Source organism: Lytechinus variegatus, chromosome 7 (genome assembly GCF_018143015.1).
Source record: "Lytechinus variegatus isolate NC3 chromosome 7, Lvar_3.0, whole genome shotgun sequence".
Lineage (NCBI taxonomy): Eukaryota > Metazoa > Echinodermata > Echinoidea > Temnopleuroida > Toxopneustidae > Lytechinus > Lytechinus variegatus.
Genome location: NC_054746.1, coordinates 41,837,700 through 41,899,279, shown reverse-complemented (window position 1 = coordinate 41,899,279; position 61,580 = coordinate 41,837,700). Strand labels below are relative to the sequence as shown.

Here is a 61,580-nt window from a genome sequence, read left to right as displayed (position 1 = left end):
ATAATTTCGTGCATTTCCCTACCCAATATCCACACTGAGTGTATGTTATTGTGGATTAAATGTTATAATCGAACTTCGGATTTCCTATGTACATGTCACTATCTACATGATATTTGTACATGAAAGATGGGGAATAAGACACAAAATCATGCATACATTACATCATCGCGTACCCACACACACATACGCGCACATACCCTACATCATTAACAAACATGAAACAATACCTAATACAAGGTAGTCGGGGCATTTCAGTATGTTGCTTTTTCAGATTATTGGCGAATTAACTATGTTAAATATTTCAGTCTTCTTAAATGAGATACACTTTCAATATAATGCATATTCTCTTTGGCATTTTCATAGGCCTATCAACAAAATATATAAACCAAACTTCAATATGTACGTGTTTCAAGTACGGTATTTGTTACTGAATGATGCATTATTCCTTTTAATTCATGATTTTGCACTTCTTCATGAAAGTGAAAAAAAAAGTTTCCCTCGTTCCAGCCTCACGTTTGTCATCCTGATTTTCATAATCATGTCCCTTTCAGAAATAAATTCTCCCACAAGAGAATCATTTGAAATATTGATACCTCGTCTTATCACGTCTTGAGAGATAGGGTATATTGAGTGAACTTCCGATCCCATCATATTCGATAACCGATTATTCGCCATGATAACAATGATTCGATTACCGATGCTGCAGTACTATTCTCTGACATGACTATTTTCTATATTTTCCATTCTCTGCCATTTTTTTAGGGGGGGGGGGTTGTATTCCAGTGCGCAAGGAGGTATCATTATTTGAATACAATTTTTAATGCGAGCTTATATACTGGTTAAAAATGATTCGGTAATATTGGTATTCTGTATAATGGACTAAACCATTATCCTTTCCCTAAATGGAATGGCAAGGTTACATTGACACTCAGTCTCATTTCAACAGTGACCATGAAACCTATTTCATAAGGGCAATAACTAAGATCATTGGATACCATTTTCTCTCATCCAATTCCTTTCCTACATTAAATTAGAAGAATGCCACAGTCAACCGTCTTCCTAAAACACTAAATGGATTTGAAAGTATAAACATCTCTTGAATTTCAACTTGGGGACCCATAATGGATAGAGAGGTCAAGTAAATACCAGAATCGTTCTTGACTGTATATAGTTATGTTATATGTTATAATGCAAGGTGACAACCAAGTACTGAGCCATGTTAAAATTAGGACTAAGAGGTTTTATAAGGTACTTAAAATCATGTAGCGGACATGGATTTCATTTTGTGTCTTATTTAATAGAATATAATCATGTTTTCATATCTGCTTAAGTGCTTCGAACCAGATTATTACGAAGATAATACGCGTTACTGTCAACTGCTTAACCTCTCCAATACCTTAAAACGCCTATCAATTTTCTTTTGTATTGGGATGAAGAAAGAGACAAGTGTGAAAACCATAGGAGGATAGATAAATATTTATCTTCATCTAAAAAGGATAAATCAGAAGAGCGGATATGTGTTTTAACCCTAAAAGGACAGGGGCCCGTTGCAGAAAGAGTTGCGTTTAAACGCAAGTCAAAAAATCAATCGCAAGTCCCAAATGCGCGCTGTTGATTGGTTGAAAATCAAGTTGCGCATGATTTTTAGAGTTGCAATTGATTGCAACTCTTTCTGCAACGGGCCCCAGGACTATTTGAGATGTATTGAGGAGGGGGGGGGGGGCATGATGCCCCCTTCTGATCTCAGCCGTCGTTCGCGCCGAAATTTGGCACGCGTATTCATACCGCATAAGCTACAAGCCAGTATAACAAAATCCTGAAAATGATGTTTTATTTATTGTGAATAAAATATGCAAATTTATTCATGAGAATCATTATTTGCATATTTAATACCCAATTTCACTTAAAATTTTCTTCTTTTTTCCAGATGTCATCTGTGTAATCTAATTTAAAGATTTCCACAAAGAAATATTGCAAAAGTCAATATTTTTCTTTGTGTACTTCTTTGCTTTTAGAATTTCTTATGTATTACATTGTTTTTTACATCTTTTGTTGTTCATTTTTTTTAATGGAAATTATTTCAGACCATTTAAGAACTAAATCAAACCCTAAATTAATGAAGCAAAACAATTAGAATGAAAAATAATCACCCTTTCATGAATTTCATCTCCTATAGACTTTGTGCACAAAGTATACAAATTAGCAATTTTCGGCACGACATTGTCTCGTAAAAAGTCACGTTGCGTCGCGATGCTATCCGTATTTGGTCTCAAAAGTTGCGCTAGACTTCAAAAACAAAAAGTCATAGAATTTCGCGCCACATACTTTTTGCGTTTTGGAAATATCGCGCGAAGCGTTGATGGGTGGGTGAATTATGCCCCCAGTTCTTTTAGGATTAAAATAGTTTTATCGTGACTGTATGCTATAAATTTGTAGAAAAGTTGGAGAAAAATAAAATAAGATAAAGAAGAAGATAGAAAGGGAAGAAAGAGGAAGAATGAGGGGGGGGGGGGGTAAGAGATAAATAGCGAGAAATCTTTTCACAAAATTTCGACAAAAATGTTCATCAGATTTTTCGATTTCAATTACAAAATACAAAACGATGCCTGGAGATCAGTTCAGTCGCTAAGATCGCTTGCTGTTATATGTACGTCTCAAAATTCTACATTCATATTATAAAAAAAACGCCCAAAACAACTAGTTTTAATACCCACCTTTAAATTGCTTCTAAATGTAAAATTCATTCAAATAAAAAGGTTATGCATCTGTTTTGATCTTAGTTGCAGTTAATATTTCATTTGTTGTAGATTTTTTGGGGTGCGACGACCCTCTGTCTTCTGCCAATGTCCAGTACTTTTGAGTATATCTAAAATTGTTTTGGTCTCGGTTTAGGCTGAGCGTAAAGATTATACATTACTACTTGGTTGTGACAAGTCAGGTCTGATGCTTACTACTTTTCCTGACGTTCGAAAATATTGGCATTGAATATTTTTATATACACACGCGCACAAAGGATGATTAAACCAACACGTACCAAGATTCCGTCATCGATTTGTAATTTGTGTGGACACAGTCTAGGTGTGAAATCGCGTATGAATATTAACACAGCATCACAACTTCCCACACCAAGCACACAAAAAGCTAATATAAAAACTATTGCGATCGATTGCAGTATATAGTGATTTCTCTTCATCAGTATTGGTATTTCTGCATAATCAATTTGGTGTTATTTCAGTATGTCATCTTCAATCCATGCTCAGCAAAGTTATTTGCTCGCAGCAACCAAGGTTATCTTATGAAGATATTCGTTTTTGTCATTTCAGCTGAGTTCATTGGAGATATAATTCATTAAAATACCATTCTACAAGAAACTCAAATTATAAGTGACTGTCATATCTCTGTTTTATAACCATATTTGATATCACAGGGGCAGCGCCAGTGTATTTTAATAGGAGGAAGCAAGATATCCAAACATTTAGGTGTTTTTTTTCTTTATTAAATAAAAGGAGTAATAATAGAGTTACAGGACACCGACTTCTCTCCTTTAGACTATTCTTTGTTTTTCTTCCACTTTTACATATTTTCTCACTCATAATTATCGTTAGGGTTGTTGTAAAATCATAAAGAATGACGAGAAAACAACTCCGAAATATGCGAGAAGACGTAGCGTCCGAGCGTAATTTTTGTTTGCCTGTTTTCACCGGTCGAACTTGGTATTCTAACAAAATCCTATGCAAGACTGGAGTGGAGAGCTAGTTGTTGTATGGGAAGGGGGTGACACAACCAAGTAAGAATTCTTTCTTGCTTACCCCAGTAATACTTCGACCCCCCCCCCCCTGAGAGTGTGCACTAACTTGATAGGTGATTGTAAGTGAAAACAAATGTTACTGTTTTTACAAGTAAAACCTCGTATCTTTAATTTACAGTAAGCTATGCGCGTATAAATATTGAGTATGTTCAGCTCAAATGCAGTGTGTGAAATAATTCACCGAAATTGGTAACAAAATACAACACAAGAAGACATTTTAATGATAAGGAACTTTTATCCATGCATGTTCTTCAAAATGATATACTACTACTTTGCGCAAAAATGTGTGACATTAAGAATGGAAATCAATATAGCTTTAGCTAATATGGTTGTTATGGAGGCCGAGAGATTAATCAAAACCAATTATTTAAATTAGTTTGTAAAGACGTGATCAATAACTTATAAACGCTTTACAAAACAGGCACCCATATTGATAATATCACTCTCGGTGTTCCGTCAATATTAATTGTAACCTCTTTTAACGATTAAACGATATTTCAAGACATTTTTAAAGACATTGTTCCATCCTGTGAATCTCATCATTTTATATAAAAAACCCATTTATTGTGATTATGCAAGCAAATACATGTATGATTTTTTTAACAAATACAATTTTCAAAAGTTAAGATGCATGATGAACTGTATCATTAGTACTATATCTCATTTTAAAAGTTTAAATGGAGTGTCGAATAATTATATTTTTCATTTTTAGATGAATATGCTAACCAATACAAAATTTGGCTCAATGACTAGTTTAACCAAACCAAATCCTCTTCAAGCTCATTTATCCTCATGTCTTATCTTCCATATTGATTTAAAAGGATAAAGAGTACGAACGATTTGCTAGCCCCAAGCCCAATAAAATTGTGTTCAGTATGATTTACATAAAAATGAGATATTAATGTAAATTAAATACAGGGTGGAGATAAAAACTAACATGTAGTAGTTGACATTTTTCTTTATCTAATTTCAGATAAGGATAAAGTGTTCAACCTAATGCACAATTACCATTTAGACATCCGAAAGAGATCAGACTCATGGTGATTCTCTTTCTTCATAAGGAAACCGATATCTAATTGAAGAACAAGGCAAAGTCATGGGGAATTTTAGAATAACAGAACAGCATACCCAACTTTTCAGTTGATTTGAATAATAAGTATCAAGAATATACAAACACACGCGCACTCCTACACTCACATAGTACACCCAAAGAACTTCGATCCATATAATTTTATCTTACACATTAAACACACGCACGCACATAATGACGCACACCCGCAACTCCCAGATGTATACATACAACACATTATCAATATAGGCCTATGACTATAACAAGGCCATGGTGTATAACGTGTTATTTCACTTTATTCATTCATTTTTTTTAGTTTAGCGTTATCATTTTCATAAACCCCCAAACCAAACATTTACCTCCTGTATCCTGCATTCCAGTTTTTCCTCCAAATTTTTGTTTTCATTATCTACTCTTAAGGATTTAAAAAAATGTATAATGTTACATTTTATGTATACAACTTGTATATGCAACTATGCAATGATATCATATCTCATGAAAAGGACCAATAGAACATAGCTGATATTCAACAACTGCTTATTTTCTATTAATAAATTAATATTGTAACACATGAAAGTAATAATTATTTTGATGCAATGCAGGAAAGAATAGAACTGACTTACCTCACCCAATGCCCCCCCCCACAATAAAAGTTCTATACAGTCTATAAGTCTCAATAGGTCCCACATTTACGCCCCAAAGACCATGGAGACCATTTGGTGAGCAGAGCTGAATGCAGAAGACATCATGTTGAACCCCCGGAGAATGATCAGATATGCCTCTGTTATTGGCTCTTCTCTTACATACCAATTAAATCTAAGTAGGATACTCATTAAGATTGTAATTAAAGTAAATCCCCTTATTTCACAGAAGATATAAAGGAAAGCAGTTATCATGGTAAGCCCGGTAATTTCATGGCGAATTGAAAATCTATCCCGAATAACTCTATTTCACTCAAAGGTTTGCAATATTCTGCTTCCGTTTCAATACAAAAATGAAATGAATTTAATCGCGGTAAGTAGTAAAGCTCACAGCCATGGGACATGGTATTAATGTGCATTAAAATCAAAATAACTTCCCGCAAATTCTTTTGATTGTTTTGTACAATTCTTGTGCGCAAAAAGGTCATTAAGGTGCATAAAAGATATTCTAATCTGTTAATTATGCTAAATAATTATGTATTAAAAATACTTGCATAAATCGGGCAAGCCCCAAAATTAGAAAAGAGAAAAAGACCGTTCCTTATGAATAAGCATTTTCTTTCAAAATATTAATTATTACATTTGTCATATTCAGTTCAGGCATAATGTGCTTAATTCTGATTATTTGAACATAATTGACATCAGGCAGAATATTTACCGAAATAATATGCTTTTTGAAAGTAGATGAAAATGAAGCATATAAAGTTATTTTCAATAATGTATCAAGATCGTCGTAATTATCATGTAACAAATTGTAAAGAATGAATGAACTTAACTTGTGTAATTTCGAATAAACCGATTTATCTTGATTCATAAAAAAAATCGATTTCTTGGTACATGTTGCACGTCGCAGAACTGCTCAGAAGGAGGCATTTTATTAATGTTATTGATCTTTAAAACCCTGGTCACACTTGCTCTACGAATTCCAATTCAAACCGCCTATATGCATCTGGTAGAAAAATGCTGTTTTCGACTCGCCGTACGGCCGCCGTAGAGCAATGAATGTGACCAAGATATAACGGTTACATTTGAACGCATATCTTTGTGTGACAAGCCCCGGTCATAAAGTGTCTGCTTCTATGGATTAGTTCAGTTGATGCTTACTTCTCGACTCGCTAGGTTCAAGTAATATTCGGTCACCCCTGGACTAATGAATCCGAACCCCAACCGTGTAATTCAATCTCACATCCAACTCAAGTCTTCCATTTCGCCGAAAATGTCGAGAAAAATTACCACTGATTCAGCCCCTTCTGATTGGGTTTGGAGCGAGTCAGGGGAGTATACAGGCTGAACACGCATTGCTGTCTTCATTTCCAAACTAATTCGGTTGGGAAAAAAAAGGACATGAGGTATTCCATTCTCTCTTTAGAAGAGGACTCGGCTAGAATGACATATAGGTCAGGATTTTAGAATGGAAGTGGAAAAGGGGGGAAAACGTGTTTTTCAGAGATGGATTTCCTAATCGGTTCCAAAGGTATGATGGTTGTTTGGTGCTTGAGAATTTAAATGAAGATAATCTTTTTTATTGCATTAGATTGTTATTAAAGATGTCTATGGCAATAGCAGATAAATTTGGTCTCACCTGTTTACAAAAAAGTTCAATAAGATGATAACTTTTAAGGAAATATTCAAGCCATTTATATTCTTTTTATTGATTTTAGTGTATATTGTTTCATCAATTTTTTCTCTATTCTATAAGTGCCTGTTAAAGATGATTGTCAGTATCACTGCTTTTCCGATTCATTCATTATCAAGCACAATACAATGTAGGCATACCGAAACAAAAGGTCATATTTGGCCAATAATGCTCATGATGCTACACAGCAGTTATCATTTTGACGATGATGATTGATTGATGACAATACTGTCTGCAGGTTAGGGAGTTCTTTAAATGGTGATCGCAAATGAGTCGTCATCGTAAAATGAGCAATTATTGACCCTCTACAAAGTGCATGTTCTAGCAGTACCCAGACTTGAATTTGTGACAAAGATTGAGGCTCTGAAAGGGACGGATAAAAACATGTCCTCGCAATAAAAAGCGACCGGTTAACCGGTAAACGACTCGGGAAGAAATTCTGGAGAAAAACACCTCAAGCATCAGAAATACCATGCATCACTTTCTTTGAAGTTATTATTTAAGTTCAGAAAGAGGAGAATGAAGTGAACTATTTAGATGAGAAATAGTGTCTAAAATCTAGAATAGTATTAATTTCTGTTAGAAATATCATTCCTATCAAGCTTATTTTTAAGGGGAGTTACTTCGTCAAAAGTGTTGTTCTCTCTGACAAAATTGTCGAACACGGAGGGAGAATGGGTCGAAATTTTTGCTACTCGAAAAGTTGACAAGCAAAGACAAGGGGAAAACCGTTGAAATTTGCCCCTCGAAAATTTGACACGCCCCCAAAAGAAGATATTAGCAACTTTCAGACGGTCGATATATGTATATATATATATATTTTTTTTTGTATTCTCTTTTTTTAATGATATAACAGCAACCGACCTTTAATGTTTTATTAACATTTTGAATGTGGTATTATTGTTAACACCACATTCCACATTTGTTATGCCTTGTCTGATTTGTATTCTTATGAGTTTTCTGATATTGTTTTCATATTGTTGTTTGTACTTGTAAAATATGTGAAATAAAGTCAAATCAAATCAATTAACAAAACAGCTCCAACAGCCAGCAAGATGAAGAGATCATGATCAACCTCTTTCCCCATATATCGATAATATAATAAACATTCCATTTTCACTTCACTTTTATCCACTAGATTTGCCCTGTCATTATGTAAAGCATGAAGCATTATTTTGAAGATCTATATCGAAGTTATTTTCGTGGGAAGTTTTGTTTACTTTCCCCGCCAAGACGATTTGGAAGGAATACGAAGAGGAGTAAATAGGACAACAGATATACCGAATAGAGTATCAGATTAATAGGGATTGGATACCCTTGATCACTATACCAGTTGTACACATTCAGCTAATTTTCTTAAAGTTGAACAGCTTTTCAAACAATAAAGGAGAAAATGTAGGGATTGGGTATGGTATTCTGTGATGAGTATCAACCTGTAAAAATAAGGGCGGTATGGAGTCCATGCGATCTATACAGAATAAGTGTAATAGAGACAGATAGAAAAAATAAAATATTTAGAAATGAGAGGGGGGAGGGTAAAAGAAAAAAAAGAGTGTGTGGGTAGACGCGCGCGAGCTGGTGCGTCAGTATGTGTGTGTGTGTGTGTGTGTCAGCCTGTGTGCAAGAGATAGGGAAAGGAAAAAAGAGTCATGAGAGTGGGAGAGAGAGAGAGAGACCGTGGGTATAGGGGTGTAACAAAGTATGGAGACCGGTGACAACCATATTTTAAAGATCACGGAAGTTCTAGGGAAACAATAAATATAAGAGAAATGAAGAAAGAATGGATTGACTAGGGACATAAGTTCTTCCCCTTAAAGTACTTCATAGTTTCCTCTGAAATGCTGATAATGGTGTAAAGGCACTTAGTCGCCATTTGATCAAGCAGGTTGCCCGAGTCGCACTATTAAAGCGTCTCGTGTGGCCTATCAAATAACATTGAGCTTTCAACCAAAATATTCATCTTAACTTTACACTTTTTCTCTTTGTGTTTTAACCTATAGGATGCTTTCCCTCTTATTTTCTTTCTATGCTTTCCTAATATTTAGTTGAATTTGATAAAATAAAATCATTACTGATTTCAAACATAATTATTGATCTGCTACCTGTCTGAACACATGGATCATGCCCTCATCACTCTTCCTTTCGTGTTATCCCCTTCCACGTTAAGCTTTATCATAAACATTTGCTTTTCTTTTTCACCATTTTCTAAATCCCTTCTATATTGCCTCATTATAAGTTATTTAGATTTTTATATTGCGTAACTTCTTTTCGAAAAATAGAATGCTCCCCCCCCCCCCACGAGAGTCAGTTTTATATCTGAAGTGGTGAAGGCTAATAGAGCCTGTCCTTGTATGGTGTGTGCATACCAAATGAAAAAGTGATGAAAACAGTAGATGCCAACATCTCTAGGGTCACTACGTGAATTCCTTTTCTAGCTCCTACCGACTTAAACATAATCCGATTATGTTGCATTAAATAAAATCATAATTCTGTACTTTGATCTAATATTCACTTGAGAACGGCTATATTTTACGAATTAATGATAATGGTATCAGCATTTTTGTAACTGACTCTGTGCTGAAAAGTACCTTGGTTCAATCAAGAACTATAGCTTGAATTAACTTGACATTTATGTGAATTTAGATATATATTTCCAACTGCCTTTGATGGGCCTATACACGGTGTTTGGTATCGCTATTTGAATATAACTATTCCTTATTTGATAAATGTTTATATCAAAATTTATTACTTGATAAATTTTAACCAAAATGATTCAATTATTGAGTAAAAAGTGAGCATTCATTTTAGTTATAGGTAAAATAATTATCGTAAGATACGCCAACCCTTGTTTTCTGCAATGGTTGTTGAAAATCACACACCAATACATGTTACCTTTTTTGGTTATACCTTTACTCAAGTGTTATTAGAATCTATACATCCATAAAATTTGGTCATTTCACCGGTTAGATCTTCATGTCCTATTTATCACAAATTCATCGAAGTAAAGTCACGTCTATATTGCAAGAGCTATCTTCTTTATATATATATATTTTTTATACGACTGGTTTCCTTCTTCCTAAAACCATTTATTATAACTATAAACGTAATATAGCCATTAAGATGAAAGTCTGAACGTCTTTGCGGTCATGGTTATCAGAGTTTTAGGAGTTGTTCTGTGGTTACGGTCCTCGATGATGATTTGAGTTTAGATGATAAGCGTAAAGACACACCCATTTTATCATAACAAGGTTTTAATGAGACACAGTAGCCTGGGAACGATTTGGCTGGATTGGAAAAAATGAGGTTATCACTCCAAAATGACGGTGATTAGGAAAACAATAAGACAAGAAAAATCAAGGTTGTCGCTCGTAAATGAAAGTTATGTTTTGTAATTTTGTTTACATTTTAGCAACCTGATTTCCAGAGGGTGCTGTCTACTGTGTAGGCTATAACAAACACAATACTCCCCATAAAAATCTCGAGATGCTGAACAACACCCCTGCTTCCCAGGGCAATGCTTAAACACTAGAAATGTTTCTACACAAGTAGGTGTACGTCCAAGGAAGCTTTTAACCTGTTAGTTTACAAACTATAAAAACTAATTAAAATCACTAGATCAAATTACGAGGTTGGACTAGCAATCATTAGTTTTCTGAGGGGCGAAGCCTCGAGGGAAAAGTTACATTGCCAGTTCAACCAAGGATTAATAATTTCCACTATGCTTTCGAAAGAACTCCAAATATAATATATATATATACCTTTTTAACTTGTAGACCTAGTCCTTGCTGATTTGCAACCAATCTAGACCAATTCTAACGTTGCCGGACCAAGTCCTAACTAGTCTTAGGCCTCTCGAGCTAATGCTAGATAGTCCCTTGGTTGACTGCGCGCGGCTTCTACCCGATTGCGGTTAATGAGAGATACGCTGCGCCGCTGCAGTTGCAAGATAATTTTGTAAACGCCCAGGCTAACTTATTTTCAAGACTCTCGTATCGGACTTTGACTCACATTATTAGTAGGGTAATTGACCGTCAATCTAGGTGTGGTGTATAAATGGCCGTCGTGGAATTATAATTTATTGCATGATAATCTAGACCTAATTACAAAATAACTTTTCAGATTGTCGGTAAATGATTAAATCGAGATCTGGGTCGATATGATCAGAGAGCATGCACATTTCAACGTTGAGAGAGAACATTATTATGAAGCATGAGCATGCGCGGTTCTCCCCATTAAAGTATATAAAAAACTATAACCGATTGGTCAATTCGCGATCATGTGAGAAAGTAATTTCAATAGGAAAGCACATCGCTGTAAATAGCTCCATATAGTTTTCTTCTAGCTCCGTATATGTTTCGATAAACTTTCATGGGGAGAACTGCGCATGATATAATGTTCGATAATGTTCTCTCAAAGTTGAAGTACGCATGTTCCCTGAATTGACCGGATCCAGATGCGTATAGGTCTATACTAATGTTAAAGAGGGCTATAAAACAAATATTTCAGGCGTTTTCTTGGAATGCATAGTGGGAATTGGACCGGCAATATAGGTAATTTTTCTCAGGGCTTTGCGCCTTGGGGAAAATAGCACTTGCTAGTCCAACCTCAGATAAATAATTTCCAACTCTACTTTCTCAAAGCCTGATACAATTTGCAGCGATGTTTTTCCTATATTGAATTATACTTTGTCACATGATCATGAATTGACCGATCTCTTATCTAGAATACTCATGCATAAGAGTGATATAATCCTTAATACATTCTGGTCAGGGATAATTGTGTTCGAGTAAAATGTAACAACAGTTCAACCAGCTGTCTCTTTGAACTTAGTTATATTTTGGATCTGGATATATACGAGGCAGGGCTATACTGAGCATTTGCCTTGATATATTAGTTACCTATCTCACTGCTAAGTCTACATCTACTGTAGATGTAAATCTGAGTCTTCCCAATTATGTAAACTAATCATGGTAGTAAAGATAAAGTATTTCAGGATAATCAAAAGGATTATAATGATGATGATATCAATAACATTAAAATGATTACGATGATCATGATTATATCTCTTATATTATTAAAATAACAACACTGACAGCAATAATTAAAGCAATACTCGAGGCAACTGGGCGTTGTGGCATGCGCCTGTAATCCAAGCTACGTGGGAAGTTGCAAATTGATGCAGAGGTTCAAACCCTGCATGGTCACGTCTTTCGGATTGTGACGTTAAAGGTCGGTCCCAGACGTAAATAATCAAATCTGATTGATACACGTCTGACAAAACTCAAATACACACACACACACGCGCAACTACTCAGAACCGATCGAAATTACTCACACATCTTAAATTCTTACTTATCTAATTCTGTACTTTGTAAATACATTTGCGTTAGCGTTTATTTCTATATAAATTTATATTTTTTTTCTAATTTGCTCAGTTCAAATAATACATTTGTATTATAGTTATAATCAATTTAAAAGTTGGTCGAGTCATTCTTACAACCTTTGCTTTTTAGAAGCTCTCCCGCTTTTTCATTGTTGATACGTGTCAAAATCTGCATTTCTGTCCATTAAATATGTATTTTTTATGAAAAATGTACTTAAATGATTTGTGAAACATGAATTGATAAGAAATAAAATGTTTAGAATTACAATAGTCACAAAACAGAGTAATAATGCAAATGACCATAAAGTTAATTATTACAGTAAAAACTATATTAGGATAATGAAAATGATTATGTCACCAGCCATCCCAATACCAACAATAAGTCGTCCAAAATGATATCAGTTTGAAAAGTCAAATGCTAAGCTTTAAAAATTATATATAAATCTTGTAAAAAATGATCAACAGTAGTCCACATAAGTACTTGAGTGAATGCAGAGGAAACTCAGCGAGAGCTTTATAAGATAAGGGATTTTTTTTTAGTCTGGGATCACTCAAGCATGGAATATTCACCATCTGCATTCTGAATGAGACTTTCAAGCGCTCCGCAAAACTTGCGTATCAAAGAAACTCTTGTACCCTGGTTTTATATTTTACATCAGAACTTGAAATTTTGACTGTATGAAGAAAGAATCACTCTTTTCAGATGAGCCACTTTTTGTTTGCCTTTTGAAGACGAAAGTACTATCTTGGCTATTTATGGGGAGCAACAAACTTATTGTTGTTTGATTGTGGCTGATTATATATAATTATGAAGACAAAGTTACTAATTCATAATAGACTGGTAAAATGTACATAAAAACATGTCTGATATGTTGAAATTAAACAGAAAAGATCTGAGACGATTAAAAAATTCGAGTTCCTTGGAATTGCGTACTCAGATTTCAAATAGTTCATTGGAATCGCGTTCTTCGTTTCTAAATGTGAAAGGAAAATGAGTGGAAACAATTTTATTAAACTGCACCAACGGGCTTTACATAGCTTTGTCTAGATAAACAATCTTGTAGAATTACCATGAAATGACTGGAGCAACCTGCCCACAAATCAACAGTATCTTTAAAATTGAATAATACACCATGAGGTCAAGATTTGCAATTTTCAATAAAAGAATAAAGTTTCACAATTGCATAATTGTGTTTCACACTCATTCACCAAGCACATCTCAGAACGTCCGTAATTGAGTTACCATGCTAAACACGAAAGAGAATGTAACAAAGCTGAAACATCTTTAAAGATTGAAACGAACAGAATCAACTCCACTTGGTAGTGCATGTAATTCACTCTGTAACCTGTTTCCTGTAGCCCTATCTATAATTATTTCAAACGAATACAAAGATTGCATCACGTAGGTGGGGATAAAGAAGTCTTTAAAGTAAGACCCAACCTCATATTTTTATTTCAATTAGGTAATTCTCATAATGCGCACCAAAAATCCAAAGTCTAAGAATGAGAGGCTACAATAATTCATATGAGAACAGATAAAAAAAAACATCTAGAATAGATAAAAAAAATTGGGGCGTCCAAACTAAATTTTAGTATATTTCAAAATGTTTATTATTAATATTTGGAATTCATGCGACTTATCCTCAGAAATCCACATTTGCTCCTCTTTTCCGAACAAATTCTGCATTACTGTTAAAGATAAATTCCAGTTTTGGTAACGATCTCAAAATGACTTTTTACAGAATCTAAAATAATGACCACCCAAGTGTCTGTTTGTATGAATAAAAGATATGTGCCAAAGGATTCTGGAAGAAATTGTGTAATTGCTGAGAAATAAGCAAAATAAGCGCGGATTCGGTCACTTCCGTCGGGTCTTTATTCCAACAATAATAATACATTGTCCCACGTGTGCCTATCTGTGTTGGTGATCTTCAGTGTGAACATTTTGAGCGTACATGTAGTTTTCCAGATTTCACAAAGTTCAGTTTATGTAACTGTACCAGATCTAGATCCCCGATGATATACTGACAATTAAGCCTGGTTTTACAGACTTTCTCATGAAATCAGTGTTTACTGCAACTACTGGCATTTTTCTTTAATGTAAGATTAAAAATGTCCTTTTCTGCGGTTCCTGGTAGTGATTTTCACTTATTTTTTAATTGCAATCTAATACATCTGCAGACTTTATAGTTGATGGATAGATGGTGGAAATTTCGCCTTATGTGTCACTTATTTTTTTCCGAATAAGTCCCTGTTGACAAGTTTTGTATACGTCATTGCATAATGAATACAATTATCCGATTAAATGCTATTACAGACGAATCCAAGATCAATGATCTGGATTATCACTCACAGCCATGGGACATTCAGAGAAAAATATTCATTTCAGTGCCCAGCTTTAATCTTTATTGTGTTTGAATCTAGAAAATGTTATCCCCTACACAGCTTCGACAAGTGCTTGCGAACTAAATCCACCCTCGCTGTACAGATAAAATGGCCCTCAAGGCCAAATAGGAAACCTTAATGGGTGGAATAGGCCCCGGAGAGAACGGGAGGCCAAGTGTAATCACACAGGACTCGAGGGTATACAAGACTTCACGTGATTACTGGATTAAACTGTTTTGAAATGTCTACAAGAAATGCGTGGGTTGAGCTTCCGATATTTCTTGGTGTTGTGTAATTGGTAGTAAATGATATTGAACCATAAATCTTCGCAACTCCATCATTGAACAAACACTGTGTCAGCCCAAGATGCAATAGACACGCAATACACACACACCTCCATCCTCATCCTCACACACCCACCCACACCCTCGTATATATAATGTGATAAATCAAACATGTACAACAGCTTTGTCAACTCTTGTATTTAAATATGTTGTGAAAGAAATGAATGAAGAGAACAATGGAAGACGTATAGCTTAAATCAAGGTTCCCTACAGCTATCTGCCCTTTTGAAAAAAGGTGATGCCGAAAAAAAATTGTCTCTGCCGGGCCAGCTTTTAACCATGGAGCTAAATCTATGTTTTAACGCTGGAGCCTTACCCACTAGACAACATACCATTTACTACTGGCACGGGCGACCCCGATCCGATTGACTGTCAGAAAAACAGATTTTCGACATTGTTCAAAAGTCACCCACACCCGACAAAGGAAATTTAATTGGTGGTGTCGAAAATCTTTTTATCTGATGGTCAATCAGATCGGGGTCACCCTTGCCAGTAGTAAATGGTAAATAATTCAGTTGAGATCATGAGAAACCAGCATTTACCGATCCAATGCATACCCTGTAACGGCACATTTTGGTAAATTACAAAAAAAAGTTTACCAAAATGTGCCGTAACAGACCCACAATAGGTCGTTACATTGTGGTAACTTGACCATCCCTATGGATCAACCTGACAAGCAAAGATAAAGAAACGAATTCTTAATACGATGATACCTGGTAATGCAAGCCTATACTTTGTTTTCACGGAAATAAACAGAAAGCACTTTGACTAGACCGGTACCATGATATGATTCCGATTGAGGGAGAAGGGGGATATTAACAACCCCCCACCCCACCCCATCGAGATTATACAAACCTTAGATATCTTAATATTCATCTGCTTCATGCTTGATCTTATCATAGAGCTATTAACAGATAGCTCCATGATCTTATTTTTCTTTATCCCTTTCCGTTATAATGGCAGTATTATGCAACTGCAAATCACCGTATCAATCATAAAGGATCAATGCACGCACATGTCAACAACATCCGACACATTCAAGGTTCATTTACACTTGTAACTCCGCCGTTTGATTCTTCATGGGACAATTGCATTGTATAGAATATTCACTATGACCAATTAGATTCCCTTCCCCCATTGTATGTGTGTTGTCTTAATCCAAATTATTCTTCATAATTGTATGAAATTGCACGCACCGAAGTTTTTTCAAGGGATTTTTGTTTGACTATGAGAACTGAGTTAACGTATTTTCAGGAGGTCAAATATGACTTGGAGTCAATTCATATAATTTTAGTACATAGTGAATCACATGACTAGATAACACATCATATTCTAGTAAGACATGTCCAATTTGGCAAATTCTTTTTACTTATCTGCAGTATAAGGTGTTATTTCTAATTGGTGTAAAATTGTCAAGTTTTTTCCTGTATATACTCTCCATAATCAAAACAACAACAACAACTATTTTGATTAAAAATGTAGATCTTCCTGGAAAATCACTTTCACTATATATGTTATTCCAGCTAACTCTAAGCCAGCGACACATTGATAGGTTCATGTGCTACTGGTATTTTTTCAGTGATAAGTACAATATCGATTTATAATGCTTATTTCCAAATGTTATTTTTTTCATATCCATGTATGAATTACTTTTACAACTATAAACACATACGTTTTAGCCGATAGCTTTCCCTGGGTGACCAAACCTTACAAGCATACTGCTTCCACGGGCATCCAATTTTCACAATATGTATATATATAAAACGAATTATTTTGCATTTGTTTAAGTATGATACATCATTTGTATAATGTCTGATTTATATACTTTGTAATGTTTGTTTGTATATTTTTGATTTTGCATATTTTTAATAAAAAAATAAATGAATTAAATTCAATATGTACATCACTTTTTGTTATATTTTCGATATAGATAAGTAAATTGAATTATTTAGAATACTGTAGTGGTGTGATAAATGCAACTTTCCCAGTGAAACAAACTTTATAAAGGCCTTAGTAGAGTAAGACAGCGAAACTTATCCACATGCTATGTCAAACGTCCTTACCAAAAATTGCGTCATCCTATAACTTTTATTTAAATCTTAATCGTCATTGTATATCATTGCAGTTCATCACTAATCACTTTTTTTTGTCATGAACGATAAATAATGAAGAAATTTCTGTGCATGCAAATATGTCACTAAAACAAAAATCCATCTGGATGGCAGGTTAATCGAGCATTATTTTAATGATCTCCCTCCTAACGAGTATGTCACATTTCTGATGATGATTGACAGGGAACAGACAAATTCTGCAGTCAATAAGGGTGATTTAGATACCATCAGTTACGGTATAAGATAAATTTATACTTTTTGGGTTATCAATTTTTCACAAAACATTTTCATTTATCTTTCAAGACACTCAGTCATGGCATTAGGAATTCACTTCCGTAATATCATTTCAGTCGAGACTCAAAACTCTGGTCTGATATTCCATTCACTTTCTTCTAACCCAGAAACTTGTTTTGACCAAAATAACATTTGATAGATTATATGATTTTATGAAAGATCTTAACATATATGAATATATGAAATAAAACCTAATGTTTAATTTTAGGGATTTTGAGCCCACGAATCTGATTTTCCTCAAAGTATATAAGACATATAAGAATTTATTCTTATATACCAGGGATGAACTGCGGAGGAGATATATCAACAGGTATCATAGCATGGGGGAGAATTAGAGGTGATTAGGTTTGAAAGGTCAACCAATAAATAATAAAAAAAGAATAATTTTCTCCCACATTATTGCCCCCATTTTATAGGTGGTGACTGGTCTATATAATTTTCAGGAGCTGGTAAATAAGAACTGGGCTTTTCTGACAATACGCTTGCCTGGGGAGATTTCACAATGATAGACAGAAGTACAATACGACACAATAAAAAATATATGCCTTGTCAATGATAGCAATTCATTATAGTCACTCCAGGAGACCATATTCACCGACATGTTGTTTGACATGTTGTAAGATCTGACAACTTTCCTTAAGCCCCATCACACATATTCGGAATCAGCAGGAATCAAGCAGGAGTTGGAACGAAAAAAAAATATTTAAAAAATCTAGAAATTTTTGGGAGGAACTTATGAATTCACCAAACTGGAGTTGAAATTCAGTAATTTACCAGGGGAATCATCATACACTAGTTGAAATGAACCGCAATGGAGTCAGATTGATAATTCGTGCTACATTCTTGGACATTGCATTCGAGGCGCATTCTAAATATTCTGGCTGCATTCTGAGTGCATTCGAAATATTTTTGTCATTTCTTTTGGCCGTCCCGAAGGTTTTGGTCATGTTCAAAACATTAGAGGGGTATTTTCGAACAGTGTTCGAAGTAGATTTAAATGACTAACTGGTGGTCGAAAAATAGTCTTTTCATTCCGGCCAATTCTGCTTGATTCAGAATAAGTGTGATGGGGGCTTTAATTTCGATGGGCTAAGATGCCCAGATTCCTGACCGTTAGTCTGGTAACTGTAAAAGATACTTTGTTGGACAAAACATCCAACAAAGTCCCGACATGCACCACCTCCCAAGTTCCCGAGAACGCTTCATAGCTAGAATAGAATTCAACGGACCAAACTGATCAACCATATCGATTCCCCCAACCAAGTATAGTCTGCAGGCACAGACACGATTAAAACTTTGATCAGCAAGTTTGTCTCTACACAAAGACTAGCAAATACAAAACTTGATGTTTCATTTCAGGCCATCAGTATACAAGGCATGAGTAGGCTGCACATTCAGACCCTTGGGCCCTTAACTCAAGTGAAGGGTTTGCCCAGCAGACTAGTCCAAGCATGCGGCAACAATATTTCTCATGACATTATTCAGACCATGGACCCGAGTGGTAGGGTCCATGTTCAGACAAAATGGAGTTTGTTCGCCGTACAGCACGAGGTAACACATCTCTCGTCTTCATTAATTACCTGCGAGAAATTTTATACATAACATTTAGTGTGTATGCTCAATTATCAACCCTGTAACAATTAGTACCTAATACAGATGTATCACCCCGAAAATGTCATTGTTGCTCTCTATAGCTTTCTCTTATCCCACCCGCCCATATCAACATATCAAGATCCTAATCCAATAGCACAGAAGTTTACATCTAACTGCAGGGATCATTGCAGAGGGTCCGAAGGAAAAGCCATATAAAGGCCTTATACGAAATCGCATCGTATGATGAGCACTTTGATTCATTAACATCTCTAGATATACAAAATAATCATGAGAAATTCTTAATCCTTCCTCATATCGACTACTGTTCAACAGTGTTTGAGGATCATTAAAAGTGAAATATTTACAGCGACTACAGAAGTGTAAAAAACAAAACATAAATGCAGACTAATATACCCCAGTCCAGAATGTCTGGTATTATAATTACAAAGTTCTTATGTATAAAATTCTAAACAGTCTTGCTCCTGATTTATATCGCAAAGACGCAAACTATGCTTCTGAGACTTAGTCACTCATCACAACTATTGTATCTCGCAAGACCAAGAACCGAGTTAAAAAAAAAAACAGTCGTTCTCCTGCAGCAAAACTTGTTACTAGCAACCACATAATAGGCTTCACTTTTTATCTTTAAACTAAACTGATTTTATTCTTCTACTGTTTTTGTCATAATGTATAGGCCCTCCCCTCCCGATATTTGTGTATTATGTATATGATTATTTTTGTATTACTTGTGTATCATTTTAACTGAGTATGTTATAATTGTGATTGCATATTGTTCGAAATGTGAATGATTGCAGGGCACCCTTAACGCAGGCCTCTGGCTTGAATGGAACGGCCCTGATTTTTATAAAGAAAAGACATCTAAAATGTTCAAACTAATAATTGGACCTACGGCGATTAAAGCGAGATCACAAGTGTCCAGGACCCGTACCACCTCTTAAAAAAATCTAAATGCTAATAGTTTCAGGAAACTATGACAATTGAATGATGTGTTCAAAGAGATATTTCTGCAATCAATAATATTGTACATTTTCAAATGAAAATTGTAATATATACAACAATCTACATTAAAGCCTACACATTTGTCTTTTTGTTGAACGGGTCAGGCCAATGATCAATTGAAGTTTGCAAACTCGTGGTTAAAATTTGCTAAAAATTGAGTTGTAATTTGAATTGCAAACGTCTTGCAATATCAGAGTGAATCTGCGTTGACGGCTTATCTATAGTTAATCTTCATTTATTAAAATGCAGCCCCTGGAATCCATGTTTTTCATCTCCAAATATTTTTTTCAAGAGGTAGAGTCACATCGTCATTACGATCAATGACATATGGCTTTCAATAGCGGCAGACAAACAAGTTCTCGGGCAATAGTAATCTCTATATGTAGAAGTTTTGCTTACTGACATGTTTGTTTGTTCATCAACGTCGTTCTTCTAGATATCTTAAAAAGAGAAAATAGCGGGATCATCAAGTCAACATGGATACTCACAGAAGGATTTAAAGGCGTCATATGGCCCCCTGCGTTCCTTTAGGTTACAATGATATCTTTATTAAATACTCCCGTCATCATGAATATTTCTGACGAATCATGTGTAATTAAACAGGCATGTTGACATTTCATCAGATTTTCCTTTGTGTACTCACTTTGAAAAATATATAAAGTTTGATTAGTACGGTTTGAGTTTAGGGCTTCGTCATTCAGGTCATGAGTGATTAGCCGGACTGATAAAAGATGTAATATGAACGCCAAAGCACGAACCTGTATCTGAATACTATTCGCCAGCTAGAAAGAGATTTCATCATTATCAACAAAACAGGATATAAAAAAAACAAATCTGTTTAATAATTGCCTCCCTTCAATTTCGATGCCGTACCATGGCATTCTATTTTAGGTGGTATCCCCTACTCAAAGTGGTACCGCCATGGATTTTGCGCAGGGAGTCAATCGGTTATCGAGTGAACCGAAATGGGTTGGCAGCGAATCGTAGCTAAAAGCAGGAAAGATTTAAAAGGGTGAAAGGGATAGCCGTACTTTAGTCAGACAAATCCTTCAGTCACGTCAATTCTCCCAGTACTCTCTAAAATGATTCTATTATGAATAGTTCTGGTAGAATACAGCGCCAGTATGATGCCATTTACAGCCTTGGGTAGATCTCAACCATTTTCCATCTGAATGACAAACCTGATTTCTAAGTAATTTCATATTGGCAATATTTAGATACGGGTGATCTAGTTTTGTCGTGGTAATGCTGTCAGTTCCACTCGAGTAAACATGTTTCTATAGTAGGACTATATCGTGTTTTCTTAGTATTTCATTAGCAGTGTGAGTTTTTGCAAGATTTTTGTTGATAGTTTGGGTTATTATCTCGGTAATTTTATAATAGAATAATATAAAACAAAATATGCATGTTATTCTATTCTATCAAGTGTTTGAATGTAAGGCTTACATATTATAATGGTTTCAATACGAATCTATTATATTCTATTTTATTCAATTCATTACATCAATTGCTACATCTATACAACCCTCCCCCAAATGAAACTATTTATTCATTTTCAGCCTCTTTTCCAAAGGAAAATTCGAAAAAGTTATGTTCTTACAACCGAATTATCAAAAATACGCCACTACGACCTAAATTTGTGAGATGTTTCTTCCTTGAGAACGATTTTAGATGTTATTTAAAATCACGCATATTGCACAAAATATCCAAATTAGAATATTTCAAATTGAAATTAATCATAAGACTTTGTGGTTGTGGATCCCTTCTTCCATTCCTCATCCAGTGCGATTGTACGATGGAAGAGGGAGAAGTTTCCTTTTAACATAAAAAAATTTCGTTAACGTTAATGATGATACAACATGAAATATATTTGACTTTGATTTATTGCATACTATTTTTGTTCACGTTTCTTTCTCTTTAGAGGGCACTCTAATCAATGCTTCTTAAGTTCTTCGTTATTCAATGAGTGCAACAACACATTAAAACCCAAAATTTTTCAAAAGTAAATGGTCCTTCGTTTATTGCAATCAATATAATATATATATATATATATATACCGTCATTTTCGCTGGTTTGGTAATCATTGTTCGCATAAGAGGATTGATTTTTAGCTCAATAGTTCTAGTATTTTATAAGATAAAGACATCATTTGAAAGGAAACATGAAAGTGTGACTTATCACATCTAACAGACCCTTCAGAATAAAGATGGATGTACAACATTCATGTGCTGTGTTTCATGTTCGGTAACAAACGACCAAACATGCTGGATGACAGCGGGAAGTGTTAACAAAATTTCGCGCTACATTTTAGGAGACGGGAAGGGTTTATGGTGCTGACAATTTGTCATAAATCTTTAGGAGCGATCATTATTTTGATACTTTCAACAATTTCCGGGACCGTCTATCAAGTTTGTTTAGCTATCCTGGTAATGTACTTACCATTCTGAAGCTCCAATCGTAAATTATACCGAATTCCTTTTGGAATACCGTCTCTTCATCTGCACTGAACCCTCTGCCATCATCGCTTCGTGTATAATGACAAATCTACCTTTTCAGTTCTACCAAATATACCAATTGCATTTTCAAATAATTTATTCATCACAGATAATTATGAGGATTGTACATGTACATCATAATTCATCTTCATTGACCTTTGAACTAAATCATGTGACCCAAAACTCATGCAAGACAACCAGTGATGCTTGACTACTCTGGGAATGAACTACACTCTCTGGTCTAGCTCTGCTACTATATGCAGGCAAGGCAACAACGACCATCATGGCAGAGATAGGATATCTGAGAATGACTTGTGTACCACTTACTACTCAAATCAAGCTTTGATGGCATACATTCAATGATAAGACTGGTTACCCAAAGAATATTTGACAAAAAATGGTTTCAGGTCATCGTTCATGGATTCAAGTAGATAATTTCCTTGTATCAAAAATAGGGAGAAGCAAATAAAGGGGAAGGGGGTGATAAAGCCCGCTCACCCCCCCCCCCGATCCGCGCCTGCATTCACCCTTGCTTGATCTGACAAAGTACCGTGAAAGTCATCTTGGAAATAAATGTAACTCATACAGATCTCTAAAAACATTGCATGCACACAATCCCACTCTCATCATTATAATCGAAGGCCATGATACAGTACCATCTGATTCCATATTTTATGCAAAATCAATTTTCACGTATTCAAAGTGTGTTCATATCTAATAAAGATAAAAACGTTCGAAAATAAACACTCGGCTCATAACTGGCAGAGCGATTGCCCACAATCGCACGAGTGAGTGATTCAAGGGCATGGTGAGAAAAGAAAGAATTGTCATTCAAGACATTTAAAAAATATAACTTATTGTCAATAGTACTATGCAGGCATAGACAACACGATTGTGAATTCCATATTTTTATCAACACAATTATATTAATGTCACAATGTAAGGCTATTGCGACCTACATGAGCTCATTCTAAAAGTGTGTTTCAGCAATTTGAAATGTTTTGAAGATGTTTACATCCACAAAATAATGTTAGGCTATATCCATTTTCCTTGTTAATTTGACCGAGATTTGATGGTTAGGTAGGTTGTGTTAACAGCATGCATTTTATTGATACTTTTTCCTTAATTATTTATTAAGACGTAACTTTTTATTTAGGCCTATTTGAAGACAAAAATTAGATTTCCATGATAAAAAGAACTCACTTCACTGGAAAAAAGTATTTTTTCTTGTTTAGCACTTATCATTTATTGAGTTTAATGTTCTTCAGCTCGGGTGAAAAGGATTTTCCATGAATTATTTCCATATGTTTTGTATTTTCCCATATATAGCGCAAATAGCGTATCAAATAGACTACAATGCCCTCTTTGTGGTGAACAAAGTACCGTATTTTATTACAGTATGATTCCCTTGGTATCTAATAAACTCAGCGGTAAGGTTAGATCTTACTTGTCCAAAATATATATTTTATAGATATTTCAGATTCATATCGTCAATATCAATATTTAAACACAAATAAAAATCTATTGTAATATGATGACTTCCTGAACTGTTGTATTCTATTTTACATTTTTATGTCAAAATCTTTACGATCAATGTTGAATAACTCGATTAATGTGCTCGTGACTTTTCTATTTATCCTAAAATTTTGACATTTTTATGACAGCATCTCAGAGCAAATGCTATGTTTTAAATTTTAATTCAAGAAATTAAAGATTGTTATTAACTGGTTTCTTTCCATACCAATTGTGAGTTTTATTACAATTTGCTTAGACACCTTCGGCTATGACTCGGGCGTGTGAGAACTGTTCCAAATGTACACCGTGTATAATCCTTACTAACGCCCTAGATGACGTGTAATATTTCAGGGTACCGAAGTAGGATACCCCTAACACTAAAACAAATTTTGCATGTTAATTTAAAAAAAGATAATTCATATAGTCATTAAATTTTCTTTAGTATCTGCAGGATTTCACCGGCAAAATTTATTGCAGATATTGGTATTTTGTTTCTATGAGAGAACTTTTAAAAAACTCAGCCTCCTTAAAACTTTGCCTCATTTCTCCACTGTCTATCAAATAGAATCCAGTTACATGAAGTAAATTAGACACTTGTCACTTGCCATTATTTTTTCATTTGACTAACATTTTAGATCGTGCATGTTTGACTTAGTATTTGATATATAATTCAAACTGTAATGAATCGTTAGTGACTGGATTCTGTTACTAATGAGGGCCGTTAATGCGGTTTCGTGTTCACCTACATGCCTAGACATTTACGAATACATCTCTCCTATCTTATTCTTCCTCATCGCTCCCTCTCTCTTATTGCTTGATCTTGAAGTCCAAGTGTGTGTTTTCTATGTACGAGGGTGGTGGGCGCGTGTGGGTTTGTATTCACTTACACCTCATATGATCGCTCCCACCCCTTTTTACGCTCAATGTTATTATGTACGTTTTATTGTAGGTTGTGGCGGTGGGTCACGAGTGTGAGTGTGGGTTTACATGTTGTAAATTTGGTATTCACCGGGATCGCATGTAACTTGTGCCCCACGGATGTATTATTTTCATTTACAATAAAATAATATGGAAACAATTCTGAAGTCATTTTGAACTACCAGCTGAGCAACATTAATTAGTTCTTTAGCTAAACGATATTTGTCAGAAGAGCCCTAACCCTATTATCTACTTTCAAATAATTTAATCCGGGTGAATATACCAACTTAAGAATTAGAATGCTGATGTACTAGAGTGGTCATATCATGCATATTCATGATAAAACGCTACGTCTTACTTCTCGGGTATTGGTGCCTCGAGGCTCGAGCTAAATGAGAAGTAGGGTGGTATCGCACGCAAAGCGAGATTGTGTCAGTATGGAACGAGGAGCTCCCGTGAACGCACGGATCGAGGGTCATTATTAACATACGTAACGGGTGGAGAGGAGAACATCCACAGGAAGGTTTTCAAACTTTGAATAGAACTATAAGAAAGTAAGGATAAGATCATTCTTGTGTGATTTAACAGCAATGCTTTGAGGCTAAGAGCAATTGTTGAGGATGGAGGGAACCGAGACGACCGATTCCCCGAGGCTTGAACCGGTTAGACAGGCTGCAGATGCGATGGAATCGTTTTTGGATCGGGGGTTTCAAAACTCTACTTTCTCTTTCGAAACTGACAATTTTAGCTCGCCGAATTGCTTTGAAGCACCAGAGGCATGTGGATGGACATACTTCGGTCATTATCGCGATTTTACACAGCTAGCCAGCGTCTACATTATCTTTATCGTCATCTTTGTGGTAATCATGGCTCTTGGAATAGCGGGTAATTCTATGGTCATCGGTGTTGTCTGGTCCAATCGGGCAATGAGGACACCAACCAATTATTACATTGTTAGTCTGGCAGTCAGTGACCTTTTGGTCATCACGTTTGACATGCCCCTCAAACTTGTAGAATACACGGCCGATGTGGATTTAGCGATGTTCAGTACAGGTCTTTGTTCTTTTGCAGCCTTTGTAAACCCAGCAGTGGTTTTTACAAGTATCTGGACCTTAGTGGCCATCTCAATAGACCGGTAAGTGATATCGATTGGTCCGCTTGTTTAAGATAATTCTGATTCCGCTAAAGGCTACAAGAGACATTATGATAATACTCTCTAGTTGGTAATGTTTGGGGATATAAAGATAATCTGAATGTCGCTTTTTCAGTGGGAGATTTGTTCTAAAGATGCCTTTACTATACAATGGAAACCCTCACTTCTAAAGAAGACTAAAGGGAGAGGAAAATGATAGGAAACATAAATGGAATCAATCACTGGAAACAATAGAGTAGTTCAAGAAAAATGCATGTTTTCAAGAATGAAGTAAATATATTCTTTCTAAGCATCATATCTTTTCCAACCAAAGTGTAAAACAAATTCCAAAGGTAAAACAAAACAAAGAAAACAGAATCTTTTGGTAAGTAAGCAAAATACGTTTGCAAATCTTACAGGACCGCAGCCATATTTCAGAAATTCTAGAAGATGCAGAATTGTTTTTTGCTTTTTTTTCACATACTTGACATGGATACCACGATATGAATGCCGTCATTTTTAAGTTCACGCTACTTCTCTTCAACGCCATGAATTAAGTTGATCGAAGTGCTGTGAGGACAAATAATATCTCCTATTTTTTACCGTATAATTTCTGTTTGATGGTAAAAATCAGCAATACACTGCTGGGATGTAAGATATACAAGCCTAAAGAAGATAGGTTCAAATGTGAATATAGCTTTCATACTTTCATAGTAATCGGAGTAATGATGAAACGGAAGAAAGGGCAATCGCTAAGTGAGAAAGGCTTGAGAATCCATCAGTTTTTGCCCCGCCATTTAAGAGAGAATTATAGCAGGCATTCAGGATCTCGTAATAAATTGATCACTCGGTTGGTAAAGAAGAATCTCACTTCTCTTCGTCGTGGGGAAAAGTGTCAATGATAAAAACAGGATGTTAAGACTTGTTCTTATTCCACTAACGTTTTTTTTGTAGAATACCACAATTTAGTCACAGCTATTCATCAAAGTTAAACGCATTATCTATCAGCTTTCCCCAGTGGGAATATCGCTTTCCCAACGCCATGCATGCAGACAGAAACTTAAAGATCCATGCACCAATGCTTCACGCATCAGTTTTCATGTTTCAGACGATGACTTTTCTATCGTTAAACTTTAGTTAAGTCAATGCACTCCGACTATCACATACTTATCTTAACATCCGTAATTTGAATTTTGAAGCTGATGAACATTTTAATTACTATAAAAAATGGATTATAAAGTGAGTTTTTTGGCAGCGGGTTAAGATCTTTAATTGCTCTTTAATTTAGAAATCATCGATTATAGTTCAAATTGTACTTAGCAGATTAGTCTATGAACTATTAACTTCGTTGATTTATAAAGCTATATTTTATGGAGAAGTTTTTACTTGTTTGATATATCATTTTCGTGCTACATATAGATTTGCCCATGAATTTATTTTATACAATAGTCAAATAAAACTGAATTCTTTATATCATTCAGAATCGCTCATGGATGGCACTATTCTTATACATCGTAGTTATGCATTGTCAAACTTCGTAACCACATATATTCAAATGTCCCTTTCTTAGAATTTGTCTGTATTTCGAGTTTTGATATATGACATGACTAGATATGGTTTTCTTCTCAATCCCTTGTGAGTTAAAGAAAGCTAATCCACCCATAAAATTAATGTGCAGCTATACCAACATGTTTTCAAATATATTCATTTGAAAGGCTCTATTTATATATGAGAGATCTAAGTACCTGATAATAATCAAAATTGGATGATCATATGCTTATTAAAAATGTATTTTTACAATCCACATTTAAATAGGTTTACATAGTTCTACATCATTAATAATCTGCAAAATATTAATGGCCTAAATATGACAAGTATATTTAAATATTTTTGTTTAGATGTGATCATTATATTTGCTTTTTTGCCTATTGTCATCAATAGAGCATTTTGTTCTCAAGTCTCATATTTTGATTGATTTGAATCTTAGCTAATTTGACTCTGTACTTTTACTCTCAGAATAATACCAAACGTGTGTTACTCTCTGGGTACATGTGAGTATACAGTGCGTATCAAAAAAAGTTAACACTTTGAAATAGCCCTGGGAATTAAAAAATATTCGACATGTGGGTAATTTTTTCACATAATATTCTTTGGTTTGGGTCTCATCTATCCAATGAAAGTAAAAGTTTTGACAGAATGTTACACTTGAGTGAGCACTGTCCATTTATGTAAAGCTCGCAGAAATCCGTTTGCGCAGAAATGCTCATTTTCACGCTGTGTCAAGGGGAAAAGGCGCCTTGCACTTTTAGTCAAATGAAATCAAACGGATACATTCAAACATTTTGTAACAATTCTGCCACCCAAATAAAAAAATTTAACACTTAGTAAGCACAAACTTTATCCTTTTTTGTGCCAGCTGGATCTGAGGACATAACTGAATCTAAATGAGAGATCTCCAGCATATTTCACTAAGTTTCTATCATTTAAAGCGGGTTTACATTTCATTTTTCATTTAATGCTTGTTTCTCCACACTTTTCCCAAGCTTGACAATGATTAACAAAATGAAAATCAAGCCTAAGCCATTTCATGTAAATCACAGCTCAGTGTAAAGCAAATGTCGTCAAGATGGCCTCGGTGTGTGGGGGAGTGGGGGTGGGGCACAATGGTACTCTTTGAAGTGTTTTGGGCAAGGAAACAAGTTTAGAAAGGTAAAAGATATCTTGAAATCAATTTTCTAGCTAAATTCCATGTGTTATTTATGATTAAGGTCTACTAAGGTTTTTTTAATTTTGCGCAAATTATTTTTCACTAACTTTTCAAAAGTAAGTGGTGCTCACTCAAGCGGAAATATTTTTCGACAGTTATATCGTCATTTGCCTAAATGTTTACAGGATTTTTTTCTAAATGTAAACCTTTTTTTATACGCACTGTATAATAAACTATCATGCATTTTGAAGCAAGAATCCGATCAGTTTATGTTTGTAAGGTTGTTCCTAATGTGAGACATTTTACAAAATGACAGGATTTTTAAGAGCCAATAGATCTAAACTTTCTTCTGGTGTTTTAACAAAGTGTCTGCTAAGTAATGTTGATAGACAGTCTGCTGATTTCAAATTGAGCTTATAGATAAACACGGTTGACATCTGAACTGTGATATGCAAGCTATTTAATATTCGTTACGATAAAAGCACCTGTGTAACACACCTGGTACAAAAGTAGAATTACGTATGTGTGATATAGTCTCCCTTAACTTATGAAGGGGAAAGGATAATATTATTTTACTGACGAAGTTGAGACGTAAGCCGTACGTCATTTATTTTAAGGGATGGAGAAAAAGCACGCATTTCTGGCATAATCACTTGGTAATAAAACGGCTCCCATGTCTAAAATTCTATCCATAACACCATCCCCTTATTGAGTTTATTTTACTGAAGAGAAGAAACACCGTAATAGAGCATGCTGTGGAATATGCATATTGGTCAGATGGTTTCTAACGATTGAAAACAACGAAAGGTTTTTATGCAATTCCTGACATTAGCTGAAAGAGGCAAACGCGAGCAAACTATAATCATTCATTGTAACAATAAAGACAGGCAAGAGATAACTAGAGATAGAGAGGGGGAGAGTAGAATAAAGAGAAAGAGGGAGAGAGATATACCTCAGTATATGCGGCTGTTATGGCAAGATGTTTCTGGTATTCAATTCAATTCAATATATACACATATACCTATAAGCCTAAATAATAAAATCGTTGTAGGTGTTGGCGAGGTCTAATCAATTGCGTGAAAATAATGTGTAAAACGGACATCACCAGTCACCTGGCTAAAGCTACAATTCTGATGAGACACATTTTCTTTCGTAAGAAGTGTTTTTTCGGGTTATTTTTATTGATTCCATCAGAATACACTTGATGACTCTTTAATTTGCTTTACATTTTGTTACATTTGCATAGAATGAAGAATGAAATGTGCAAGATTGGACTATATGTAAATGTGGTTATTTTAAGGGGATATTTCAACTGTGTATTAAAGCCGGAAGTATATCTTACACATGCTTGTCTGGTGGTAATGTAAATACGAACCATATTTTCAATTCATCAACTGAAAAAAATGAACATTTGTACATGTAAATTATGAAGTTGTTAAGTAATCACAGTCCAGTATAATTAGAATTTGTTTTTCTTATGTAAACTAAAGATTGGCTAATCAATGTAAACCAGGGAAATTGATGCGAGGCGTTTTGGCTCTTTTGGGAAAAAAAACTGACGAAAAATAACTGGTTATAATTCAATAAATCTTTTAACCAACCTGGGATAAATGAACACTTTTTTACTAAATATTGTTTTCTATTTTGTTAACATAATCCGATTGTGAAGGAATACCTCATTTATGTCAAAGAAAAAGACCTTTTAGTTACACGTCGTTTTCCTAAATGAAAATTAAAGATTTAAAATATTCAGCTGGTATTGATAATTCCCGGTATCAATTCCAAATCATTTAATGGTATGATTGCACTGTACTCAGATTTTCTTCGAGTTTATTTCTCATTGTTTCTTATCAAACTGATGAGCCTGGAATTTTCAGCGATGTTATATATAATTATTATCTATTTATCTTTAAAGATCTTAATTTATCATAACATTATTTAGTTGTGTACATCGGTTATGGATAAAATATAACACGTCGGAGAAACGAACTTAATGAAGTCATATATGATGGAGACGCAGGTGTTTAATCAGGGCAAGTTTATGTGACGTGTTCCCTTACGTAATGTAGCACAAGAAAACAAACTAAAGAGAAAGGAAAATTTCATTCAATACTACTAATGCTGAATTTGATTCGTTAGTTGATGCTGAACCCATTTTCTTAAAGTTGGAAAAGAGGATAAGGTCAAGAAGAAAAAGAAGACCCCCTAAAATTTACAACTCTTGAACATATTCTATCACTTCACACTCCGATTCGTAATCTTCTGAAAATCTAAAATTTCCACATAGCGAAGCAATGCAGTCTTAATAAGATATGAACCCATCAGTGGATCCATTCATGAAGCTATTTCTCAGTAGTTTTCAATAGACGATTCTTTTAAGCTACCAAATCCATTGCACCGCATGGCAGCTTTGTCGTGTAAATTGTACTGAACCACTCCCTTAACCGATATTGCTGACGAGAAAGGCAGAGATGGAGAGAGATCATGAGAGAGGTAGTGGGTGGGGATGAAATAATAAGGCAAAATGGCATGAAAAATAAAGGCGTCTTTTGTGAATAAAGAAACGCGTATATATTTTGTGATCAGAGTAAGGCTTGTCAGAATTAAGACTAGCGATTGGAAACAATCATTCTTCGACTCGATAAAGATTACTCTAGACATTGTTCTGTAAGCAATCAATCAGTCATGATACCAGTTCAGTCATGTGTATGATGGTCTTCTTGATCTAATCTGTCGGTTTGGGATAGTCAAATCATCTAAGTTTTGCCACGGCGACCTCGTGAGGCCTCGTCTTTAGAAACTATATGTAAGGAAGAAGGATTTATGTTTAGAATGGGATATTACAACAAAGTTATTTAGTTACACGCTTTCTATGTCACTAGAGATTAAGTTAATCATCTTTTTCATCATTCTCAATATGAGGATTTTAACACATTTGCCCTGCAATTTACAGAGCTATGTGATATTTCACATGACATCTAATTGTAGGCCTACATAAAACTATAAACCCATTTACCTGTAGTTCACAAAATGCATTAAGTCAATTGCTTATCCGTCTTCATTATTACTGAATATATTTTCCAGATAAAAAGCTGAAAAAATCTTTCATAGAATGTTGTTGATTTTTAGTCGTTAATGAAAATCGGTTATTAAAATTATTACATCGATCTGAAACAAATTATGTAAGAAAATCTGTAAAGTTAATATAGTTTATTTTGTGTTATTTTAACAAATGTTAGAAAAAAATCACTCAGTCCTAAAATATGCAAACCCAAAAATATTTTTGTTGATATTTTGATCATGGAGAACATAAAACTGAAATAATTTTCAACTCCTCATTAATTTTTCTTGAAATATGTTTATTGATACCCCCGAAGTATCCCAGTATTCGATCATAAATGATCGTAATGAATCACTCCCTCCATGTTCAAGTGTAGGATTGACAGCTAACATTGTCTTAATCGCCTGCAGACTGGTGATACAAAGAACTCGAGTAGAAAATGGATTCAAGACACTATACTTGCAACATGGAGTATCTCACGATGCAGCTTTTTTTGTCCTTCCTCATCCTACCAGATGCACGATCTACCACAATCCGTAGCGTCATGAGTCAGGGAGCAGGTTTTACGATTGGGGTAAAATTTTGTGACCATTAAAAACTTAATTTTATGATAGTTTTCGACATACTGATAATGTAATAAAATATTTCACAAAGACCAATAATTTATAATACATGCACTCTTCAAAAAGGTTTTTCCTCATGCATGAGGTGTTAAGAGGGAAACGTGCAGATTTGCTAAATAAAATAACATAAACTGCTCCGTAAACTGTTTCGAAATGTTTATGAGAAAATGCAACCTTAAAATGTTTTTTCTTTGATATTTAGCCAACCAATATGCGTGTAACTTTAATCTATTTCTATTTAGAATGTCAATCGTGTTTTATGAGAAGAGTGAATACACCACTATGATTCAAAATCTAACTTAAATCAAAAGTTCCTTCGCAGTTATCCCATCTGTCGAATGAAAGTACAGCAGAGTAATTTGATACGAAATTATAATCGTTTTACATTATATATTTGAACAAAAATCTAAATGACACTGGAAGTTGATTTTTTTTCTGTTACTGATGTAAAGATATAAATGTAGCGAGTCTAGAGATCTCTAGAGAGTAGGATGATAATGGCTAACATCCTACAAGGAATATACATGATACATTCTTTATCAGTATGTAATCTGAAGAATGTATAGAGTTTCCACCGTCCAGTAACGATCCTAAACCCAGTTTCTCTTCACCGGAATGAAAATAAAATGCGACATTAGATTTTTCGTCTGCCTTCCAATTCTGGAATTGTTTCACCTTTTTTTTTTGGGGGGGGGGGGTCATCGAACTGCCATAACTCGGAATGACTGTTTCTCCCTCGTTATAAAGACAGTCCCTCAGGCATATGTTACTTAGGCTAAATAAGAGCAATCGCTTCTGAAGATTGGCAAAGCTGGAAAGAAGAAGGAGGTATAGGGGGCAGCCGTTGATGAAAAGTGACTTATGTAAGCGGCAGCGCCTAGATTTGGAAGCGGAACTTTGGAGGCGATGATCAGTGGTGATGATTGTCAGCCGAGCAACTACGAGGTTCTAAACCATTTCTTAGATTATTATCGCACTCATGTCTACCCTTCTAGAAACTCGTTTTGTTGAAACTTGAGTGAAGTAAGATACACTAGGAATCGCACTGAGAAGAATGCAATTTGGCACTTTGAGAGTAGTGGATGCAATTGGATGAATGTGAGTGTTCAGGTATATTCAGACAGATGTTAGCACAACAAAGTTGTTTCCGGGGGAAATTCTTCGGAAGAGCATATTAAAGCTATCTACATACACTTCATTATAAACATAATTTTTTATACAAAAGCATCCATGAAAATATTATTTATAAAAGACATATTAAGAGCTTCAATGCTTTGTAAAAAATATAGTTAGGAATACTTGTAATGGAGAATTATTTTTAAACAGGTAAAATGAATTCTTCTGTAATTCTAAAGGCATTCATCGTGAGAGGAAAACACAGTATGTTAAGATTATTAACATAATTTCATGACTTGTTTTTCCTTTCCTATATTATTTGTTCGCATCTGTGTAATTGTTCCAGGCCTTCTGTACATTACATTTTCAGTATCATTATATTGTTATGTTAACAGAAATAGTAGAAATTGTAAACCAGGGGATGATTGATTGTGGCGGTTATGATGAAAAGGGCTTTATAAATCATTAACAGACAGGATTACCAGCAGAACGCATAAAACATGACATGTTGATTCCCCTGGGGGATACTTTAAACATTATTTCGTTGCATCTTAGCAGTCAGATTAAAATATAACTATGACATTTGGATAAGATGGGACATATGGCATAACATTTCACCAGGGATCAACTGCAGGGAGCACCTGCCTTAAGTAAACATAGACTCTTCCCCATCATTTTACTATTGACTCATATAAAACATAAGAGGGGCTTGTATGGAAGGGGCGAAATGGCTGTTAGATCGAGACACTTTTAAATCATCGTGTCCATTATGATAATTAAAAAAAAGTTTCCGACGTGTGAGTAAGAATTCTTCCTTCATTCGACTTAGTACTTTCAAGTAGTTTAGTTAGCTCCGTTCTTCATGTCTAATACTTAATAGGACACGTTAAGACTTCAATAATAGTAAACTAATGGTGACAGAGTGAAGCCAAAACTCAAATCATTATATCTAATGTTGCTAAATGTGCGAAGGCTCGGTAATAATAATGCACAATACAGCTTCTTGGAAGTGTTGCAAGAAATAAGACGCTTCTTTTGAATCTACCTGTATTAACACGATGTCGTATTTTTTTTGTATGGTGAATGAATCAGAACTTCATTTGCATTGGAGCAAATAAAGTTTTGACTACCTTTCAACCCAATGACAAAATCTATGCAACCAGTTTGAAAAAAAAACACAGAAAACTTTAAATCAGAGCTAACTTTTTTATTGTCTGAATATGTTCGAAATTTCAGCAATTAGTTGCATTAAATTACAATTTGACTATAAAAATTGACATTCTTTTAAATTATGTCTGGTGTCTATTTTGTGCAACTCAAGCGTATCTTATTTAGCAAGTAATACAATTTTTCCGCGTTTTAGTAGTGCATTATATTCCCCCAACGAGAAAGCAATGAAGGAAGTGGGGAGGTTAAATGCGGCGCCAAGCTCTAAATCAAAACGATCATTCTCTTTTCAGTATTCATAACGATATACGAATCAATGAAGGAAATATTTGCAAAGTGAGCAAGCGTATGGAACGTTGAGGCACGTGACGGGTAACACCATCCACGTTTCTTTGGTGGTCATATTACCCTTGAACTTGACACATATAATCCAATAGGAGACATTCAACTTAAGCTACATGTTATGAGCATTCCCGTATAGACTAATCAATCATACAGGACGGCCGGTCTGTGAATTGGGTGAATTATTTAAACATCGAATGCCGTTTAACAAAGTTTTTTACACTCTTGTCAATCTATGTAGTCTTACACAGAGCAAATGGAACAAGCTTCTGAAGGAGACACAATTTTTGTCAACTATGGCGCCGCTATCTCATGGCGGACTACACATTGGACCTGGGGGTGTGAGCTGCAGTTATCCTTGGAGAATTATTGAGAGATCGGTGCTGCAATATGGATTTCCGTTTCAAAACCAATAACATGTTAATGAAATAAATGAAAATATATTTACTGAAACAGAGAGGGGTAAATCGTTTTGCAATTCTGTATCAATAATAATGTCCTATCCCCAGGCGTGCTATAACATCGCACTATTGTCAGCGAAAGGGCGATTCTTCAATTGCAGTAGTGTAGTTGTAAAGATGAAAGCTTAATAACCCTTTCATACTTGGCTCGTCCGAAAAAAGTAAGTTACTTGCTATGTCAACACCCTCTCGCCTGGCATGCAGATAAATAATTAGCGATTTATTTGATTGAACTGAAAATTTACTAAAATAGCTAGACTATTAAAACCCGGCAAGATAAGAAGCAAGACGATGAAACAATATGATTCAAATAATCAGCAACCTGTAATAAATAACGATTGGATAACAATCGCCCAATGAAATGTGTCAGGATGCAATAAACAGAATAAATATCTGAGCTCCGTTGCATAAAAATTATTATTAATGTGTCATTGCCATGCAATGGTAACTTGCATGGAATCCTTGCTTCTGATTGGTTGCTGATCAGCGTTACCATTATATGGCAAAGTTACCATAATAGTAACTTTAACGCAACGGAGCCGTAAATTCATAACATTTTAGTGAGTGCGCGTATATTGATCACTAAATAAACAAAGCAAAATCATAAAATCGTTACTAATAACGGTTACCAATGTTTCGAATATCAACGAGTTCCCAATATAACACAGGTGCACTGCAGCATAGTTCAGGCTTTCTTAATCTTTTTATTGTCGAATTATATTTTCTTTGCAGTACTCATTTCTTTCTGAGTCAAAAGTCTCAAAAATCTCAGTTAAAAGCAACAAATATTTCGAATGCCATCATAAATCCAATCGTCTATCTTGTTACATACAGTGGTGCTCAGAATTTAGTGAACCCACCAGAAAATTAACATATCTAAAGTGTTCAAGCTCTCCAATATTTAAGATATTTGTTTGTTAAATCAGGTGATAAAATATTACGATCAGTATTTTTTTTTCTGGGCTTGCCGAACAATGTAGTGTTGTTGTCTTCATTCAACACTAAGCATAATGGAGTGCATTTTCTGTTGGGGTTAACTAACTTTTGAGCACAACTGTGTATTATAATGTCCTTTTCTTTCTCAAACAAGACTGATTAATTGTCATATTTCTTAATGCAAAGTAGAATAACAATGTCTCTCATAATTTCTAACTCTCTCCATGTATTTTCAAATTCTTTTGTCTTTCAGATACCTGGTGATCATCCATCCTCTGAAAGCACGATCCTTCAACACCCGTTCAAGAGCTCTTCGGACTATTGTCATTATCTGGCTTGCTCCTCTTGTCATCCTTTCCCCGTACTTCTACCCTTATGAAGTCCTCCGCTACCACTTCCAGAGCGAGATGGGATTAATCCGTCGAGGAATCTGTAGTGATCGATTCTTTGATATCAGTCCTGCCTTCTCCAAGGCTTACAATCTGTTTCTGTTCGGGGTGTTATTCTTGGTACCAGTCATCCTACTTGGGTTTACCTGTGGCTCTATTTCAAAGCGGCTCATGAGCCTGAATGAAGATGAAAAAATGCTCAAGAATTCGGTCAGGAAAGAAGATGCAAGCAGAAGAAAGGTAAATGACAACACAAGAGTCTTCACTTGGATTTTTGTAATAAAAAGTCTGTATGCTATGAACATGAATATAGCGGTGACTTCGTAGATGTTTTTAAGATTTATTCCTACATCCTTTGTGTATACAAGAAAGTGCAATTTTTCTTCTTTAACGTACTCGCGGCCTAGAAAGTCTGTACATTAAGCTATTGGTAATGGCAGTGTGCTTTATGTGCACAGGCTGTTATCATGTAAATACAAAGAGAAAAGAAAAATTAAACTAAAATCCGCTATTCTCGAGCAGAAAGATCTTCGAAGCAGTGAAATTAGAATAAGATGATACAGAGGTAATACTTATACGAAACCCAAATTGCTATGAGCATGCCGATCTCATTATGATTACAAGAATCCGTGATGCAAATGGTATTTACTTGCCGTTACAGTAACTCCTAAAATCCACTTGTCTTAAAACCTTTCTAGATTACTTTACATTTATTGTGTTTATGATGTGTATTCCTCGCTATGCTGAGTAAAGATATTTTCCATTTTTAATTTGAAATGGCAAATTCCTTTTTTGTAGCACATCGTGAATCAGACTATACGAAATGTTGTCGATTTATGCTGTAAAACATTTTTTCGGTTATGTTATTCTCATAACTGCCTTTTGTTGTCTTCATCAAAATGCTTATTATCCTGATCAATGTTAGGTATACAATGGTATTCTGTAAATGACAAACGGTTACATTCTCCATAGTTTAACATATAAAAACTTAATCGCTTGTAATAACTTGATAATAGATTTAGATTAAAAAAAAATCAGAACTGCAATTGATATATAAAAGTAGCGAAATCCAAAGCCAAATTGGATTGGTAGATTAAGTACAATATTATTCCTGTTGTGGGATATTTGTTTTGATGTAAAACAGTTTACAAGTTTTAATATACGGCTATATACACAAAATTGGCTATAACACCGACTTTAAGGCCATCAGGGTACTATACTTATACATTCCTTCTCAGAATCTGGCTTACACTATTTCTAAATGGTGGAAGATATGTAATGACATCATGCCAAAGTTTTATCTCGTTCTGTTTTAGTGTTTTTATTTTGAAAACAAATTACATGAAAGTACATGGGGTGACAATATTCTCATTAAAACTATATCAGTACGTCTGCGCTTAGTATGATTCCCACGTAGCAAATAGGAACATTTAATTCATTGTGATGGAGAGAAATGGGTACACGAAAGTCATGACCAAGAAAGATCTTGACACAGAACTTTACAAAAGCGTCGAAGTGTTTAAGTGCGTGAAATGGAACCATGATTTCACATGACTTGGCATAAATCAAACTGTCCCATCGCATCGCCAAGTACCACTCTTTACTGGAAGACGACACCGCGTATTCTACACCACGGATACTTCAAATTCACTGCAAGTTATCTGTGGTGGGGGGGGGGTCTAAACTTGGTAATGCATCATGAACAGACCATTGATGGATATAAAGCCACTGGGAATAAATAGCCCAGAAGATCTGAGATGGCAATGGCCATGGGTTCATTTTGACACAATATCTTGGCTTTTTAAACACCTAAGCTGAGTGTCAATCGCATGTAAAATGAAAGAGGATCCAAAAGTGATTTTCAGAGGTGACTTCAAGAGAAAAGCACAACATAGATACAGTTGCAAATTATTCATCACTGATGTAAGTTTATTGAAATCTCTCGCAATAGAAATGCATTTTATGAATTACTTCGACTTCTTCTGCCTGACCTTGTCTCCTTTTCTACATACACTCGAAGAAAGGACCGAAGAAATTAAATAGAAAGAAAAACCTTTGTGGGATGTACGCGAATCACAACAACGGGAATCTCCCCGTAACAACGGAAAATGAGTATTTTTCCGTAATAATGTAACATAATCTATAAAATTCGAGAAAGATAATGACATTAAGATATTTTTGTTTATTATAGTTGAAGCGAAAGCAGTCTGAGAATCCAACCCATTACTGGTAATGATTTTTAATCCTTTGACATAAACTCGAGCGTTAAGATGTAAAACATTGAATTGATTTTTAGTTATTGTCATTAACGTTTTGATTCTGTTTTGTGTCAATAGATCCTAAATTGATTCATCGAATTGCATAATAACTGATTATAATCACCAGTTGACTTTCACATTGATTAATTCTTTTTAAGGGAACTTGAATTGGAAAAAAACATAAAGAAACAAAGTGTTGGAGCATTCCAATGTCACTTCTAAGTAACCTTATTGAAATCCTATGCAGGGTATATTTGTGGTTAGAGTATCGCATTCTCTTACTATCTGTACAAAGAGTGTTCTTCATTTTACGGAGACATCATCCAAAGGCACTTTGCTACAGACCCTCGGTAAATCTGTAGATTTATCTTTTCACCTTCCTTTGACCACGAAGGCCTGAAAGGATGAAGAATTTGAAAGCCAAATGCAAAATACACGAGAGGGCAAAATGTGTCACAACTGGGATCGTTTTACATCGCTGTCATCATATAACGCGAGGTGGATATTTGTACTTATTCGCATACCACAAAAAATGGGTGACGCCATTCCAAGGCAAAACATTGCTCTAAGGTTTGGTTTTAAATCCTTGCCGCTTCCCTTCCCTTGTGTATAGACGTGTATCTTCAAATGATCTTCATCTGATTTTTTTAGGAATATCGAGCGCCTTGGAGAAGAGCGGTATTATTTTTACTATCGCAGGTGCTTTATGGTGATGATGATGATGATTACGGAAATAAAGATTATAATAGTGATAATATTAATGGTAAAAAATAATGATGATGATTATGATAATAATGATAATGATAGCATCTAAACTTCTTGGATTGAAAATCACAATTTAAACTTTGCTTTTGCATGTAATTAATAATCTTTTAACAAAATCCTGATTGCTAGATTGATTTGTTTAAATGAAAATAAGTAAATTTCCAACTGTTTTAAAGCATTTTTTATACCAACTGCCAAAAAATCACAAATAAATGAAAGAAGTGATTGGCATTAATATACATACATATATATATGCATGTGCACCAAACGCTCTTGAGATGTTAAAGCTAAGAATGGTTTCCTGCGTCATCTTTTGAGTTGATCTCATCTCACATACATATATATAAATATATAATATATATATATATATATATGTATATCACTGAATCCATTTGCCCTTCCTACTTTTTGAGTGTCTTTATTTCCAACTATAAGTAATTAAAAAACCGTTTTCCCTTGTGACGAATTGTCTCGGTTTAACTAAAAGAAATTCACACCCAGTCAATGACTTCATACATTCAATTAGAATCACCGCATAAGTCAGAATAATAATTCCAAATAATATCTTTCTTTCGTTGGATGATAGAATACTTTATTACTGCTATTCAATTTCTGAATCTTTCAAAAAATTAAAAATCCATATTTTTTTCATTGCTTAAAAAAGAAATCTAAATATTCAACAACAAATCATTTTGAATAGTTCAGCTTGAGCCCGGCAGTCACTGCACAGCGCGCCAGATCGTCGTTTCTTTATCCCTGAAATCGTTGAACGCCAAAAATGATACACTGTCAGACTGTTCGAACATTTTTCTTTAAAATAAAAGAAGTTCATGCAGCAGAGTCTCGAGAACACCTGTAATCTAACCAGATTGCGTAATCTTATTTCATATCATGTAAAATTACAGGAAATTGGTATTTGGTGTATGAAACCTTACAAATTTCCTTAAATAAAACACTCTTTTCCCCTTTTTAAACAGACCTGTTCTATTAAATTGCAGAAAAATTCCTGTTTTATATATTTACAGAATGATTCTGTTATTGCTTTCTGCAATTTTTTTTCTGTAAAATCAGGTTCTTTTTAACAGTGTAGCAGCAACTTCCATCTTTTAAAATCAAATGATGACATGAGAGGAGCATTCAAGATAGATGGTGGTAGCATGATAGTAAAAAAAATATATATGAAATAACATTAGGTTAGACGATGAGCAGCAACTTAGATTAGAAAATAGAGCACAACAAACAAATCTTTAACAAAACAATGGTAATGAATTAGATTTACAGTCTGAAATCATAATTATTACTTTAATCAATGTGTAAAAATTATCATTTTTAAATACAAATATTTGAACTATTTTTTAAAAGAAATAACCTAAATCAATCAAAGAAAGTAAGAGACGTTAAGAAGAAAAAATAATTGAAAAAACAATAGAATGAATTATTTGTCCTTATCTGCTCCTACTTTGCTGTATATTTTTTATTTCATATGAATGAAATTATACCTATGATTTTTTTTTGTATACCCTTTACGATAGAGACACAAATAGTAGAGAAAAAGAGGCTAGAAATGGGACATTTGACTTTTGATGTTTTTATATTTTTCCCTTTATCCATGGGCGGAAATCCAAGGGGGACAGGTCCCCCTACTCAAAATAGTAGGGGGGACACAATATCAAATGTCCCCCCTACTATTTTAGGTCTTTTATGATGGTAAGAAATACATCATTCTTAATCGAAATAAAACATGTATTTTTGGACGAGATTACCTTACTTTGGCGATGATAACCTTTTTTTGCTTGTCAAATTTTCCGCCCCTTGTCCCCATAGGCAGATCCAGGGGGCCGAGGCCCCCCCCCCCTTGGCGGAGCAAAAAAAGAAAAAAAGGAAAGAAAGAAGGGGAAAAGGAGGGAAAAGAGAGGAGAAAAGAAGAGAAGGACGACGAGTGCATAAAATAAGATGATAAAAGACTTGGAAAATAAGAAGAATCTTTCGTGGCACTATATAAAATTTTCGCACGCGCTTCGCGCTCGATTTACATTTCTTGCTCAATATAAGGTTTGAATATCAAGTTTGGAAGTCAATATAGAAGACATATTCACCTCGGAAATCGAAATTTCATTATTTTGTGTAATTTACAATTTTTTTTTTAAGTGCTCTGTAAAAATGTCAGTTTTATGGTCTGAATGTTAACATTTGCTGCTTGCGCTGCGCGCTCGCAAATTTTGTTTTATCAGGTACCTATTGTTTTCGTGTATTCCATAAACTTTTCAAAATATCCCTTTTTAGGTCTGATTGTCAAGACGAATCAGCTAGCGCGCTGCGCGCTCGCATTTTGATTGGCGAGTTATATAAATGTTTCAATATTGATTATACAACAAACTACTTAAAATCCCCTTTTCATGAAAGTTTATCTAAAATTTTAGCTCGCGATTTGCGCTCGCATTAATGGTTAAAAATATAATAACTGATGCATCCTATTAATAATCACAAAAGTGAACTGTCAATTTTTATGCCATGATATCATCAGATTTCGCGCCCTCATTAGGCATTAATTAATAAGATATTAATTTAATAATTAAATTGTCCCTTTTGTTTCATCTCGCGCTCAGCAAGAGGAATAGGAAGATAGTCATTATTTTCATATGATGACATGCCGTAAGGATGTCCCGGTCCTATGTCAAAACTCAAAGTAATAATAATATCAGCTCTTTTTTAAGTGCGATCCATATCCACCTTACAATTTTTCTACAAAGTGCTTGAAATATAAAGCTGAAATTGACCCTTTTTTTCAGATCGGAATATCAAAGTTTCATGATTTTCATGATTAAAAGTTGTATTTAGAATGCCTAGATTCTAGGTCTAACTATGAAACACGCTCGTGTATGTTTATTCAGATACTCAACTTGTTCTCTAATTAAAATCATTATCCAGTTTCAGATCACAATATCATTTTTTTTCTGCTCGCGCTTTGTGCTCACATTATTAATGTAGGAACACCCCATATTACTCATCCTCTTGATGATTTACAAAACATGAACAGATTGGCCCATTTTTAGGTCTAAGTCTCAAGTTTTCATGATTTTCATGATTAAAGTTGTATTTAGAATGCCTAGATTCTAGGTCTAACTATGAAACACGCTCGTGTATGTTTATTCAGATACTCAACTTGTTCTCTAATTTAAATCATTATCCAGTTTCAGATCACAATATTATTTTTTTTCTGCTCGTGCTTCGCGCTCGTATCAATCGTTAAATTTTATAGCGATCCTGTTCACGATTACAAAAACGGATTAAAATTTTCCATTCTTTAGAAAGTTCAAAATTTTTCAGCTTTTTTATTGTTGAATTATGTAACGCCTTTATGGCTAAGTGCAAGCATAGGCGGCGGAAGCGGGGGGGGGGGGACGTGTCCCCCCCTAAATTTTAGTTGGGGGGGACGGTCCCCTTTTTTTTTTTTGCTTGTCAAATTTTTTCCTGCGTCCCCCCCTAAAATTTAGGGTGATGACCTTTTTTTTTTTTTTTTTTTGTTAAAAATTATTTGGTTAGCAGCTCATAAATTGAATATAATGATGCCTTTTTTTGTGTTTTTTTTGCTTGTCAAAAATTTTTGTTTGTGGACACCCTCTAAATTTTCTGGCTTCCGCCGCTAATGAGTGCAAGCAGTCCTTAACAGGTACCAGTTCAAAACGTATATAAAATTGCGCTCGCATTATTAATACTACTTTTCAGGATTTACAAAACATGAATAGAGTGCCTCGTTCAGTAAATATTACAGGACTAAATCTCGAAATTTTCCGCTCGCATTAATTGTTTACTTATATACCTATTCTGCTTGAGTTACAACTGTGCTTAGAATTTCCATTCCTTAGGTGAAAATGTCCCCACAAAAAATCAGCTCGCGCTTCGATCGCGCTCGCATTATTTGATTGTTAAATGCTACTTTAACGGGTATCTTTTCCATCAGTTCATTTCTGCTCGTGCTTTGCGTTCGTAGTAATTATTAAGTTACATACACATCTTTTTCAGGATAACAAACATTGCCCAGAATCAGTTCAAATTTTAGGAGAAAATACATAAAATTTCCAAAAAATTAGCTCGCGCTTCGCGCTCGCATCATATAAATAAGGATTTTGATATTATATATTAACTCATAAGAATAAAGCTAAAATAGGACTAATTAGGAATACACCTTCAAATAAACAAACCAAAATCATCTTCGAGCGCCCGATCGTGGAAAATATGGCTGAAACAAATTTCCGCCTCCCCCCTATTGGCGGAGGCTGGATCCGCCCCTGTGTCCCCCCTACCTTTTGGGAGAGATTTCCGCCCCTGACTTTATCAAATAACAATCGATATCATGTTCTTGTAAAGATCAATTCAATTCCTTTGGAATGGTATGACTGGCCTTGAACATCAAATATATTGCCAGCAAAAGAATCATATTGGCCCGAGTCTTTAGACGAGGGCAACATGGGTCTTTAAGGGCAATATACTATATGTTCCTTGAAAGAAGAACCAGTCAATATTTTTATATCATCCAAATCAGATATCTAGAACAAATATTATGATAATAGTGATATTTCTTTAAAAATATCACCATTAAAGATTTATTTTGTGTTATCAGGGTCTAGGCTCTGCACTTTACCATTATGAGGCCTACTTGGCAAGCGCCCAGATCCAGCGTTGTCTTCATAATGACGTAGAGTGTTGATGCGCGGATCATTATGAAGCGTATCTTTTCAGACGACGCATCCTCAAAGGCCCGGATGAGACCGTGAGGGAAAATGCAAAGGTACTAGTATATTTTGTGTTGTCTCTGCATGCAAAGTCAATACGCGCATTGAGACCTAGGAAAATACAAACAATATACTTACCCCTTTCCGATATTCAGAGAATGTAGGGAAATACGGTTTTGTAAATGACCAGCTCAGATGTCTGATACGGGTGATAATAAAGCAATATTGACTGGCCTGGGGGAGAAACGACATATATCGCCCAAACTAGATTTATTTCGCCCGAGTCGTAGACGAGGGTGATATCAATTTAGTGAGGGCGATATATGTCTAATCGGCTTTCTGTTTACACGTAGTAAAAAAAAGTCGATTCTGCATCGGCTTGCGGTTATGAACCTATACCCAGTTGTTGTGTGTCCGGACTATCAATTTTATTTGGAAAAAAATACAAGCAAAGTTTCATCAATTTTTAGTACAAAATGTTATAGAGAACAAAATAGAAGATGATTGCAACTATTGAATTAATATTTTTAGTGTAATCCAAAGACGAAAAAAAGAAGGCTTCAAAAATATATGTGTCCGGACACCCGACCCCCCATCCTACTACTTTGTTGGTGCAAATTGCCGGTTCTGAACCGCGAGCCGATGCAAGTTTATCGCGTTTACACGCTATAAAAAAGCCGATGCTGCATATCGGCTCGCGGTTCAGAATCCGCTATTGTATTGCTGTACGACAGATTATTCATGTACCGGCATTCAAGGTAATTTAGAAAAGTTCAGTGTTTCTTACTCTGTTCATGCAGATGAGATAACTTGCACACATCGTCTGCTTGGTCGCCGACGTTCAAATACTAATAGTTACAAAAGAACGTATAAAGTCAATCAGTCGATCGATTAGGTGAACTTGATCAGACACGTCTATGCATTGCATGCTAGGATATGCGACCGGTATACGGTCAGGCTGCGCCGGTGTGGCGTGCCTAGGCTTCCCGCTAGCGCTGCGTTGCGCTAGTATTTTGATGTCGCTCTCCCGCTAGCGGCTAGCCGCTCCGAGCTCCACGGCTAGCGTATAATGCATATGCATAATAATGAACCGACCCTGGTGCTATGCTCTCTGATTTGTTAATACTTGTGAACAAATGAGGTCAACGCGTGATATGTTAATAAATATTTATCATGGCACGGTCAGTAACGGGTTTTTGTTGGCTGTATGTTACTGAAAATGTGACATCATACCTCATTAAGTGTGTTTGTCAGCCGATGCGTGTACACTTTATGTAATGATCAAAGCAGTCTGTAGAATACCGGTAGGCCTAGCCCTTGATATTTTAGGAACCAAATTAGGGTCAGATCTCCAACTATAACGTTAGATCTACGTCAGATCTAAGATTAAAGGGAACATTAGGTCTAACTTGGTGAGATCTAAGTCTAACAAAGACAAGTCTACTCTAACTTATGAGCTAACGTAGGCCTAATATACTAATAATTTGGTTAGTGAAATACGTATGGTCTTAGTAAATTCCTACAAACAAGCCGTAGACTACAATGCCCCTCTTCAGGTCTGAATTTCCTATATTGTCAGCTCGCGCTTTGCGCTCGCAATATTTGATTAGGGAGATGCGTATGATAATCATGATTACAATGACTACAAAAAGTGCTTCTGATGTGGTTTAGATGTAATTCTAACCATACCAGCAAGCGCTTAATTGGCACTCGCATTAGATGATTATGATGAGATATTTATACTCTAAATGGATTCCTAAATATAGTCCTAAAGATTTCCCTGTTTGGGGTTAATATATACAAAATTTTCAGCTTGCGCTTCGCGCTCGTATTGTTGTTTAGTGAGACCGGTACGTAACATGATAAGAATTTGCTTATAATGTCCCTTTATAGGTCTGAATATATAAAATTTCAGCTCGCGCTTCGCGCTTTCATTATTTAATCAGTGAGATACATCCGTTTAATGGCACTGTCCTTAATAAGGTGTCTATTATGTCAGTATTTTTGACAAATGAGCGTGCGAAGCGACTTAAGTGACTTAAATTTTTGCTGGAGCCCCCCCCCCCATGCCGTGACCCACGGTACGCCACTGCTCAGGCGCCATGCTCATGATTAACAGAATTGCCATAAATGATGGTTACTAAAAACAATTTTTACCTTCATTACTTTATATTTAGTTTTGTGGGGTATCTAAATCATAATAATAATGATAATAATGATATTGGGTGAACAATTTTCCCTAAATTTTTTAGGTGTTATTTATTCGAATTCTAGGCAAATTATCATCTTTAGCGACAAAAATATGAGTATAGACCAATATGATCTTCTAATTTACTCAAATGACTAAATGAATACATTTAAAATGATTTTTTTTCTAATAAAGAGAGAGAACAAGGTTTACGAGAGACAGACAGGAAGGCACGATATATAGAGACTTCCGCCTTTAAAGCTAGGAAACGGTGGGTGGTGGATAAAATGACCGTGGCGGAATTTGGAGGCACCCCGTGTAAAAACAAACTCCATATTACGTGAAAATAAAGCAGTGAATTAAATTCGAAGTGATAATCAATTCCCCGGGACGAAACACGAGAGAGCTAACATTGATCGTTGTCGGATAATACAGCGCTCAATGTTTCAAAATTGGCGTCATTAGATAGAGGTGGTGTATTCCAATGTCTTCCTCTCTCCGACACCCATCCAACTTGGACTTGGCTTGCCTGCAATCTTAGCTTGCCGCTACAGTTCGATGCTCTGTATCTAGTTACGGTCTGCCACTTGTCACAGGTTAGCAATGTAAAGTAGGCTTTACGCTACCAGATACAGGGAATAGGGAGTGGTTGGGTAACCTCCCATGTATGGTAATTACGAAGGACAATAACAGTATCCTATATATATGTACCATACCAGTGAGCAATAGAATATCAAGGATAAAAAGATTGTGGAGCACATGAAACCAATTAAAGAGCAATTTCCTTTTCTTTTTTACCTTTCATATGGCCACTTCCCACTTTCCTTAAGTAAAAATGTCTGGATGTGCCTCTATTTGAGGGAGTAAGACACGATGGCAAGTTGTAGCGACTGATCGCCCTTCCAGAAAAACATGTCACCCTATGGGTGTATGGCGCCTGAGGGTTGGCTAAGCCGATGCTTTACCTATCACTATCAACCCTGCAGCTATTATCAACTCTTTGCGTTTCACCGTGGGATTGTGTTCATGAAACAGAGCCGTGATAGGCGATGTTTAAGGGATTGACACTCCCCCTTCAACTTTTTAGGGTTCTGGTTCAAAATGATAGGGAAATCCTACCTCATTTCGTTATAGGACGATGATAATGGAAGCTGAATTGCGACGGGCCGTCGAGCTTGTGGGTATTAAGTGAAAGAAATACAGGGATGTATTTCATGACCTAGGGCAAGTGATCAAGCAATTACACGAAGCCTCGGGTTCTATACTCCACAGTACTGACAAGAAAATTAGATATGATAGATATAAAAGAGAAAGTACATGTAAGTAAATAGAGATGATCCTATTTCTCGTCTATCAATTGTTTTCCGCAAACGTTCATTATCTTCCATCATACTTGAATATCAACGAAAAAGTGAATTTAAAAAAAGGTCAAAATATAGGCCATGGAAATGTGGGTTGGTCATGGATTTGATGACTCTTGGTAATGTACGCTAAATAGAGTCAATTCAAATAGTAATAGGAGGATGGTTATCTTCGGTAGACGAAAATTGATCGCCGGTGACAGATAAATGCGTCAGAACTTATCCCCAGAGAACGTGAATGATCATTTATCAATGGAATTCATGTGTGATTTGACGGTATTATAATAATGAGTAGATAGGCGCTCATATACAACGACGCATTAATGTGGGTCATCGTAGAAGAGGTGTACTTCCCCAAAACTGACGAAAATAAAACATATATTATAAATCAGTCAGCAAATATTTACTCTTGATACATGTCATGTAAGGATGATAAAAAAAGTATTTCCTTGATTAAATTAGCATGTCTAGATTGGTAAAACGTAATTTTCTTGAGGTTTTGTTGACCTTTCCTGTGATCTAGCCCAAACGCGATCACAACTTCCGAGAGATGTCAAATCAAACATTAAACATTTGGACTTTGTTATGTTGTAGACCATCCTTTCAAGTGGCCATTTGATAAACTTCGCTAAGCATTATACTACCATGGAAACTTTGAATTTTTTTGATTGATAGGCCATGTTACTATGATAAATAACATAACGACAAAGATGCCATAATCGTATTTCTTTTGCGAAACAGGTAATTAAATTCAGTTATACTGCTATATCCGATGATTTCTTCCAGAACTGAAAATGAAATCCATATTTCATTGTTCGAATCGAAAAAAATAAAAAAAATCCTCCAAAAATATAATTTTCCAATTGTGCCCGACAGCGCCAGATCGACGTTTCTCTATCCTTTAAATCGTTGAAAGTCAAAGAAGATAGCAACAACCCCCATCTTAGAATGTATTTTGGTCTGCCGCGATCAGGGCTCAAACTCCGGACCTCCAAGTTGCGAGGCGGACGCTGAAGCTGCGCCAACTCACCGTACGGTTGTGGAAACCGTGTTTGGAAGTAATGGTTATATGTTGGTGCTGCTGTCTCGCCTTTGTGTACACCCTATGGAGGGATGGTCCAGGCTGGAGATATTTATATCTCAATAAATAGAGTAATGCTGAAAATTTGATCAAAATCGGATAACAAATAACGAAGTTATTGAATTTTAAAGATTTGCATTTTTCCGGTGAAACAGTTCTAGGCATGTCTTCATGATATAGGTGGGCCAATGCTGTCATATCTCCACTTGTTCTTTTGCATTGTGTTATACGAAATTAGGTTTTTTCAAAAATTTTCTATCAAGAACCAAAACAATTGGATTGACAAGTGATTAAGTGTATTAGTTATTTATTGCCGCAACTTTTTTAATCATAATTGAGACACATGTATGCAAAATGAAACAATTATAATTTCATGTAATAACTTATGAAAAGGGAAAGTGGGAATATGACATCATCAGCCCACCTAATGAATATCCATGACGAAGTGCATATAACATTTTCCCCAAAATATTGATTAAACTTTAAATTTCAATAACATTGTTATTCGATTTTAATCAAATTTTCAGCATTTTGCTCTGTGAATTTTACTTTATTTATTTAGATATAATTATTTTCAGCCCGGATCATCCCTTTAAAAAATCAGTTAATACCATTGGAGCAAAGTGTTTCTTTTGTTTCGTTGATAAAGTAATAAATATTGAAATAAATTCCACGGCAGGGGCCGCGGAACGGGTATGAAAGTGGTGGGGATGATCATGTTGGATCAAATCATAATTAAGATGCTTTTTTTAGGCCAGAATCAGCTTTTTCATACGTGATTCCAAAACACTGTTGCCTCCATGCCATACTTTCATATAAACGACGTTTCAGCACGCCGATCGTAAACTTACAAAATGGTACGTTTCAAAACGTCGTTTGACCAGACCCAGGGTTTCTGGGGAAGTACATATAAACCATGGGCCTATTAGGTCCATTTATAAACAGAACCACGATCGTAAACGTGTTTAAATGACGTTATTTGGTACATGCTTCCGGTGAGATGAAAATCCACGGGCAAATACAGTGGCATGGTTCTAACAGGGACTTACCTCCACGGAATAACCTCTCTTCTCCTTTGTTCTAATCATGACCATACATTTGCATGTGTGACTATCACTATTACTACTCATCTGGAAGAGGGCTGAAGCTATTCCGGATCCTGGTATGCCCGCATGGTCATTCTAAACAAGACAATGTGCTATTGAAGTTAATAATCACCTTTTTCGGCCATGCACGATAAAGAAGAGTCAATATTGTGATGTATACTGGGACCTATCCCTTTGAATAAAAAAAAACTCGGAAAAGGAGTATGATTGATTGATCGTTTAATTATTTTCTGATCTTGATACCATTATCTTGATTATGAGAGAAACTTACACAAGTTGATACAAATCCAAGCCCCGAGCAATCTGCTACGTTCTCACCGAAATCTCAATCTAAACGTAAGCATTTTATTGATCCGTGTCATCGAATTGCCTCAATACACATCCAGAAATTGATCCGTATATGAGCTTACAATTTTCTTTTTGGTATTTACCTTGATTTTCATTCACCGATGACTGAATAATTTTTGAAGAGAGGATCAGAGCGTGCCATTGATAATCACTTCACTGTTTTGATTTGATTTCATTCATAGCAGTGTTCACACAATAAATAACGAGCAAGTACAAAATAATCTTGGCATTCCTGTGATCACCTGTAGAATCAACCCGGGATAACCATAAGGGTGAATTCAGTGTGCTTACGTTCACATTATGCGGACATACTGAAGGAGATGACATTATCAAAAGTTTTCACTTAATACTGCAGTGTCCTAACAAATAATTTATCATAAGTAAAAAAAAATATTCTGAAGAAGCCAAGAGGTGGAGTGATGGGTAAATTTGGTTTTGATTATACGTGTAACCATCACGTACAAGCATTATTCAATATTGAAAACAAAAATTTACCATAGCCTTATATGTATTAATGAGATCCGATGCTCTATCCCTTGATGGTTTAGGCCTACTTTCACTAGGTTATCACTCCCTCTTTCAGTGGAAATTGATTTGGAGATGGAAATCTCCATGTTCACAGTGTCTGATAGGGTGAGATGATGGTCAATGGGGTTTACTGAAGATTACTGTGATGGATGGCTGTCTTTGACTTCATGGGATTTGACGCTCTAGATTATTAATGGTTTATCTAACAAATCATAGCGATGAAGAGCCTGTCATAAGGGCGTCGTCAGTAGAAGAAAGATGAAGTGCCCATATGGTCCTCTCTTCATATCGTCGTTTGAATTTAAAGACGACATGATGGAGAGTCTTATCTCGCGATAAATATTTGCACTCTATTAAATCATCTTTATTTGTCTGCCTACTATATAATGAAAACATAATGAGACGCTTATGAACCATTCAGGGATTGGCTTTGATGTAGGGTGTTATGTCATGTGTCATTTAAAGGTCAAGTCCACCCTAGAAAAATGATGATTTTTAATCAATAGAGAAAAATTAAACAAGCATGACGCTGTAAATTTCATCAAAATCGGGTGTAGAATAAGAAAGTATTGACATTTTAAACTTTTGCTTATTTTTCCCAAAACAGTTTTATGCACAACTCAGTGATATGCAAATGAATGAGTCGATGATGTCTCTCACTATTTCTTTTGTTTTTTATTGTTTGAATTGTAAAATATTTCAATTTTTACAGATTTGGCAACAATTACAGACTGACCAGAAAAAGAAATGTTGAATTTGTTAAAGATACATTTGATCAGAATCCTATTAAGAGTCTGTAAATCAAAATTAGCATTTTAGGTGCATCATTTAGCTATTTAGAGCAAACTTTTGATTTTACGCATAAATCAGCACGATTAATTAGCTATGAAATTTTCCCAGAATTTGATTCTATAGTTTTGTAAAAAAAAAAAAATTATGCCATGGGTAACGCGCTTGCTAATTCTCGCGATCGACGGCTGAGTCTTCTTAGGCGTCGACAATATAGCCCAGTGTATTTCAGGTTAGTTAAAATCAAAGATTCAGCGGTTTGCGTTGGGAATAAAAAAATTAAAGCAACTATACATATCATGCTTTAAAATTGGCAGAATAATTGGAAATTACATATCCTTTGAAAAAAACACAATGCTAATGCTTTTTGTCATATTTGATATATTCTACACACTGTCGAGGGTAAAAGGGCGCCCATAAAACACACGTTAATAAAGTTCATGACGAAATGGCTTGGATATCATGATCTCATTTCAAAATTAATAGATAACTCCCTTTCATACATTTCTTGTCCCATTCCTCTTAAGCTGTACAATCCGTGCTGTCAGGATTTTTTTTTCGCGCTGATAAATTTATTCTCACTAACTTGTCATTCTAGTCTATAGATTCTACAGCCGTTTTATGTGTCACGCTTTCATTCCTTTGCTCGCACTTCGCCATGTTTGAGAATGCAACTTAATTGTAACAGGTGATTTAATACATCGAGTGTAACAGCGTGTCAGGGGACTGAAAAATACAAGCCAACTCTCTTTATGCAGTCAGATGGTTGGATTCAACGCACACATTATGTGATTGTAAAGAGTACCAATAACCCAATTACCCACAATCATAATTCTACACTATGCAAACCTTTGTTGAGTGATAGTAAATGGGACCACTTGCACACGTTCTCATGTCCCTCAACGCAGGCACGCAGGAAAGAAGCCGGCTAGTTTGCACACCTGTGTTATGTTAGTAGGACGTGGTTGGATGCATGAAGGTTGGGATGGGAGGAGTGGCTCCTATTTCGATCAAGGTGAAGTGCAATGATACCTGTCCTGTTTTTAACTACCCGCCATTGAACGCTATAAAAATAATGTAAATAAAATAATAATAATGTACATAAATACAATGGATATATTATTTTGTAACCTTATGTTCTAAAGAAATTGTTTCGAATGAATTTCTATTACGCCCGAACAAATGTTACTGTAAAAACAAATTAGCTGTGTATGATTGGTATAGAGATGAAATATTCATTCAAGCCCTTTTAGCAATTCATTTTGAATTAAATAATGGGGTTGATTTCCTAATCCCTAGAATTAGTTATGAGAAAAATTTGCGGATTTCTTTCTGACTATACGTAAAGTTTGATAATAGAAGATTGATGGATCACTTTCTCAGCAAGATGCGTAGACTGATCAACCAAACATCACTTGAATTTTGAAAGAATAAGAATAAAAAGGGAATCAATAATTTGTATATATTTCATGATGAGTCAATACCTGATGACATAAAAGCATTTAGGTGTTCCGTGTAAGAATGTGTGGGATATATGAAGGTGTGTGAGTGGGAGGGTAATGTGGGTGTGCGTGCGTGTGTGCCTCAGCTATCATTAGTTCGAGAATCGGCTTTTTAGAAGAGACCCTTTTGCAGCTATGGGTGGAAAATGGCGATTTTTTTTCTTCCTAATACAGTATATGCATGTTCTAAAGATCCTCTATTACCGGTCTGTTAGCGCATCAAAATAAAGAATCATAAATGACGATAATAATTATAAAGGGCCAATTCGTGTTTGTAAAAAATGGTATAAGGTCAGGTGGTGATTTATAAAGCTATTTGTAAGTTAAGAGCGACTTTAAGAACGACTGGTGATCCTTTCTTACGCACTGAACAATCGCCAATATATACCATTCGTCATAAGAAAGGATCACCAGTCTTAAATTACGAACAGCTTTATGAAACACCCACCAGGTCTGGTAACGAAAGTGAAAGAGAATGCAAGGAAATGTAGATTTGATCACTCTTTCGTGACTGTATGTGTCGCAAACAGTTCAGCATACTAAATCCCAGCGCATTCACCAAAGTGAGATCAGGACAAAGTGTAAATTTATCAATTGAATGAGGTTGCAGAATAAATAACACTGTAACACACTGTGTTTGTACTGTGAAACAACAGCATCAAAATATTTGGCATTAATGTGGAGATGAAGGTAAGCGGGGGAACACGAAAAAAGATTTATCTTGAAAAAAAATGAGCTCGTGAATTCATGATGAAGAAAAAAAGAATAGCAAATGAGTAAACCTGGTGAAAATAAAAGTGTAGGCTGCAACGAAGCATGAAAAGGCAACGGACATCTTAGGGGAGATGTTCAATCTTCATAAATCCTCTTGTAGGAATATCACTTATCACTCGGGTTGAGTTTATAGGGATCAGTGAGGATGATTGATAATTGAAGTCCACGTCTGAGCTACATGCAAACATTGATTTCTATCCATATTCACCAGAGGAATATTTCTCTTTTAAAGACCATTGCAAACGAGTCCTTTCCTCTTGGTCATTTTTTTAAATACAAATCCTCGCCAACTTTAGCGACAGAAATCGTATTTCATAAGGCACAACGCATATTCAATACCATGCATGTTAGTGGTGATTTAGGGAGCTAGATTTTGATCACGAACAATGCTACATTGACATTTCAAATTATACATTATGATTACCTTTTTAGATGATTGTAAGAAATAACAGGCTATGTTTATAAGATATAAAGATATTGATTAGTTTATTTATTTATTTACTTATCTATTTAAAACTGCTTATTACAACAATGGCATCTATGGCGGGCTGAAAAGCCAAATTGCAAAATCATTTACAAAAATTTACATAAAATACATTCAACATCAAATAAAAAGCTCAATTTACACGAATTCTACATCATAAGAAACCTTAACACACATAAGAAGGCTGCTTATCATGTTTGGAGACACAGTCATGTATTAAACTATGACATGCATTCCAATGATGATAAACCAAAATTGAAAATACATGCGGCCAAAAAAAAATGAGTTCTGACTAACCAGAAATGAGTACGGAAGAGAGTGGAATAAAGAAAAGAAAAGAGAGAGATTATGTGAGGGTGTGTGTGTGGGTGTGTGTGTGTGTGTGAGTGAAACAATGAGAATTTCTATTATCATAGATCCTGGTAGATTTGAATTGATCAGTATAACGTGTACATCAATGAGATAAAGCATACAATACATATTTACACTTATAATACCATGATATAAATTAACATAAATACATGCATTTAGAGATAAAATTGTGTTTTAAAGTTGTAAAAAAATCGAACAAATTAATTCAAAATATACATCTGAATGGCAAGATTCCTTTTTTCTTTCCAGTATCAACATGATTCAAATAATGAAATAATGAGTTCATCATCTTAAGTTGTTTACACAGAGCAAGGACAGGGAGAAGAAAAGAAGATGAAATAGGAATTAGAAACAAAGAGAAATTGAGCGAAAATCAAAGAGAGAGAAAGGGAGGGAAAGAAGGGAAAGGGAAGAAGGAGAAAAGTAAAGAGATGAATTTAGGTAGTAAAAAAGACGGTGAACATAAAGAGAGATCCTACACTGTAATAAAGTGCTAATTTAGCACTTAAAGTGTTGTATAGTGACTGCACTATGAGTGCTGATTTTCGAGTTTAAATTTGAACTAAAAAATAAGCACTCGTAGTGCAGTCACTATGCAAGCACTGCAAGTGCTAAATTAGCACTTCAATTTTTACAGTGTAATAAAATTTGACATTTTACTAATTTTTCCAGACATGTCAAGGAACCTACAGCTTTACATAATGCCTGTGAAATGGATCTTATATACAAATTATATACAAAATACAATGTATTTCCATTTTCAAATAGTCAAGGCGTATCACAGAGACTATTTATATACAAATCTTTTTATGTGAATTTCATTTCCTTTACTTCTTTGACAATATATATTTTACTGAGTTAGCAGTCCTCTATTTGTCCGAAGGGAATAGTGTCATGTGTATGTGTTAATTTCTTCAAAGTTAGGACAATGCATGGGTGGGTGAAATGACCATAGATGAATCAAAGTATTAGCCTCATTTTGGGGCTGTTATCAGCCGATCTAATCTTGTTGACATGGTTGCGATCAGCTAGAATACATGTCATGGAGGTTCACACATAAAGATCAAATGTATTGTTTAGTAGAGAAGAAAATGGCGAATGACGTGTCAAAGATGTATAATAATAATTATGCTCAAATGGGAACCCAATCTCGCTCTGAGACATGTATCCAAATAAAATATCACATTAAGGAGTGTGTGATTGCGTATATAGGCAGAATAATTGTTTTTAATTATTGTTTTATTATCTGTGTATTTACAGGTGGCCAAGATGGTATTGATTGTCGTACTCTGCTTCTTCATCTGTTGGTTCCCATTTTTCCTGGTAAGCATGTTGGGTCAATTCACAACGATTTTACACGAGGAGAACTATATTTTCACCCTTCTGTTGGTTCACCTGTTTGGTTTTGCTAACTCCTTTATGAACCCTGTAATATATGCCTTGATGAGCCAGGCTTTCCGTAGTGGGTTTTGGTTGATACTCACCATATGCTGTCCTCAGTACCGTGATCTCGTAGCCCCAACCAACAGAAGCGGGGAGCGCCGCAGTGTTATCGCTGTTTCACAAACAGAGGTAGCTACCGAACGACAGCAGGCAAAACGCGGTTATAACCGCTTTTTCAGACGAGAGAGCACGCAGTTCTCTGCCGTCTCTGACCAAGATGAGGATCGTATTGGAATGACCAAGATAGGGAAGGTTGGAAACAGCTCAAATAACAACAACAGAAGGGTGGCCAACAACCAGACGGTTCAGGAAGCTGAACGAAAGCAAAGGGCAGAGCGACTTTTGCACAAGTTCCTTGACGAAGAACCGCCTAGAAAGTTGACTGATATCGAGTCAGTCATTGAAAACACCAATGGTATCGGTCAGCCAACAGAACCGAACGAGTGCGAGACGCCACTCATCGGAAATGATTATCAAGAAGACAGTTGTAAGCTTAATGGTCCTCATGTCGTGTATCGGAAGTGTGTAGCAAACCCGGTAGACATCACAGCAAATGATGCTAGCAGTCGAAAGGCCAATGAAGAAGTGGCCGGCAAGGATGGACAGGTCTATGTAAATACCGATATTGATAAGAACATAGAGGATTTGGTATCGGAGGATGAGCTGATGAAATTCAATGCGAGTGTTTCTAAGTGTGCTGCATGGAAGGCGACTAACGACTCAACATTGCAGAATGATGTTATTTTAATGATAAACGAAGATGTACCTGATGCTGAGCAGTCTACCAAGGGTAATAACGAGGGTCAAAACCCATCAACACCTGGTGTGGAACAACTGATGGACTGTGAACATGAAACCACATGGAACATAGCTCAAGGTTCAAATGGACTAATTCCAGATGAAGCTACAACAAAAGTATGAGCGGTGTACCGATCATATAGTCCAAGAACACATAATGACAATTTTACAACTTATTTGAGGCACTTACAAAATTGGACAAACATGGCGAATGATAGTCAAATTACACACTAAAACGTTTTAAAAGCACGTTAGATCCTATTTGGATCCTATAAGGATTGATGATTTTATGGAGATGATATATATTTGAAAAGCATGACATCAGAAAAGGAAGTATTTTGTATACAAACACTGTAAATATTGTTCATACGAATTCACTAAACAAAAAAAATTGTTACCTGTTTAGCAGTGTCAATTTAGCGATCGTCTGATATCGGTTATTTGAGGGGAATTATTATTCATATTTTGTGATAATTATGTCGGATTGTGTTCCTTATTGTGATCCCCATTGTAAGAGTCAGCTCATAAATGAATGTATTGATTATTTTATCCAAGGATAAATTGTAAGAACCACATAATAGACACTGAATATTCCTTGAGACAATAGAAAGAAAGTTTACCACAATGACAGAAATACCTTGCATATTATTGTCTTTCCACCTTAATAATATTGTTTTTCAATCGCCTTTATCTCATGCAGGATTTAATAAGTGAATCTTGGGATGACAATAGTTTTCTTTTAAAGGAAAGTGCGTTTTGATTGGATTCTTAAGGCTTTTGGACTTTTAATTTTGAATGAAATCTCAAGTTTTACTGTATTTATGATGATACAATCGCATGAAAAGGTCTGGAAATTTGAATTTACATTCTAAACTTTCGTATCAGATTTGACGAAGGTATTAGTCCGTTCGGGCCGCAATCCGTTCCGGGTAAAACATAACTCGGAATTTCGTCAGATGTGACCTTTTATGGGTCAGATCTGTCCCTATTTTGTCTCACACCATACTTTTCTTTCACCGGAGCAGAGCTGTTTTACACAGATATTGGCCATTTTACTTTCAATACGTTACCAACATGGCGCATTTTTTTTTAAATCGGGCTTGCCTATAAGAAGGCATTACGCGCCATGCTGTTAACACATTGAAAGCGAAATGGCCAAATCTGTATTAAACTGCTCTTAACCGGAGGGGAGTGTGGCCTTAACTGACTGATTTCTGTACTGTTAATCTTTTAAGAATATATCCATGCTTCGCTTACATTATTCTATTTATAAAGTAATGTTTCAACAGAGAGCCTGTTAAAAAGCTAAATGATCCGAAAGACAATTATTACGAAGACAAGTGTCTAAAATAATTTAGGTCAATGGTCGTGCTTTATTCTTTTGAAAATATTATGTTGTTACTTTTAGAATAGATGTAATGAGAAATACAGACTACTAATTTCAATTTCGTTTAATATGTGAATAGCACAATTTGCTGAAAATTTCTAAAATGTTCACAGTTCCATTCCTATCAAAATTGCTGCCTTTGTGCGGCCAATGAGCTGACTTTGATATGCCAAATTATATAGTAACCATGTGTTATTGTTTTAGATGTCAGTGCCATTATATGATGCGATGATATTTAGTGCTAAGCTAGTTCCTAAGAATGTTTTTATTGTAAATATGAATTGTTTTCATGAATTTATTATGTCGCTCAAATCATTGTCTACTTTAGAGGGTACACCGGCTAAAACATTTGGCAAATTATGGCAACCGTTACATGCTTGGTTTTGATGTCTATACAACTAACGTCAATTTGCTTTGGAAAAAATAGAAGATATAGATTGCGAAATGAATTCCCTTTATTATATAAGACTATAATTTGCCCTCTGTTATCGAAACCGGTGTGGCCTCTTTCTTCTACACTAAAAAGATATTGGGTAAAAATGCTCCATGAGGGTACTGCACTCGAACCAGGTGAGGTGAATGGGTACCCGGCAGGAGTAATTCCTTGCATGTACTGAGCGCCGGTGGCGGTAGCTCGTGCTAAAGCCGGGGTAATACTAGCAGCGCTTTGTATCCTCTGGCAAAAAAGCGCTTTATAAATCCAACTATTATTAATTATGTGTCCAACCAACATTTGACATTTCTTTGGGCATTTTTATTTATCCCGTGTGATGAAAATTTTGCCCATTCTGCAGTAATTGCTGCTTATTTTTTAACCTCATTGGACAATAGGCTTCCCGCATTGGGAATAAAGTGAACAATCATTTCCATAAGATAATTTTTTTTCTGGTATAAATTTATATGTTTATGATTATCCTGTAATGAGTTAGATTTAGGATGTCCAATGCAACCTTTTTATTTTTTGCTATAAGTTGCAAATTCACGGAATATGTAAATTAATTTTTTGAGGACATTTTTTAACCTGCAAACTATTGCAGAAAAAAATCTCTCATATCATGATCAATGGTTACAAGCTACGCGAGGGAAAGTACTTCAACTAAATCTTTTATTAATAATGTTCTAGAATAAACGCAAGATGATGCGATGAGGCCTAACTTGAACTCAAAGGGTTTAAAAGAGAAGAAATTAATCATTAATGAAGATGAAGGAAAATACATCAAATAATGACAAAGATAATGATTTTTTTGTTATTCTTTCTTAATGCTTTGCACAACGAATTTCATAATCTATTGATGCTTCATGGTAAGTAGATTACTTTAAACAGAAGAATGACTTGAAACAATAATTATAGTATTTAATTAGGGGGAAGCAGCTTGCATTTTACGTAACAATAATGCGACTGTACATAATCCTATCCCTATTATCTACTGAGAGATTTTGTCAAAGTTTCTTTTATTTTTCTCTTTATGTACCGGTTGTACACGTGACGGTCAACACACATTTTTACTGCTAATGATGTATTAACTGTAAGAGTAAAATATTGAAAACATCTGGTGTATTTTTACACCAAGGCCTTTGCATCGCATAGAAACTGGCGTTTAAAATAACATTGTAGCCCTTAATAAAATGTCTAGTGCAAGACCATTTTCGCTAATACAGACTGAAAAAATCAAAACGAATATTCTATGGATAATGGTAACCATGAAGTAGATTTAATAACGATGTTAAATGAGGACTAGTGCACTGTAAAAACTGCTGTGTTAAAACTGACACCAATTGGTGTTAATAGAGGACCACACCCTGAGCTGTTAAAGTTACACCCTAGAGATTAAACATAACACCAAAGAGTGTAAATGTAACAACAAACGGTGTTGTAATAACACATATAGGTGTAAAACTAACACCACCAATTTAACACCGGTGTAAAATAACTTGTGTGGTCGTTTATATACACCGGTTAACACCACAGTTTTTGCTGTGTGTTATTGTAAATCATTGCTCCAAAAAGCGAGATCAATTCGAACTAAAAGATGGTAAGGAAAATACAGAAAATGTCGATTTATAAGATCGATATTTATGTCTCCCGTGAACAATAAGTTATATCAAATTTCTCTGTAGAAATATAAAATAATATATTTTAAAATGGAAGGGCGCATGATAAAACAATGCGTAAAATATAACACTATACCGGGATAAATAAGAGCTTATATGACAATCATGTAATATATGGCATTAACTTCAATTAGTATTTTGTTTGGAGGATATTGAAAATATTAATGCAATTTTGACAATGTAGTAAAACAAGCGTGGATCCGTTAAAATGTCAACGTATATGCTTTGTTTGATTTTAATTGAAAGTAGTATTGCAATCGATTAGTGCAATAGCAATGTATTCATCAAATTATTATTGTGTTCGATGTTGTTTGTATTCAGGATTTAAGTTCAATAAAATGTCTG

General features: G+C 35.2%; 1 protein-coding gene across 1 annotated transcript; it reads left to right on the top strand.

The window, feature by feature from the left end:
- The first annotated feature begins 25,712 nt into the window (after nt 1–25,712).
- LOC121419331 (substance-P receptor-like) lies at nt 25,713–59,832 on the top strand. The gene is made up of 3 exons (XM_041613745.1): nt 25,713–26,407; nt 37,071–37,446; nt 56,756–59,832. Exons 1-3 carry the CDS (start codon nt 25,893–25,895, stop codon nt 57,857–57,859), a joined length of 1,995 nt encoding a protein of 664 aa, XP_041469679.1. The 5' UTR covers nt 25,713–25,892; the 3' UTR covers nt 57,860–59,832.
- Nucleotides 59,833–61,580: the final 1,748 nt, after the last annotated feature.

Excerpts from the sequence above, each read along its gene's own strand:
- LOC121419331 (XM_041613745.1), top strand. The coding sequence starts at position 25,893 with ATGGAGGGAACCGAGACGACCGATTCCCCGAGGCTTGAACCGGTTAGA. Across the intron at positions 26,408-37,070 it reads GTGGCCATCTCAATAGACCG|ATACCTGGTGATCATCCATC; the intron begins GTAAGTGATATC and ends TTTGTCTTTCAG. Across the intron at positions 37,447-56,755 it reads AAGATGCAAGCAGAAGAAAG|GTGGCCAAGATGGTATTGAT; the intron begins GTAAATGACAAC and ends GTGTATTTACAG.